The sequence below is a fragment of the Haliotis rufescens genome, unplaced genomic scaffold (genome assembly GCF_023055435.1).
Source record: "Haliotis rufescens isolate VD_foot unplaced genomic scaffold, xgHalRufe1.0.p SCAF_17, whole genome shotgun sequence".
NCBI lineage: Eukaryota > Metazoa > Mollusca > Gastropoda > Lepetellida > Haliotidae > Haliotis > Haliotis rufescens.
In genome coordinates this window covers 3,337,348-3,409,436 of record NW_025963857.1, presented here as the reverse complement: position 1 = coordinate 3,409,436, position 72,089 = coordinate 3,337,348, and the positions used below count along the sequence as shown (strand labels likewise).

The 72,089-nt window shown below is 41.4% G+C and overlaps 1 long non-coding RNA gene across 1 annotated transcript; it reads right to left on the bottom strand.

The window, feature by feature from the left end:
• Nucleotides 1-12,806: 12,806 nt before the first annotated feature.
• On the bottom strand, nt 12,807-42,828 carry LOC125381076. The gene is made up of 3 exons (XR_007221684.1): nt 42,711-42,828; nt 40,235-40,403; nt 12,807-13,272 (listed from the first exon to the last, which is right to left on the bottom strand). It is a non-coding gene; the product is annotated as an uncharacterized LOC125381076 (long non-coding RNA).
• Nucleotides 42,829-72,089: the final 29,261 nt, after the last annotated feature.

Genomic DNA, 72,089 nt, shown 5'->3' with positions numbered 1-72,089 from the left:
GGATTTCTTTCCATGGATATGGTTTTTATGATTATTATCATTTTAGGAAATGGTCCGGTAATGAAAGTGGTACTATGCCAGGAATCGCTGGTCATGCGTCATCACCATCATTGTCATCGTCGTCATCATCATCAGCAGCAGCACCAGATAAGCTTTGTCGCTGTGACAAGGATTCGTTGGTCGTGGGTCGTCGTCGTCATCATCATCATCATCATCATCATCATCTAGAGTAATAGTCGCGGTAGTGTTTATCTTCATTCTTATTATTATTTCTGGTAGTAGTAGTAGTAGTAGTAGTAGTAGTAGTAGTAGTAGTAGTGGGTTCAGGTCCCTACGATCTGCATCACTCCCACATCAAGCTGACATAACTGAAATACTGAAATAAACCAAACACTCGCATTAACTGATACAATTTGTATCCTTTGCGTCAATGTTTTTATTTTTCCAAAAGCATTAGTGTTGAGTATCAGTATCAGTATCATATTTGATCGGAATCACTGTTTACAAAAGGATGCCTAGTTTGTTATATGATTTAAAACTTTGCAAGTTAGCGTGACTGAATCAAACGTTGATTTATCATTATACCGTGTTGGAGATGCGTCTCAGACAACAGGAATGATGTCGATTTTACTGAGTAAAAAAGGTTGAAAAACAAATATTTGTATTCGCATTTTAAATTTTACACAAATATATTTGAGGAGGTGTCCATCTCGTTCGTCAAATCTATGTTCAGGCTCCGTCCGTTATCCCTGTCACCACCATACGTTGTAACTTTGGAAGAGGTCAAAGGGAGACAATGGAATATTGACAAATAATGAAGCGCTCGTAAAATATTTCGATACTAACAGTTCAATGTCTCTTTAATTGTTTTGACAGGTCTATATCAATTAATGCAAATATGTTCCTTTAGCGTTAAATAATATTCTACCACGAATTTAGAAAATATTCGATTCTGATGGGTCAATCAGAGGTTTCAAATTACAGTAACCACCACTGGTTGAAACAGCTGATTTGACAGTTGAATCACCGCGGAAGCTAATATCACCATCGGTGGGCATTTTGAAATAATTACAAAATGTGTCCTATTTTCCTATTTTCTGCGATTTTGATTGGCTGACGTTGAATCAAAACTGAATGTTATTTCATTTTGCTACACGATTCTATATAGTTTGTAACTATTATCCTTCCATAAATCCACACAAAAATGAATATTTAAAATGTTGTTTTTGTATTTATTAAGTTTGTGTTGAGATTGAATGTCCAGATTCAATTTCGTGCGGTTAATTCTGAGGTATTAAAGCTCTAATGTGCAAACACAGCATGTTATCTCCTAATTCAGGCCCCTACTAAACAAGGAGTCGACTCATGAAGCACTTTCATACATCATCTCGAAATGGTGACACGTTTTGATAATCGGTTTTCCTATCATAATCATTGAAAATATTGAACAATATTTGTGACGTATTACTTTCTTATATCGTCAAAGACAATGACTATACCCATAGGTGGAATTAGATACCCAAACATTATATTCATATGTTGCGAACACCACTTATGCGCATTTCAGCAACAACTTACAGTTTGCGTGGGTTCAGTTACCGGTCTAAGGGAGATAACCACATCTACAAATACGCATTTCGCTTAGCTCAATCAGAACGTTCCGTGCTCCAGTCTCTAAAAGCTATTACACCAACTTTGATACCGCTCTTAAGTCAAAAACATACGGTCGTGGATCTGGTTATTTTATAAGAATTGCACTGAATATTGTATTACTCAACATGTACCAATATTTGAGAAAAACAGGAATTATTCCAATTCAGTAAGAGACAAGCAAGGACCTAAATTATAATAATAAGTATAATACTATTTAGGTCCGTTGTTTTAGCAAGTTCGGCACAGACCCCAAAGACCACTTTGTTTGTCTGCAGTTAATTCAGATTTATATTGTATGGTGTGTATTATTTACCTTGTGTATATTCTAATAACACAGTGAGAAGTAATGTATCAGTTTTATTCTAATTACGACCTCTGGTGAGGTGAAATTGGGTTTAACGTCGCGTCTAAGATTGTTGCACGTATATGGCGACGTGCATGCACGTGTGTGTGTGTGTGTGTGTGTGTGGCTGCTTGTACTAGTCTGGACTGATGCAGATTTATAGTGCTAGCTCACTGAGATACCATGCCGCAGTTTAACATGAATACCCCACTCAGACACAGTATACTGACTCCGAGCCGAACAGTCCTTGTTTTAGCCCCTTAATGCCGAGCGCCAGACTGGGTGACAACAACCATCTTTTAACGTCTTTTGGTATGAAGCGGCCGGGGATCGAGCCCCGGACCTTCCGCTCTCCGGACGGACGTTCTACCAGTAGACCACGGAGGCGGTAATGACCTCTGGGGCTAGACTGGATGCACGCACCAGGCCGTGGAGCACAGTGTCTCTGATTGGCCAATCGGAATGGAGTAATATCTAAGTTCATGGTAGAATACACATTAACATTCACTAACATATGCATATAGTGAGTGCGTTAAATGTTAAATGAGTAACGTCGGCAATATTTCAGCCATATTGTGATTAAACAATGTAATGCATAATTATATATTTTGCAAAACCATGTCATAAATGGCGGTATGTTACGGAGTCAAGACGAAGGATGATATCTATTGACAGTTTCCCGCCGTTTATCAGATTTAATTCCGTTAAACACACCTGCCACCTCCTGCTTTACCTACGATGACGCGACCGCCTCGGTGGTTTTGTGGGTATAGGGCTCTGGCCGGAGAGCGGAAGGTCGGTGGTTCGATGCCCGGTAGCGTCATACAAAAATACGTTTAAAGATGTGTTACCAAAAGCAGGAGTCACAATATTGTTTATGATTTACTTTCCGTGGAGTGTTGATCCGTTTGAGCATAGGACGTTGAATTGCAGGAAGAGCTTGGACTAGTCAAGGTACATGTTGTGTCGTCCGTCCACCGGTCCGTTGTAAGCGTCTACGTGAATGCCGTCTCAGCTGCATCGTCTGTCTGTATGTACTGCTGGAATAAGTGTTACCCTTCCAGTATTACAGCAAGGTTATTGGCAGTGACGACGATATAATACTAATATTGTACAATATTTATGAGATCTTACGCTAACAATAATCATCATATTCATCAAAATGATCATAGCATCCCAAGTACCGAGTTGTCCGACTCCCCATTGTTCTCGGTGCCTTAGGTTTGGTACCTCGCAATCTGTTGACTGACATCGGGAAAGTACCCGGGTTTGCTACCAGGAATACAGCCCGTCTGACAATCTGGGTAATGCAGAAGGCTGCAGTGTTGGGGAGTCTTCACATTCTCCGAATAGTTCTTGGTGGGTTCGACCAGGCAGCGCTTCCTTGGACAAGACCCATTCGCTGTCTGGGCTGCGTGTAGAGGGGGCAAGGGCCCTGAGCTGATGATGAGCCTAACCCGCCTGACTGTGCCAGGATCACCAAAACCCTCGTTGCTGTATTTTTTTATTTTAATATCTGTACATAATTCTACTACTACCACTACTACTACTACTAGTAGTCAGGTAAAAGAAGTCACGGATAGTCTGTTCACGGGAATTCGGGAGCAAGGTCCAGGACGGGGGATAATAGGATGCCAGATCGTCGGTAAAATGAAGTCAGGTCAAGGGAAGTAAACTCAAGGGAAGTCAGATCACCCCGTTTCTTGAGTTCACACGATTGCCAGAGTCGCTAGCGAGATGATGACACTGGGGACACCGGGATTCACACCTTATACCCATATTGGGAATCGAATCTTGACGAGCGACCGCTTTAACCACTAGGCTACCCTACCGCCCCTTATAGCCAGCATCTTCGATTATCTTCACGAAAGTGAGTAAATGAGCCCAAGCTTTGCCTGTATTGTGAATGCTGGAAATCCAATGAATGGATAGTTAGGAGATAAACCTCCCGTCTTTTGAAATTTAAGGTAGACTCACCACTTTAGTACCTTGTACCTTTCCGATACCTCTTGTAGTTGTAAAAGTCCAGTTTCGCACCCCTGCGGAACTACGCCGGAGTTCCGTGTCTCGATCAGAGCTCTACCAGCGTCCTTTCTATGTCCCTCCTATTGACCAATCAGACCTTTCATATATAATTACAATTGCTTCAAACGGAATGTGGGCGCCCAGTCAAGACGATCTGATCGATAGTCAGGGTGGAAACTGGACTTTTACAGTTAACTCCCTTGCCTCGGGAGGATGTTTAGAACCGAGCGCTTTACCTTCGTTATGTGTTGTCAAGTCAGGGTTAAGGTCAAGGACGTCACAATCGTCGCCGAAAACATCCGGAAATATTACCCTATCGAACATATGCAGTTCTGTATACAGGTTGTTGTTATATGTAGGCCATCGATAGATCGATGTGTCCATACGCTTTTTTCTGCTTTTTTTGTGAAACGATTTGTTAATTTTGAGGTAACAAAAGGAATTTTAATCCCCTTTTGACCAATCAGAATCAAGCATACTTGGCAGTAGAATAGGCAACAAACAAACAAACAAACAAACGGGTCTACTGTACCGTACTGAAACTAGCCGAGTTGTGTCCCGCTAGTCTACGCCCTTCCTGAAGACCTGGTCAGAAAAGGTGTTGGGCAACCCATGCTTGTCGCAAGAGGCGACTAACGGGATCGGGTGGTTAAGCACAGATCGATGCTCATGATGTCAGTCACTAGACTCGATTATTTAGAGACCGCCGTTACATAGCTTGAATATTGCTGAGTGTTGCGTTAACAAACAAACGAACAAACATACAATGACTTTTAGAGGTGCAGATGATCTTCCGTAACTCGTATTCTTTTGCTGAAGTATTTTCTTAATTGTTAGAAATATTGATCAAATTTATTGTGTTTATGAGAAGCAACGTCCCAGGCCTGTTCAGCATTATTTGTACCAGAAATGGATTTGTATGGTTTCTTGAATAAAGTCTTTAGTCAATTTAATCTAAATAATACGGAACATTTACGTGTGGAATACAGGTACATGCATAACTGCACCTGTCTCCTTTAACTACCGTTTTAGCTCGCTCTGGCTCGTTATATCCGTCTTGATAAACACTCGCTGCAACAAAGGCGAACCTAACGGGGAAACTCGTGTACTAGTATACATGTATGACGTAACATTGACATGTGATACGTATATAACGAAATAAATAAAACTCTTTGAATATCTCTGGAAATATCATCATCGCTGAGACGGACATTATACGCGCGCTTCAAATACTTTCATCCCGAGTTGTGTCCCTTAGACCGTATGACTGGTGGTCTGAAAAGCCCATCGCGGCTTTTGTTCGCTGTTCCAAGACTGTACAATCCTCCCCAATGTACATGCGTGTGGACGTCGTTGTGTGGCTTAAATGGTGATATACTGACGCACAAAGACAGTGATTTTAATTATATTCTTCACATTGCTTCAATTGTTCCAAATATTATGGTCTTGAAGGCTCTGGCTGAGACAAAAAGGGATTAAAGAATGATGGTATGGGTCTGCATCTCAGGGGTGAACTAATTGAGGATCCGGTGGCCACAATGGCTGAATAGTGTGGATACGTGGGATTGACCTCTTGAAAAAGCTTGGACCGGACCCGTGAAGATCCGGGGTAGAATAGGTCTTCAGCAACCCATGCTTGCCGCAAAAGGCGACTATGCTTGTCGTAAGAGACGACGAACGGGATCGGGTGGTCAGGCTCGCTCACCTGTTTTGATGCATGTCATCGTATTCCAATTGCGTGGATCGATGCTCATGGTGTCCATCACTGGTTCAGATTCGACCGTTGCGGACCGCCGCCATACAGCTGGAATATTGCTGAGTGCGGAGTTAAACAACAAACAAACAAATGAGCTTGGACCGATGCTCTGACTCTAACTCACTGGTTTGTTTGATTAAAGGATGATGTTGCTGAGAATGAGACTCACATCAGAGACAGGTGGTAGGATGGTGTAGGCGGGGTATCCCAGTAATAACACCGGAATATTGAAAGGCGGTTAAGCCTCACTCACGTGTAGTGGTGGAGATATTATGAGACACTTTCTAACTGTAAACTTTTGATAAGCATTAAGAAGTTGGAGGAGAAACACATGCAACTCCGAGATAACAACTTCCTTGTTATATGTAGCGTTTCATGGTTACTCCTTGCAAGAAGTCGTGACCGTCGTTATATAACTGTGTCACGTCTTCATTTCCAACTGTAGCTGTCAAGTCATAAGCATCGTTATTGAAATTTGTTTTTGTTTTTTTTAATGAAAGAATGGACTGTGTTTATTACAAGTACTTATCTGAAAACACCCTTCCAATCTTTCAAGTGAAGTTGTCTCCCTTTGACTGCAGTCTTCACAACCAGAGCTACTCCGCGTGTATGCCAATGCATTATCACGAATGTGTTGAAATTATTATAAATTTGTGATTGGATTATTTAACTTCGAGTGACAAAAGCGATAACTTCATATTAATAAATACAATGGTCATACAATGACACATGTCTCTTTTTAATTGGTACTCCTGTTGAACAAGCCTTTCCCATTGCAATGTGTTGGTATCATGACGTGAACCATCCTTCTCGTATCCACCTTCTAATGGCGTTACTTCTTCTGCAATGTCACTGAAAGTCGTGAAAATAATTTCAGAAAGAACGAGAAACGCTTTGACCTTTTTTTGGCACATCTGCATATGATTTAAACGCCGAGAATTTTTTGTGAAAGAGTTCGTATGAGTTGGACTGTCTTTGTCATTTTCAACATTTGCATTTTTTTCACGTTCAGCAACACTAAATATAGAGGATACAATGTGCCAATAAGATTGACTTTAGAGGGTATTTCGAAGCATCTTGTATATATTCGATTGTTAGTAATTTTCTCGAGACATGGAGTAAAGACAATACAAACATATGTGAAGAAATCATCTCGGGGTACGGACTTCACGGCACATTTTACACATACTGAACTTGATCAAGTCCACCCCTTGCACGCGACAGAAAGGAAAGGCAAGTTATCAGTCATATCAACATGATCAATAATTTTAGTAACATTATGAACTTTTCCGCACTTTTAAATTTGATATTTCCCGTTTGCCAGAAGAATGCTTTATAATAATTATCATTTAAATATTTATTTAAATTCAAGTGCGAAATCTCCTATTAAACCAATACACTTGACCATATGTGATTCTTCCGTTAAAATGGAATTTAATAAAGAACGGTTATACACATTTGGCACCCTACACTCATCACCGACACACGTGTACCTGAGCTGTTTAAAGCGCATCAAATTGAGTTACATGGTTCAAATTTGTAGTGTCCAGAAAATAGTAACGGTTACTGTGGCTGCTAATTATTCAATTAGACGGGGTTGATAGGACCCTAGGTTTCACAAATCACAGGCTTATAAACATTCTCAGGGCATTTCCTACTTAAATCTGTGAATTGTATTTCACTCCAATGTTAATAATAGTGTCACGGGCATAGAACCATAGTCGAGCCCCTAACGTATACAACCCCAAGAGTCACAGTATCTGTCCGTTACTGAGTGGGTCCAGAATTCTTTTCTTTAAAACACTGTAGCTGAAGAACGTGTGATGCTATTTTTTTCTTTTTTAACATACTGACAGATACTATATATGACCACTTAAATTTAATTTTATTTCCTTAGAAAAATATGTGAAAGCAGTAAAAATATATGGAAGGTCTAACTAAAAAAATGGGACAATTGTTTCTCTCTCCCCAGGCCCACCAGAATTTAACAATTCATGCCATCTTTGAAATGTCCTGTCCAGTCATTGATGTGCTGTCAGTGTATGGCAATACCATCTGGCGAGGGAACACATCACGTTACTTCAAGACTGGAGGGGAATCATGATTCCCTATCGCCCAAACATGTTCGTCCACCTTCTTCTCACTCACCTTGATCGACCGCCTTCCCCCACTTTGACAAAACCTTGATCACCCTTCTTCCCCCACTTTGACAAAACCTTGATCGCTCTCCTTCCCCCACTTTGACAAAACCTTGATCGCTCTCCTTCCCCCACTTTGACAAAACCTTGATCGCTCTCCTTCCCCCACTTTGACAAAACCTTGATCACCCTTCTTCCCCCACTTTGACGAAACCTTGATCGCCCTCCTTCCCCCACTTTGACAAAACCTTGATCGATCTCCTTCCAACACTTTGACAAAACCTTGATCGCTCTCCTTCCCCCACTTTGACAAAACCTTGATCGCTCTCCTTCCCCCACTTTGACAAAACCTTGATCGCCCTCCTTCCCCCACTTTGACAAAACCTTGATCGCCCTCCTTCCCCCACTTTGACAAAACCTTGATCACCCTCCTTCCCCCACTTTGACAAAACCTTGATCGATCTCCTTCCAACACTTTGACAAAACCTTGATCGCTCTCCTTCCCCCACTTTGACAAAACCTTGATCGCTCTCCTTCCCCCACTTTGACAAAACCTTGATCGATCTCCTTTCTCACTTTGACAAAACCTTGATCGCTCTCCTTCCCCCACTTTGACAAAACCTTGATCACCCTTCTTCCCCCACTTTGACGAAACCTTGATCGCCCTCCTTCCCCCACTTTGACAAAACCTTGATCGATCTCCTTCCAACACTTTGACAAAACCTTGATCGCTCTCCTTCCCCCACTTTGACAAAACCTTGATCGCTCTCCTTCCCCCACTTTGACAAAACCTTGATCGATCTCCTTCCCCCACTTTGACAAAACCTTGATCGCCCTCCTTCCCCCACTTTGACAAAACCTTGATCGCCCTCCTTCCCCCACTTTGACAAAACCTTGATCACCCTCCTTCCCCCACTTTGACAAAACCTTGATCGATCTCCTTCCAACACTTTGACAAAACCTTGATCGCTCTCCTTCCCCCACTTTGACAAAACCTTGATCGCTCTCCTTCCCCCACTTTGACAAAACCTTGATCGCTCTCCTTCCCCCACTTTGACAAAACCTTGATCACCCTTCTTCCCCCACTTTGACGAAACCTTGATCGCCCTCCTTCCCCCACTTTGACAAAACCTTGATCGATCTCCTTCCAACACTTTGACAAAACCTTGATCGCTCTCCTTCCCCCACTTTGACAAAACCTTGATCGCTCTCCTTCCCCCACTTTGACAAAACCTTGATCGATCTCCTTCCCCCACTTTGACAAAACCTTGATCGCCCTCCTTCCCCCACTTTGACAAAACCTTGATCGCCCTCCTTCCCCCACTTTGACAAAACCTTGATCACCCTTCTTCCCCCACTTTGACAAAACCTTGATCGATCTCCTTCCAACACTTTGACAAAACCTTGATCGCTCTCCTTCCCCCACTTTGACAAAACCTTGATCGCTCTCCTTCCCCCACTTTGACAAAACCTTGATCGATCTCCTTTCTCACTTTGACAAAACCTTGATCGCTCTCCTTCCCCCACTTTGACAAAACCTTGATCACCCTTCTTCCCCCACTTTGACGAAACCTTGATCGCCCTCCTTCCCCCACTTTGACAAAACCTTGATCGATCTCCTTCCAACACTTTGACAAAACCTTGATCGCTCTCCTTCCCCCACTTTGACAAAACCTTGATCGCTCTCCTTCCCCCACTTTGACAAAACCTTGATCGATCTCCTTCCCCCACTTTGACAAAACCTTGATCGCCCTCCTTCCCCCACTTTGACAAAACCTTGATCGCCCTCCTTCCCCCACTTTGACAAAACCTTGATCACCCTCCTTCCCCCACTTTGACAAAACCTTGATCGATCTCCTTCCAACACTTTGACAAAACCTTGATCGCTCTCCTTCCCCCACTTTGACAAAACCTTGATCGCTCTCCTTCCCCCACTTTGACAAAACCTTGATCGATCTCCTTTCTCACTTTGACAAAACCTTGATCGCCCTCCTTCCCCCACTTTGACAAAACCTTGATCGCCCTTCTTCCCCCACTTTGACAAAACCTTGATCGATCTCCTTCCCCCACTTTGACAAAACCTTGATCACCCTTCTTCCCCCACTTTGACGAAACCTTGATCGCCCTCCTTCCCCCACTTTGACAAAACCTTGATCGATCTCCTTCCAACACTTTGACAAAACCTTGATCGCTCTCCTTCCCCCACTTTGACAAAACCTTGATCGCTCTCCTTCCCCCACTTTGACAAAACCTTGATCGATCTCCTTTCTCACTTTGACAAAACCTTGATCGCCCTCCTTCCCCCACTTTGACAAAACCTTGATCGCCCTTCTTCCCCCACTTTGACAAAACCTTGATCGATCTCCTTCCCCCACTTTGACAAAACCTTGATCACCCTTCTTCCCCCACTTTGACGAAACCTTGATCGCCCTCCTTCCCCCACTTTGACAAAACCTTGATCGATCTCCTTCCAACACTTTGACAAAACCTTGATCGCTCTCCTTCCCCCACTTTGACAAAACCTTGATCGCTCTCCTTCCCCCACTTTGACAAAACCTTGATCGATCTCCTTCCCCCACTTTGACAAAACCTTGATCGCCCTCCTTCCCCCACTTTGACAAAACCTTGATCGCCCTCCTTCCCCCACTTTGACAAAACCTTGATCACCCTCCTTCCCCCACTTTGACAAAACCTTGATCGATCTCCTTCCAACACTTTGACAAAACCTTGATCGCTCTCCTTCCCCCACTTTGACAAAACCTTGATCGCCCTCCTTCCCCCACTTTGACAAAACCTTGATCGCCCTTCTTCCCCCACTTTGACAAAACCTTGATCGATCTCCTTCCCCCACTTTGACAAAACCTTGATCACCCTTCTTCCCCCACTTTGACAAAACCTTGATCGCCCTCCTTCCCCCACTTTGACAAAACCTTGATCGACCTCCTTCCCCCACTTTGACAAAACCTTGATCGCCCTCCTTCCAACACTTTGACAAAACCTTGATCGCCCTTCTTCCCCCACTTTGACAAAACCTTGATCGCCCTCCTTCCCCCACTTTTACAAAACCTTGATCGCTATTTTCCCCCACTTTGACAAAACCTTGATCGACTTCCTTCCCCCACTTTGACAAAACCTTGATCGCTATTTTCCCCCACTTTGACAAAACCTTGATCGACCTCCTTCCCCCACTTTGACAAAACCTTGATCGCCCTTCTTCCCCCACTTTGACAAAACCTTGATCGCTCTCCTTCCCCCACTTTGACAAAACCTTGATCGCTATTTTCCCCCACTTTGACAAAACCTTGATCGACCTCCTTCCCCCACTTTGACAAAACCTTGATCGACCTCCTTCCCCCACTTTGACAAAACCTTGATCGCCCTTCTTCCCCCACTTTGACAAAACCTTGATCGCTCTCCTTCCCCCACTTTGACAAAACCTTGATCGCCCTTCTTCCCCCACTTTGACAAAACCTTGATCGCTCTCCTTCCCCCACTTTGACAAAACCTTGATCGCTATTTTCCCCCACTTTGACAAAACCTTGATCGCTCTCCTTCCCCCACTTTGACAAAACCTTGATCGCTCTCCTTCCCCCACTTTGACAAAACCTTGATCGCCCTTCTTCCCCCACTTTGACAAAACCTTGATCGCTCTCCTTCCCCCACTTTGACAAAACCTTGATCGACCTCCTTCCCCCACTTTGACAAAACCTTGATCGACCTCCTTCCCCCACTTTGACAAAACCTTGATCGCTATTTTCCCCCACTTTGACAAAACCTTGATCGCTCTCCTTCCCCCACTTTGACAAAACCTTTATCGCTCTCCTTCCCCCACTTTGACAAAACCTTGATCGCTCTCCTTCCCCCACTTTGACAAAACCTAGTGACGACAAGTAATGAATATTCTGGAGTCGTTGTGTTGATTTAGATAAATGTGGAATGGTATTATTCGAGAATCTGACTGAGAGACATAGGAGCATATCAGTGAGAATCTAGGGCGTTTTCAACCTATCTTCAGTTGACAAGCTCCCCCACAAGTAAATACACATGTATTGGGTAAATGACGGAGACTGCAGTCGCGGTTTCTCCTCAGTCCTCAACGTGACACGTATGGGTGTACAGATCATCAACACAATAAATAAAATGTTGGTTTTGTTTCGCATATAACGAGTTAAGGAAATTTCATTTTTGATATTTATTAAATATGTTTGCAGGTCAATTATTTGTGTGTGAATACTATTAGTTGCAAATTCATCTAGCAAACGGCACATGTGTTCTGGGCTAAATTTTAACTGCCGTAAACACAACACCTGGCAAAAGTTAAATTTGCAATTATTTACGACAATACACGTAGGATGATGTATCGTAAACTTGATGAAGATGCTTTTTGCGGTTCATTATCTCAGTCATTTAATAGCTAAACAAATCCTTCTGCCCGCAAACAATGGCGCGCATTACTCAAAAACTACGCATTTTAACACTACACATGAATTTCCTAAAAATACTCCTCACACAAGTTGGTCACAAACCCATCGATTCGGGCGCTGTCATGGAGTATTTATATAAGTTTCACGACAACCCTGGCGCTTTGACATCTCTTTTAAAGAAGTATCAAACATAGTTCGGTGTATGGTAGGGAGCACGTGTGGCAGTCGTCTTAGGCACCATAATTCATTGTGCAGTTATGTCCCTTTTTCGTAACAGAATCCGATGATCGTGGGCTTTAAATCCTAGTTTAGCCCTGGTATACAGTATACCAAGTACCTGGGTGGGTTTCACTAAAGTATTAAACGTCTGGGAATCACTTTGAACTTCCCTCCCACATCAAGCTAACACGCTATTATCACTCAAATAATGTATAAAGCAGCATTATATCTTACTCACTCAGTCACTCACTCACTTACTCACTTCGTTCGATGGTTGGAGGGGTCGCTCGTCTCATCGAAGACGTGGTTTGATACCCCACGTCGTGCGGCGTGTGACGTCACCCATCTTGACATGAGAGGAATATTGTTGAAAGAGGCGTAGAACCATACTCACTCACTCACTCTATTTGATTTATTTTTAATTGGTTTAGCTGGGACGGCATCTGGTACTATTCCTCACTTTAAACTGTCGATTTGTGAAACACTGGCGCGGTGAGGTTAGGGCAGAATCGCCCACACCGAAACACATACGGTGCAGCATCACTTGACGATGTGTAGTCTCAGTACCACACTGCTGCAGGCAAGGACGGTGTCTCTATCAGTGGGTAGGGTTAGCGTGGAGTCCAGGCACGGCGACAACAACCCTGGTGAAAAACACGAGCTCTGTAACGGCTGGCAGATCAACTATCCTGTGGGTCGATACTGTTCAATAGACTGAAAAACAAATTTGAATTTTCATTGAAAAATACATATTAAAAAAAATAACACGTATGCATCAAATATAAACCATGAAACATATGCGCCGCGAATAGAACTGTCCATTTGACTTACTTATTCACAGACAAACACACACATACATACATTCTCTCTCTCGATCTGGTGTTGAAACGTGATGCACAAACCAAATATTAATAATCGACAAAATTGTATGGTTTTTTCACTTTATCCTGTCACCATGTCCTACCCACCATATAACTGGTGATTTACTAACATTAAATATGATAATATATATCGACAATTCACCTTTTCGGTAGTTGATATTTTTACCATGAATAGGTAACATACTTTTATTTGCGCCATAAGTTTAATATTGCATTCTTACCAGATACACCAACATGAAGCTCGACGACCACCATAACTGAATAACAATTATACCATGGATAAAACGTATCCTGATATAAATATATTGTTTAATTTATTAGTTAGCTCGCGTTTGATGTTGATAATGCTGAAGTATCCTATTCAAAACCTATATAAATGTAGTGTTGTGAAGTCTTCAATGTGTTTGCGTTTCATTAAATTTGACCAAAACCTTGACTGTTGATTAATAATTTCATTTAAATATATTTTCCATCCTGAGGTAATCGTCCTTTATGCAGCATATGATTAACGCCAGTGAAATACCAATCAAATCTATGCATTCATTTGATATAATATACAGTGGCCTCTCTCCAAGGGTAAGGGGGAGTTTAAACAACAACACAAACAACAACAACAACAATAATGATAATAATGATAAGGCAACTTGTATAGCTACTCAGCGACGCTACATAATAATATTAGCCCCGTTCAATGGAATAGTGGGCACTGGAATGTCATTTTCAACTCCCTGGGTAGTGACCCGTGAAGATTCCAACCCATGCTTGCCGTAACAGGCGACTAACGGGATCGGGTGGTCAGGCTCGCTGACTTGGTTGATGCATGTCATCGATCCCAATTGCATGGTTCGATGCTCATGATATTAATCACTGGATTGTCTGGTCCAGACTCGATTATTTACAGACCGCCGTCATATAGCTGGAATATTGCTGGTGCGGCGTTAAACAACAAACCAACCAAGCAACCCTGGGTAGTATACAACCCAAGCTGCCTATGAGGCAGTAGAGGGTTAACGATCACCATCTCATCCTACTGGTTACCCTTTCATTGCTGGGTGAACAGAGGCGTATTTCGAGCAAGACGACGCCGCATGTAACATGCGTTTCAGGGTGGGGCAGAACCGAAGCCCAAGAAAATCGTGAGTGGCAGGTCGATGGTTTGCTCCCCTTCCGCGTCATACCCGAAGATATTAAAATATGTTATATGTTGTTACCCCGCCTGGCGTTCGGCATTGAGCGGATAAGTGAGTGAGTGAGTGAGTATGGTTTTACGCCGCTTTTAGCAATATTCCAACAATATCACGGCGGGGGGACACCAGAAATGGGCTTCACACATTGTACCCATGTCGGGAATCGAACCCGGGTCTTCAGCGTGACCAGCGAACGCTTTAACCACTAGGCTACCCGACCGCCCCCTTGAGCGGATAAAACAAGGACTGGTCGGCTCGGAGTCAGTATAATGTGTCTGAGTGGGTTATTCATGTTAATCTGCGGCATGGTATCTCAGTTGGCTAGCACTAAAAACTGGCGTAATTCCAGACTAGTGCAAACAGCCATATACACACACACGTGCATTCACGTCGAAATATAAGTGCAATAATCTTGCACGCGACCTTAAACCCCATTTCACCTCACCCCACTCACCCCACTCACCCCACATACCTCACCTCATGTCTACGTTTTCAAAATGTTTGGCATCATCGACATCATAGCCACGTTTTTCGAAATCGGATGATATCGTTACGTAATCATGTACTCGGTATTCGAAACTTTTGTCAGTAATACGCCATCGTATCTACGCAATTCGACATCTTATTTGAACGACACAACATCCTGTCTACGCTATTCGATCTCGGGTCAACCCGAGAGGGTTCGGCAAAGCATATAAGTTCCCCGACAACCTATGCTTCTCATATGAGACGACGACACGGATCTGGTGGTCAGGCTAGGTGTCTTGGTTGAAAGCATGTCATATTATCCCAGTTGTGCGATAAGATGCTCATGAAGTCAATCGCTGGATTGTCGTGTGGAGCGGACATATCATTGATGGGGGTAATACATGTAATTACCATGTGTATGCGTTACGTTTTGGGTAAGGCTACTCCATTAAAGACGACGCCAAGTGTATCAGGCGTGCGGGTGTCCTGCTGACAGATATCAGACATGTGGGTGTCCTGCTGACAGATATCAGACATGTGGGTGTCCTGCTGACAGATATCAGACATGTGGGTGTCCTGCTGACAGATATCAGACATGTGGGTGTCCTGCTGACAGATATCAGACATGTAGGTTTCCTGCTGACAGATATCAGACACGTGGGTTTCCTGCTGACGGATATGAGGCATTTGGGTGTCCTGCTGACAGATGTCAGACATGTGGGTGTCCTGCTGACGGATATCATACACGTGGGTGTTCTGCTGACAGATATCATACACGTGGGTGTCCTCCTGACAGATATCAGACATGTGGGTGTCCTGCTGACGGATATCAGACACATGGGTGTCCTGCTGACGGATAAGAGGCATATGGGTGTCCTGACGGATATCAGACATGTGGGTGTCCTGCTGAAGGATACGAGGCATGCGGGTGTCCTGCTGACGGATAAGAGGCATATTGGTGTCCTGACGGATATCATACACGTGGGTGTCCTGCTGAAGGATACGAGGCATGCGGGTGTCCTGCTGACGGATAAGAGGCATATTGGTGTCCTGACGGATATCAGACACGTGGGTGTCCTGATGAAGGATACGAGGCATGCGGGTGTCCTGCTGACAGATGTCAGACATGTGGGTGTCCTGCTGACGGATAAGAGGCGTGCGTGTGTCCTGCTGACGGATAAGAGGATAAATTGCACGCCATCCCAAACGGATACTGTTCACCTGGATCTCTCTGTAGTCCGTGGTCCGCCCATAATACATGTGATATGTAACACGATATTGTTATGTGTCGATTCTCAAATTGAAACAATATGTTAACCCAGAAATCTGTACGTGAAAGAACATAATGTGAAACCAAAAAACAACCAACAAATGGTGTACAATCAACAAAGTTTACTAGGTTCACAAATCAATACAAATTACTGCAGAGCAATTACAATGGCAGTGCACAATAGAGTGGTAGTACAATATTCAATGGCAGTATATAATATGATAGCAGTTATCAGTATAAAATACAAAAATATGATGGCAGTGGTGATGTCAACCAGTTCGGTGATAATAATATTCACCTATCCACAACAGTGGCCATCCTTCCATGGCGAAAAGTGATCTTCACACATCCGCTGGTCTTGATGTAATGACAGATGAAATGTGAGATGTAATACATTTGCAATCATTGTTCAACAACAAATTACACTGCCATATAACAATATGTATTCCTGGGGTCCGTTCCACAAAGTGATCTTAGCGCTACGACTGTCGTAGGTCAGTGTTAAAGAATGGGAGTTACGACCGACTTAGCGCTAAGATCGATTTGTGGAACGGGGCCCTGGGCCATACCCTAGATATGTAATAATAAAATGAATCAAATATAGAATGCCACAGCTCCGTTCCCGGTCCCATTTGGATTTTTTTCTGGATATATATTTTCAAAAAAGTAGGGATCAAGTTGCAACCACGAACTGTTTCACAAAGCGATAATGATAAGTCCCGCGCTTTAACATAGACTTACAAGTGTCGTACTTTAACATCTGTTTCGAGAATGGTCGACAGAGTAGTTCCAATACTACGACAATAGAAACTCCCTAGCTTCAACAGAGTGTTACGATAGTCGTAACTACTGCACTTCAATACTGACTCACGATAGTCACAGTGTAAGTTCGCGCCGTAAAACTGGCTGACACTGGCAACTCCTGGAGGATCCAGTTCGTCACAGCTGAAAGTCGCCTTGTACTCCGAAGACCCGGGTTCGATTCCCCACATGGGTACAATGTGTGAAGCCCATTTCTATTATTTCGTGATATTGCTGGAGTATTGCTAAAAGCGGCGTAAAACCATACTCACTCACATCCGGAAAATTGATGATAAAACATAAATTAAACTCACTCACTCACTCAATTATACCTACTACATTGTATATCAAAGCGTTCCTTTATCTTTACAATTATACACTATAGAGTGAGTCGACACAATGCCATGACGCATATGCAAGTCCAAAAGTTGTAAAACCACATGACAGTAACGTATTATAAAGTTGATCGGGAGTAGTTTCCGACTGGGGCCCTAGCATAAAAACAGTAAAGATAGTCATCTGTCAAATTTAGGATGTTATATAGTCGGACTTAACAAAACAAGCTGTAGTGACTTGTGATTGGTAGTTCAGTTTAGTTACAGGACTTAGTTACAGGACTGTTACAGGAGTACCCGTTAGAACAGACCCCGTTAATGCAAACCCCTCTCTTTCAATGCGTTTATTTCTTGTGAATGTCTACATATTTACAAAGGGACATTACTCTATACTCCAGGATTCGTTAAACCGGAACCAGGATTTCCTTTTTTTTCTGATCTGTTTTTTTATGGAATGAGGACAAACTTTTCAGAAATTACATAAAGTTTACTTGCGGTTTTAACATATTAATTATTATATTTAACATATATGAAGCAGATTGGTTAATCGTCAAATAAACGGCACTCACTGGTTTAAAGTCATTTACTGGGAGCAAGTAGACCCTTAATGGTCCAAGTCACCCTAAAACTAAAATACCAACTTTTTCGTTAATCCTATTTGATAATCACGTTATGTTAACAACCTTGTCAATGCGGACGCATTAATATCCAATACGTCCAGATTAACGAAGAGCTGTATGTATCTGACATAATAATCTAAAAGTCAAAGAATGCAAACTACTTTACATATGCACGTATGTCTGGGTGGTCATGTTATTAATGCGTTCACTCGTCAGGGTTCGTTGAGCCGGGTTCGAATCCCCACTCGGTTCTGAAGTCTTTTATTGGTGGCTGTCGTTCTGATGTTGATACAAGACTGCTTCATGCAGCGTCAAAACTCATTCATTAACTCCTTCTATATGAAGACGTAACGTAACCAACAACCTATACGGACGAGGCAGAAAAAACTCATAAAAATATTAACAATATATACTCATGTATTTGGGATTCAGAAGCCATTAGGAGAGCTCGGCGTTACCTCAGGCATTTAACTGCATTTCAACATGTAAACGATGCTCCGTTGTTGTTGTAGAAGCAACGGTTCATGTCTTCCCATACGTCATCATAGGGCTGTATGCACTGTCTACAGTTAAAAAAACAACATTTGTATTTTTCGTTATGTATACGAAGCAGACAAAAGAGTAACAATAACGTCGTGTTACAAAACATATAGACACCGTTATTTACATGGTCGCACTGATGTGACTTGTAGCCAGTGGGGGAGCGATCCAGGAATACATTCATCACCAACGAAGACGCTCATGTCTGGTTTACTGGTGAGTTAATGTGCCATCAAACATATTGGAATGTTTGCAACGAAACCTTACACAACCTAAGTTATGGCTTACCATTATTCAATACTAAAATATTACAAATAACACAGAAATCATAATTATGAATTACATGCAATATAAGGTACTATGCCTATTTTGTTAGAAAGAAGGATCCATTGAGGAACACATTCTACAGAAACGTTACGATTGAACTCAAAGACAAAAAATCAAATTGATTAAATTTCCATGATTCAAATTCCACAGCTACCGACTGAATCCGTCAGACCCTAGAATTATTCCAGAAAGAGAAATGCACCACCACACATAACTTGATAACTTCCTTCGTCTGGCACCGAGTACTTTCCACATACCGGAGAACGTAATTGGAACTGTATTTTCTTTATATTTCCTTGAATAAATGAGACAGTATCTTCCATATTAATATCCATGCTCGTCCCCCGCTCAACCCCGTCCGAACGCTGCCCCCACCCTCACACCCCACCCCCAGCCACCACTGTCGCCCGACCCAGCACAACCGAGCGGAGATTAGAATATCATATAGAAGGGAAATCTGATTTAATTTCCGAAGAAAAACGTCTGTGTGTTGGTCTGTGCGCACATGTATGTTGTTTTTTGCTCTCTGTAAACATTTATTCTCGAACAGGAGGGGAGCCGCTAATAAGCTGGTTTGCTACACCGTATCTTTATTTCATATTTTTAGCGCTCAATTTGCACTTGAGATCTTTGCTCTTCTCTTCCTTCTCCCGATCAGAACCCTTTAAACTTTGGAGTTTGCTTTAAGCGTCATTCAAGCCTTAACCGAGCGCGGAGCATCTCTTGTGGTGGGAAGGGGTACTATCTTCTGTTGGAGTGGATGGGGGTTGCAGTGTATACTTAGGTAACCCAGCCTAGGTACTCACAGCGCAGAACTAACAGGCGGACAAAAAGCGTCCTCGTTCTCTGTAATTACATCTGACAATAATATGAATGCATTAGGTTTTGAAATAACATGCATCTGCCAAGTATGTGGTAATAAGCGGCCAGGGTGGAAACGTTCGGCCGCGGCTTGTTATAAAATTAAAATGAGTGTAATTATTTTGCTTCGTTAAGTTAAGAGAGAGTACTTGCGGGGTTTCGAGAAACGAGTTTGACTGACTGTACGTATTGTCTACTGTTATGTTTATTAACATATAATTCACCGTTAAATCCTTTACTTTGATGTGGGAAGATGTGTTACAAACTGCAAAATGACCGTAAGATTTCAAGTCTATTCTAACAGGAATGTACTGAAAGATGGACTCCGTCTCAACCTGCATCTTAGTATTCGGACATCCTGTCTACACCGATACATGTGTATTCGGACATTAAGTCAATACGTACATTCAAGTATACGGACACCCTGTCTTCACCGATACATGTGTATTCATACATTAAGTCAATACGTACATTCAAGTATACGGACACCCTGTCTACACCGATACATATGTGTTCGGACATTCAGTCAATACGTACATTCAAATATACGGACATCCTGTCTTCACCGATACATGTGTATTCGGACATTCAGTCAAAACGTACATTCAAGTATACGGACATCTTGTCTTCACCGATACATGTATATTCATACATTAAGTCAATACGTACATTCAAGTTTACGGACATTCTGTCTTATCTATCACATAAGAATTACGTCATTCTGTCTCAGAAAACATAAACGTATTTAGAAATTATGTCTTATCCGGTACCTGAGTATTCTGACATAGTGTCTAAACCGGCTTCTGTGAATTCAGACATTTTGAAGAATCCGAATTCTGTCAATTCGGACAAACCAAACGTTTGTCAATTCCAACATTCAGTCTAAATCGACGACGGTGTATCTTGACGTTCTGTCTAAATCGACGACGGTGTATCTTGACGTTCTTTCTTAATCGACGAGTGAGTATCTTGTCGTTCTGTCTTAACCGACGACTGTGTATCTTGACGTTCTGCCTAAATCGTCGACTGTGTGTCTTGACGTTCTGTCTAAACTGACGACTGAGTATCTTGACGTTCTGTCTAAATCGACGACGGTGTATCTTGACGTTCTCTCTAAATCGACGACGGTGTATCTTGACGTTCTGTCTAAACCGACGACTGTGTATCTTGACGTTCTGCCTAAATCGTCGACTGTGTGTCTTGACGTTCTCTCTAAATCGACGATTGTGTAATTTGACGTTCTGTCTAAACCGACGACGGTGTATCTTGACGTTCTGTCTAAATTGACGACGGTGTATCTTGACGTTCTGTCTAAATCGACGACGGTGTATCTTGACGTTCTGTCTAAATCGACGACTGTGTATCTTGACGTTCTGTCTAAATCGACGACGGTGTATCTTGATGTTCTGTCTAAATCGACGACGGTGTATCTTGACGTTCTGTCTTAACCGACGACTGTGTACCTTGATGTTCTGTCTAAATCGACGACGGTGTATCTTGATGTTCTGTCTAAATCGACGACGTTGTATCTTGATGTTCTGTCTTAACCGACGACTGTGTATCTTGACGTTCTGTCTTAACCGACGACTGTGTATCTTGACGTTCTGTCTTAACCGACGACTGTGTATCTTGACGTTCTGTCTTAACCGACGACTGTGTATCTCGACGTTCTGTCTCAATCGTCGATTGTGTATCCAGACGACTGTGTATTCTGTCTTAACAGAAGTCTGTGTATTCCGAGTTTCTTTATGCCGACATCGTAGCTGATACACTTTGTCATAGCACATGTTCATATGATACTATCGGCCACACGATGACCTAAACTGACCACCAATGACCAACACTCGACATACGAAGACCAACACTCACCATACGATGACCAACACTCACCATACTATGACCAACAGTCACCACACGATGACCAACACCGACCACACGATGACCAACACTCACAATACTAGACCAACACTCACCACACGATGACAAACACTCACCATACGATGACCAACACCGACCACACGATGACCAACACTCACCACACGATGACAAACACTCACCACGAGATGACCAACACTCACCGCAAGATGACCAACACTCACCACACGATGACCAACACTCACCACACGATGACCAACACTCACGACACGATGACAAACACTCACCATGCGATGACCCACACTCACCATACGACGACCAACACTCACCACGAGATGACCAACACTCACCACACGATGACAAGCACTCACTACGAGATGACCAACACCGACCACACGATGACCAACACTCACCATGAGATGACCAGCACTCACCACACGATGACAAGCACTCACCACGAGATAACCAAAACTGACCACACGATGGCCAACACTCACCACACGATGACCATCACTCACCACACGATGACCAAGACTCACCACACGATGACCAAGACTCACCACACGATGGCCAACACTCACCATACGATGACCAACACTCACCACACGATGGCCAACACTCACCATACGATGACAAACACTCACCATGCGATGGCCAACACTCACCATACGATGACAAACACTCACCATGCGATGGCCAACACTCACCATACGATGACCAACACTGACCACACGATGACCAACACCGACCACACGATGACCAACACTCACTATACGATGACCAACACGGGTCACTTGAAGACCAACACTGACCACACGATGGCCAAAACTGACTAACACTGACCACACGATGACCAAAACTGACCACACGATGACCAACACCGACCACACGATGACCAACACCGACCACACGATGACCAACACCGACCACACGATGACCAACACCGACCACACGATGACCAACACTCACCATATGATGACCAACAGGACACCTGAAGGAACAGTTGGTAAGGTACAGTTGACGCAGCTTGTGAACCACGTACCGCGGGTGGTATGATACACTATCCCGACAAAATGTATTCTTTCAGAAAACAAAATACAAAATTGTTGGTGAGCATTTGGCTGGTTCACAGGGTTGTTTACGGAGCTGCAAATAAACATCCTATACTCTTCACAACTATCTTTATTAGTGCACCATCTTTGTTGTGAACCTTTGTTCTGATTGTTTATCTATTTGTCTATATGAATGTATACGAGGCCGGCTCTCGATATTCTATTGTGGACGTATGTTACTATAACAAAGCGTGGATCTGCCCCACGTGTTGACCTCCATAACAACCTATTGTTCCCGATGTTTTCAAACAAAATGTCATAATATTATGCTTTGCTTGGAGTTCACGTCCATTCTCAACCACCTGTGAAATATTTCTTAGCGTTCGCGACACGTTGCCTCACCTTACCTGTATTCATTGATTGCAATACGTCTTTGAAGTTACAGGTGTGAAATTTTGATACAGTAGTATCAGTTATTTTGGTTGAAAATAATGAGCGTTTACCGGCTCTCGACTCAAGAGGTAGTCTAGTGACGGATTAACAAAACACAAACCGATTTTTGTTGGTGAAATCGATGATAGAATCTTGATTTGGTCAGGTCTGTTTTGTTATTGCAGGGTTGAGTTTGTTTATAAAGGCTAGCATAACGTGATGTTCATCTGCATGTTGATGATGCGTTGTTCTTACAACATGAAGCGATAGATTTTGTACTTCATCAAAATATACGCTATTCATTAGAATGTTTTTTCTACATTTGTCAATTTGATCATCTCGAGGGGCTTCGAGAAAACATTGATGCTTTGAAGAATGCAAGATGGGAATGTATATTTTTAAATGTGAATTTTTTTTTAGTTTAGTTTAGTTAAGTTTAGCGTAATGCACACTTCGCGGTTGACAGGTTGACTGGGCAGGTACGTTCCAAACAATTTAATCCTTTGAACTCAGATTAGATGGTCTTTGTTTGAACATATGTCACGCGATTCAGAAAATATTTTTACGCTGTTCTATGTGGAACTATTGTCCGACGTCACAGTAATTCCGTGTTGGTTAGGTATATATTTCTTTGTTACGGTTATTTAAAAAAACAATAATTTCAAAAGGGAAAAAAACGATGTGTATTGTTTGAATTTTCGTCGACGAGAATGCGAAACTAAGCACTCAATAATCGAATCAAGTTCCATTCATCGTTAAAATGATGAAATCCCTGGCGTGATGTATTGCCATACTGTGTTCCGAATGGTTATATTATTTTGTGAGACGAAATTACCACACTTTTGACAAATATGTAAATTTCATTTTTAATATTATAGTTTTTTCATTTGATTTTGTTTCAAAACTATGTTGACATCTATTGCCGGGCTAATAATTTGGTAATTGCGCCTGCTTTTGGGTGTGGATTTGTCACATTATGAAAATACACATTATTATGAAAACGAAGCGGTAGATCAAACCTACACACATTGTGGACTTGTAACGGTAAACGATGGAGGAATTGTAAGTGAGATGTGAACCTAGGTTCCCTGTCTGACATGATCAGACCGGCCATCTTGACATCGACTCCGGGGGGTGGGGAAGACCCCCCTTCGTGGAATCCCCAAGTCCGATAAACAGTCCAGCTCAGCAACGTGGCAGCGAGGATGGGGTTCCTAATTTGGCGGAGATTACTCAACTCCGAGTTAGACTCGCACCTAAATAAACACGCTTCCCTGCCTCCCAGACCAGGGTGGGCGAACAGAGACAGGTGGGAGCGAGGGCAAATCCCGGGGGTGGGAACAGGGGGAGGGGGGTGTGTGGTTGTGATGTAAGAGACATGTGAGGGGCGTGGATGGTCATTTTTCGACTCGACAAAGCAAACGATGTAAAACAGACAAAGGCATTTAAGACATTTGAATAAAGAAAAAAAGAAACAAAATATTATCAAGTGAACTACCAGTAACGACTGAAAAAACAACGAATGAATGAATTAATTAAAAAACAAAATACAGAATGGAACTGTATGCATGAATGGATTAAATTACAAAATACAGTATAAATAAATGAATGAAGGGATGAATGAAAACATGGATAAAAAACAGAATGAATGAATGAATGAAAGAAGACATGGATTAAAAAACCAGAATGAATGAATGAATGAAAGAATGAAAGAAGACATGTAATAAAAACAGAATGAATGAATCACTGAATGAAAAAAACAAAATACTGAATGAAACTGAATGAATGGAGGAAGGAAGGGATGAATGAAGACATGGATTAAAAAACAAAAAAACAGAATGAATGAATAAATGAATGAAAAAACAAAATACTGAATGAATGGAGCAAGGAAGGAAGGAATGGATTAGAAAACAAAATACCGAATGAATAAATGAATGATAGGATGAATGAATACATAGATTAAAAAACAACACCGAATGAATGAATGATAGGATGAATGAATGAATGAAGAGATGGATTAAAAAACAGAATGAATGAATGAATGACAAAACAAAATACAAAAAGAAAATGAAGGAAGGAAGACATGGTTTAAAAAAATACAGAATGAACCAGTAAATGCCTGACTGCTTGGATAAAAGATGAATGGATGGACAGATGGATGAATCATGCATATACATGTACATAGATAGTAAATTTGCGTGTCGTAAAAAGGTTTGTTTGCGCTCAACACATTACTGTATAACCTGGTAGGCTGACTCACATAACCAATACTATATAGGCGTCACTTGAAAGTTAAGCAAACCTCCCTGTATACTAGACTGGGGTTACCTTCCTTCGCCTGGGGGCTGGCGTTCAGATTAATCTTATCTCTTACAAGTGAAATTGAAACACTTGACCAATATGAAAGACTACGGTCATGTTGGCCATTTAAATGTCCCTTTAGAAAAAGCAATGGATTTACATAGCTTGCGGCGAGTATTCCCAATACCATATGTCGGTATTTGGTAGCAGGTTATCTAAAGGAGTGGCGACCGTCCAACACATCCGTCTACCCCCGTCTACTGTCTACGGGTGTATTGTTGTTACCGTTACTTCCCATGTGACAGTTGTCGCCTATTGTGTCAGGGCAGGACAGCGTTCAGTTGGCGCTGAACAGCAAGGTCACTCGATATGTTTCTCCGCCCTGTATTTGTTTGTCAGCTAGATTATTAGCACCACCGTATCCACGCCTATTGAAATCGTAATTAAAGAAATTCACGCTTTCAATTTGTGTATTTGATTGGCACCTGACAGCTGACGGGGCGACAAGCGCCGGACCTGTCCCTTTCAGACCCTCGGGCAAAGGGGAAACAACTCGCGCAGAAGGAAATCGGAGACGCACAATTGTCAGTAATCAAGAGCAAAATAGTAGGATTTGTGCCGTGAGAATATGATAATCGGTGAATACGATTAATTTGTTTGTAATTTCCACTGATTTGCCGAGTTGACAAAGAATTAAAACGTCTTGGGGCGTTTTTACAAGTGTAACGAATTCTTGAAGATTTGACAAATTGTCCGCCTGTCGCGGACTACACGTGTAATTAGCTACGAGGTGACGACGACATTCTCAATAGGCCCACAATGGTCCGTATATTCACGTAGGGGATGATTATCAACATGATGTAAATAACCCATTTACTGTTATGATACGGAAATCATTTGTCATCAATGCATTCATACCATTCACAATCAGTCTAATGTCTATGTCTGTGACGCATGCTTGAGCTGTCGGCCATCTTAATCCGGGAAACAATGAGATCACGCGAGAATAACATGAAACAATAACATCACGCGAAATCACGTTTCAAAACTGTTCTTGAGCACGTGACGACTATGCGTAGGTATCGATACACAATACTACGAGTGTTTCTCTTTTTGTTTAACAAAACGTAATATTGCCAATAATTTAAGAAAGCAACACCACAGTGTGTTTGATGCAGTGTTTGGTTGTCTGCTAACGCTTTATGGTGAACAATTAACATCCATTGCAGACATGCAAGGTACGTCCATGGGCCTATACACTGACAGTGGGCATATACTGCGATGCATAGTGCTTCTTTACACGGTATAAGGAAAAGAGCTTAAACTGAATACATGACATTTTGTATTGAAAGCAACTTCTTTTATTTTTTGTCACGACGTTTCAGATCAACTTCTTGCTCTGATTGCTTAGTAAGTGCATAGAGTTAATATACTAGTATATAATGATATAATGATGCTATGTTTACACAACACAAGGTGGGATGAATGAACAAGGATAACAATGTAATGACGAGGCTTATGAGATTAACAGGAGATGATTCAATTATATACACTGTAGGTGTAGTGATGACAAGGATCTGGCAATTGTGACACAAGGAATCAAGATGTCCATTGTGGGTGGTGATGTGACTATGGCACAGCGGAGTACACACTGGGTAGGGAGATACCTTGGTCTCTTTTAATGGCTGGCTTCTTTCTTAAACTGAAGTTCAGAAAACTGACACAATCAGGGAGACACTGCCCAAGTTGGACTTCATGGAAACACGGGAATCGATCATATGAGGGTTTGCTCACCAAGCTGGACACGAAGACGTGTTAGTCAAAGCAACCATCAACTTTACCAAGCTTTCGCGAACCTAGCCTTATTAAGTTTTGTAGTCATCCAGAAATACATAACTTTTTTAACTCTTCTATTGCACCAGTTTCTTGACCAGTTTCTTTGCATCTTATGAAAAGACTCACTGCTTCAGGAGGTATCGTTTAAAGGGACCAGAATCAGACCAGTTGGAACACTCATCAACTTTATCCTTCACAAAGTCGTTCAAAACTCATTACCTCGTAACTCAAATATCAAAGTACACTGACACACTTTGAACACGCATATTAAATGTATTGCTATATTTGGCAAAATTGCCACTAAAATCAAATTAAAGTGTTCTGGGTATTTAGACATGAGATAATCAAACACGACTATGTCATCGTACGGGTTCGAATCTCATTCGACGTGTTTGAAGATTGACTTAAGCACAAAAACACATCTTTTCTGATTTCGAGTTAAAGTTGGTGCGTTTTCATTTTGTTTTAGTATAATCTATATCCATGGTGCAGTGCCTAGTGAGCCTCCGAGACCCTGGAGAATGAATAGGTAAAGGAATTCAAGTCTAGAATGATTTGGCAAGTCTAGATATTTGGCAAGTCTAGATTGACTGAAATTAAGCATTGTTCTTGGCTCCATTCTATTTGTATTTTGTAGAAATGTATTTTTAAATAAGATAACTTTATTTCTGGGAATAAATGTTAGTCTACCTATTACTGAAATTACCTCGAACCAGTGTCTCAGTTCTACACATGTACAATACTATAGGAGTACACACCGTCTTTAAGACTAGCAAATCTTTGTCCAGTTTTTTGTCACAGTTCTAAACATGTCCAAATTTTGACGCTCGTGGCCTTCATTCCGTGCAGATATCGGGTGTAAATCTTAAAGGGCAGAGGTACTGGCTGAAAATACATTCATTGGGACAGGTCTCGGAAAAAAATATGACTGCATATCATGAAAGCTGTCATTGCCGAGCCAGTTACAATGGCTCCCTTGCAGCACCTGACACATTCGCTCTCTCTCAGTAGGGATTGAGATATCGCTGGGCGGTGTTGGGAGCAATTCGCATCTACATTAAAAGTGTAACAAAGGAATTGTACACGTGTGTCGGGGAAATGGTACAGCTATTAAGCGTTGGATAAAAGAGGTATTACTAGTCCAATAAAACAATAGAACACGGAGCATGCTGATGAAATATTGGACCAAAGACAAATGCAACCTTCCCATGCGTGAGTGTATACTAGGACTCCTGGGTCGCTTCATATACATATAAATGAAATAAAATTAGAACCCTATCTCAGTCACTGTAAAGTAAAAAAATATCGAGTGCACTTTTCTAAACTCAGATTAAGTAACCATAAATAAAATATTGAACTTGGAAGACATACAAAGCCACCAACCCCACTATATCAGAGGCTATGCTCTACATGTTCAACCACTGATGACGAAAAACACTACTTACTTCTCTGTATTAAACACACTCAAGAAAGAAATATACTCTTTGAAAAATTATCCAGACAAAATGTAAATGTCCACAGTCATGAAGACAAATTATTTCACTACATCCTGTCAAATAATGAAGCAGTCAATATCAACTTCATTTGTTTCCATATCTATAATTACAAACAATAAATACCCCAACCGTTGACATTTGATGTATAAAAATATCATCAAATATGTAATATTGATAGTTTTGTTTTTGTATGTGTCTACAGGAATGTAAATTATGTATGTCTGTATATATATGTATATATGAATCATAATGTCTTGTCTTTTAAAATTGCATCTGTCCCGTAATGGAACGTTTCTGCAATAAATATTATCTTATCTTATCTCATCTTATCTCCTTCAGACGTGTCTTTGGAACTGAATGTTCTTTCAGTATCAATGTCAGTTTGTATAATTTGGGGATGCTGATGGCGTAGACATCGAAAGCTCGGCAATTCGCTGTGTAGACTTCTACCTCAGCCGGCACCCACTGCTCTCTCAGCACTGCACCCGGGCACCCGGTGCGCACCCTTTCCTACTATTTTTTGAAGTAATCTTATAATGTAACAAACGTTATGGGATAACACTTTCTTAGTAAAGTACAAATTCTAGTACTTATTTGGGTTGAATACGTGAGTTGGACTTTCATTTTTTGTGAACGCCTCGGTGGCTGAGTGGGTCAGATCGCTATGTGCAGGCGATTAGGTGCCTCACTTTGTGCGTGAGGGTTCGAACCCCGGACAGGACTCAAACCCCGAAAAAGAACTAGTATTTATGTGTTATGTGTTATCCCAAATATAACATTTGTTAAATTTGACCACTTTCTAAATGGCATTGGGTATTCATTCCAGTCATGTTTAGGCCTAAACAAAATAATTAAATAACAAAAAATCTTGTTTTGGCTTCACCAGTGTCTGCGACCCATTTCTCATTACCTCCCCCCCTCCCAAACAAACTGAGGGGCGTTCGAGTAGCATCGTGGCTAAAGCGTTCGCTCGTCACCCCGAAGTTCTGGGTTCGATTCTCCACGTGGTACAATGTGTAAAGCCCTTTTCTGCTGTCCCCCGCCGTGATATTGCTGAATATTACTCATCTATGAGAGAAGATAGGGTGTATATGAAAACAAGATATCAAATATAGATATGAAAAATACTTCTGCATTACTTACTTCTATACAAATAGGTGTTCGAATAAATCTATATATCAACAAAACAACAGTCGCTCTGTTGGTTTGTATTACATGTATCGCTGATAAAGCGTAACAGACTACAATCTTCAACAGTACGACTTCCCCGTACGAGGGGGAATAACAATAAACATTAATTTCGGGTGCCATAACTTATTCCCAAATACTACAATCTCAAGTGACGAGGCCTTCTTGACGGGGAGCGTCTCAACACATTTACCAACACCAAAGGAACGCCCTTGTGTCTCTTACATCGCTGCCCGGTCACATCTACGATCTCCAGAGAGTTTCACGCCGAGGTCTCTCATGTTCCCTACAACACGTCATTAACTGCCCGTAAATAGGAGGTTTAGTATCAGCAAGTTTATCCCAAGGAGTCCGCCCCTTGTGGTCACGTGACCCTGACATCGCCCCCTGTCGAGTGCTAGGTGGATCCATTACGAGCTGCGAGAGTGCTGAACGTGCCATGGGGGGCATATTGAGGATGAGCCCGGGTAGTTTAACACCCTCTCACTGTGCTTGCCCCTCCCAAGGAATTAACACCATCTAATACTATTGAAGAGTCTTTAAACGGAGGTGAATAAACAAGTATTTGTGAAAAGGCCATGTATTATTTATGAGTTTGTAAAAGCTGACCCCTACACTGAGTAAGGTATTACTTCCCTTGGAGAAGCTACTGAGAAGGGTTGGTATTGGGTACGACTTCAATAGATTGTGATTGTTATCGACTGGTATCGACTTACATGTACACGCCACATAACATACCTAAATGACATGATTAAAACGGTCGAATTGGAATATTACCCGGTGTTGGTGGACGCAGAACCGTGTTAACACATGGCGCAATGTTTTAGCAAATCATCCAGGCAGTGATAGACAGTGGTTAAAAGACGCTGAGAGTTAACACAGGGAGCGATGTTTAAGCGTATCATCCAGACAGTGATAGACAGTATTTGACAGACGCGGACAGTTAACACAAGGAGCCATTTTCAGCTAAATATCCAGGCATTGATAGACAGTATTTGAAAGGCGAGGACAGTTAACACAGGGAGCGATGTTTCAGCTTCATTTTCAAGCATTATTAGACAGTGTTTGATAGACGCGGACGGTAAACACAGGGAGCCATGTTTCAGCGTATTATCCAGGCATTGATAGACAGTATTTTAAAGACGCGGACAGTTAACACAAGGAGCCATGTTTCAGCATACCATCCAGGCAGTGTTTGATAGACGCGAAGAGTTAACACAAGGAGCCATGTTTCAGCTTAATATTCAGGTATTGATAGATATTGTTTGAAAGACGCGGACAGTTAACAGTGGGAGCCATGTTTCAGCATACCATCCAGACAGTGATAGACATCGTTTGATAGACGCGGACAGTTAACACAAGGAGCCATGTTTCAGTATACCATCCAGGCAGTGATAGACATCGTTTCATAGACGCGGACAGTTAAAACAAGGAGCCATGTTTCAGCTAAATATCCAGGCATTGATAGACATTGTTTGATAGACGCGGACAGTTAACACAAGGAGCGATGTTTCAGCATACCATCCAGGCAGTGTTTGATAGACGCGGACAGTTAACACAAGGAGCCATGTTTTAGCTAAATATCCAGGCAGTGATAGAAATCGTTTGATAGACGCGGACAGTTTACACAAGGAGCCATGTTTCAGCTAAATATCCAGGCATTGATAGACAGTGTTTGATAGACGCGGACAGTTAACACAAGGAGCCATGTTTCAGCATACCATCCAGGCAGTGATAGACATCGTTTGATAGACGCGGACAGTTAACGCAAGGAGCCATGTTTCAGCTAAATATCCAGGCATTGATAGACATTGTTTGATAGACGCGGACAGTTAACACAAGGAGCCATGTTTCAGCATACCATCCAGGCATTGATAGACATCGTTTCATAGACGCGGACAGTTAACACAAGGAGCCATGTTTCAGCTAAATATCCAGGCATTGATAGACATTGTTTGATAGACGCGGACAGTTAACACAAGGAGACATGTTTCAGCATACCATCCAGGCAATGATAGACATCGTTTGATAGACGCGGACAGTTAACACAAGGAGCCATGTTTCAGCTAAATATTCAGGCAATGATAGACAGTGTTTGACAGACGCGGACACAAGGAGCCATGTTTCAGCTTAATATCCAGGCAATGATAGACAGTGTTTGACAGACGCGGACACAAGGAGCCATGTTTCAGCTTAATATCCAGGCATTGATAGACAGTGTTTGACAGACGCGGGCAGTTAACACAAGGAGCCATGAGTCAGCATGCCATCCAGGCAGTGACAGCCAGTGTTTGATAGACGCGGACAGTTAACACAAAGAGCCATGTTTCAGCTAAATATCCAGGTATAATAGACAGTGTTTGAAAGACGCGGACAGTTAACACAAGGAGCCATGAGTCAGGGCATTACCCAGGCAGTGACAGACAGTGTTTGAAAGACGCGGGTAGTTAACACAGGGAGTCATGAGTCAGGGTATTACCCAGGCATTGATAGACAGTGTTTGAAAGACGCGGGCAGTTAACACAGGGAGCCATGAATCAGAGTATTACCCAGGCAGTGACAGACAGTGTTTGATAGACGCGGGCAGTTAACACAAGGAGCCATGAGTCAGAGTATTACCCAGGCAGTGACAGACAGTGTTTGATAGACGCGGACAGTTAACACAGGGAGCCATGAGTCAGCATGCCATCCAGGCAGTGACAGCCAGTGTTTGATAGACGCGGACAGTTAACACAGGGAGCCATGTTTCACCTAAATACCCAGGCATTAATAGACAGTGTTTGAAAGACGCGGACAGTTAACACAAGGAGCCATGAGTCAGGGCATTACCCAGGCAGTGATAGACAGTGTTTGATAGACGCGGGCAGTTAACACAGGGAGCCATGAGTCAGGGTATTACCCAGGCAGTGATAGACAGTGTTTGAAAGACGCGGACAGTTAACACAAGGAGCCATGAGTCAGGGTATTACCCAGGCAGTGATAGACAGTGTTTGAAAGACGCGGACAGTTAACACAAGGAGCCTTAAGTCAGGGTATTACCCAGGCATTGACAGACAGTGTTTGAAAGACGCGGGCAGTTAACACAGGGAGCCATGAGTCAGGGTATTACCCAGGCAGTGATAGACAGTGTTTGAAAGACGCGGACAGTTAACACAAGGAGCCATGAGTCAGGGTATTACCCAGGCAGTGATAGACAGTGTTTGAAAGACGCGGACAGTTAACACAAGGAGCCTTAAGTCAGGGTATTACCCAGGCATTAATAGACAGTGTTTGATAGACGTGGACAGTTAACACAAGGAGCCATGAGTCAGGGTATTACCCAGGCAGTGATAGACAGTGTTTGAAAGACGCGGGCAGTTAACACAGGGAGCCATGAGTCAGGGTATTACCCAGGCAGTGACAGACAGTGTTTGATAGAAGCGGGCAGTTAACACAAGGAGCCATGAGTCAGGGTATTACCCAGGCAGTGACAGACAGTGTTTGATAGACGCGGACAGTTAACACAAGGAGCCATGAGTCAGAGTATTACCCAGGCAGTGACAGACAGTGTTTGAAAGACGCGGGCAGTTAACACAGGGAGCCATGAGTCAGGGTATTACCCAGGCAGTGTTAGACAGTGTTTGAAAGACGCGGGCAGTTAACACAAGGAGCCATGAGTCAGGGTATTACCCAGGCAGTGATAGACAGTGTTTGAAAGACGCGGGCAGTTAACACAGGGAGCCATGAGTCAGAGTATTACCCAGGCACTGACAGGCAGTGTTTGATAGACGTGGGCAGTTAACACAGGGAGCCATGAGTCAGGGTATTACCCAGGCACTGACAGGCAGTGTTTGATAGACGTGGGCAGTTAACACAGGGAGCCATGAGTCAGGGTATTACCCAGGCAGTGATAGACAGTGTTTGATAGACGCGGACAGTTAACACAAGGAGCAATGAGTCAGAGTATTACCCAGGCAGTGACAGACAGTGTTTGAAAGACGCGGGCAGTTAACACAGGGAGCCATGAGTCAGGGTATTACCCAGGCAGTGATAGACAGTGTTTGAAAGACGCGGGCAGTTAACACAGGGAGCCATGAGTCAGAGTATTACCCAGGCAGTGACAGACAGTGTTTGATAGACGCGGGCAGTTAACACAGGGAGCCATGAGTCAGAGTATTACCCAGGCAGTGATAGACAGTGTTTGATAGACGCGGACAGTTAACACAGGGAGCCATGAGTCAGGGTATTACCCAGGCAGTGATAGACAGTGTTTGAAAGACGCGGGCAGTTAACACAGGGAGCCATGAGTCAGAGTATTACCCAGGCACTGACAGGCAGTGTTTGATAGACGTGGGCAGTTAACACAGGGAGCCATGAGTCAGGGTATTACCCAGGCAGTGATAGACAGTGTTTGATAGACGCGGACAGTTAACACAGGGAGCCATGAGTCAGGGTATTACCCAGGCAGTGATAGACAGTGTTTGAAAGACGCGGGCAGTTAACACAGGGAGCCATGAGTCAGAGTATTACCCAGGCACTGACAGGCAGTGTTTGATAGAAGCGGGCAGTTAACACAAGGAGCCATGAGTCAGGGTATTACCCAGGCACTGACAGGCAGTGTTTGATAGACGTGGGCAGTTAACACAGGGAGCCATGAGTCAGGGTATTACCCAGGCAGTGATAGACAGTGTTTGATAGAAGCGGGCAGTTAACACAAGGAGCCATGAGTCAGGGTATTACCCAGGCACTGACAGGCAGTGTTTGAAAGACGCGGACAGTTGACACAGGGACATCTTCACGGTTCCGGAATCATGTCTGTTTAAATGATTGAAAGAGATTCCTAATAAATACTGTCCGAAAAAATAACGGGGTCCGGATTAACAGGCCTTCACTTTATGTTTACCGTATTTATTTGGTATAATACTCACCTTGTATTACGAACTCGCATAAGCAAAACCATCCTGATTGACAAGGTCCGGACAAACAGAGTTTCAGTGTGGACATAACCGTATCCAGGTTTCATACACAGCCATCTTATTAAAGTGAACGGTTATGAAGAAAATTGTCCGTATTGACAGGGTTCTGGAATAACGAGACTCCTCAGTTTATTATTGCATCCAGGTCTTAATGGGGTCCGAAATAACAATGTATATTAATGTATATCAAAACCTGCGTTTTATTCATAAGCACTTCGTTAAAACACAAATAGAACAGAGCTCTCTGGATTAACGGGTGTCCACATTACGTTACTCTCATTACAACAAAAGAGTGCAATCCACTCACACGTTAAACTGCGATCTGCATCACGCTCTGTAGTATCAGATGTATTGAGTGGTCGCGGCCGTCGGTGTCGCATTTCCTCCATGTCTTGTGTAGTTTGATTGTATTGTTCGCTCCAACTGGCAATAGTTTGTCATGTAAGAAGCAGCATTGCAAGTCACTGAGTCGACAGCTTTCTTCTCCCGCAGGAGCTTTCGGATGTTTCGTTGTTTTCCGTTACCATGCCAACCGAATCCTCCCTTTTATTCCTAATTCGTCAAATTCTAAACTATACGGTTTATGGGGTGGGTGACATTTGACCTTTCTATGCGATGTCATTGACATGAATGTGTTCATGGCAGAACAAGAATTAGGGAACCTTTACGTGAACGGAAGACAATTGAAATGTGTGTTTGCTGTAAATTGGTTGAAATGTGCAGAAATTCAAATGCAGGAATTTCGTTCCATTTACCGAATCTGTTCAAAGACGAGAATTACAATATCAGCATCATGGGTATCAGTGGTCTGGAAATATAGATCAGTACATATATACTGAACCGCAAAAGAAACGTCACCATGGATAGATATATGAGAAACCTTATTTGTCCAAACACTGTAAAAATACTTTGAGACATATTAAAAAGATGAAACTTGGCAAAACTGATCATCAAGGTTGAAATTAAAGTGTGAAATGTTCTTAAAGTGAAACACAACACTAGTCTCTGAGAAAATGGCATCATAAGTCAGTATCTCATGTGTCTGTCATGTTCATTGATGGCTGCCGCGCAACGTCGATACATGGAATGGATGAGGCGGTTGATGAAGGCCTGACGCAGTTCAGCTGCAGTTGTCGGCCTTGGTCGGATGTCATTCAGATGCTTTAAATCTCGTCCCACAGGTGCTCAATGGGATTTAAATCGGGACTGAGATCAGGCCACTGCATAGTTCTGATGCCATTCTGCTAGAGGAAGTCTCTTGTTGCTCAACTCGTGGTTGCAGCGACGTGCCAATTGAGGTATGGCGTGTGGTCTCAAGACTTGATCAATGTACCGAGCTGCTGTGACACCATTGCCTCTCCCGGGACCGATGTTCTGGAAGACCACAGGGCTGGCCCTCTGTGCAAGACCAATTCCACCCAACATAATGTTCGGACAACCCCACAAGTCTCTCTCAACAACACAAGCATCCGAATAACGTTTCCCACGGCGTCGCCAGACTCTCTCTCTGCCATCTACTGTTGAGATACAGAAACAGCTCTCGTCTGAGAAGAGGACTCTTCTCCACTGCTTGTGGCGCAAATGCTGGTGTTGTGTTGCCCACTGAAGACGGTCCCAGGGATGACGTGGTGTCAGAATGGGTCCTCGGTGTGGCCTGTGACAGTGGAGGTGTCTGCTCGTCAATCGTCGACGCACGGTGTCCGTTTCTGGTGTGTCCCCATGGTCTTTCGAGCAGTTTCCGTAGCGGTAACAAAGCGATCTTGAAGGTGCTGTCGCACAATCTGACGATCCTTGGTCATCTGTAGTGTTGGTGGTCTGGTACCGTTGCTGGAGCCTGTATATGGTCCTTACGTGGACTTGAAATGCAATAACAAGCTGGCAATCGAGCAATAAGCAAATATGTTTTAAATTATTCATTTATTTTTAGATATTTTCAGTTCGCATTTTAACACATACAATTCAAAAAAGGTTAAAGAAAACTGCCGTGACAGTTAACTCATTTATGAAGAAATAGGGTGTTCTTTAACCTTTTTTGAGTAGTATTTGTTTCGGATTCGAATTTTCTTATCACTGTTCCATGTTTTTAAGGTACGATTAATACCTTACAGGAAACTGCATCCAGTGCATTTCAGTGTTACAAGAAACACATTTATTACTTTCAGCGCCATTGCGATATTACGTATCTTTGCAATATCAAATTTCTTTGCAATATTAGCAAAGGTGGTGGATCTTTGTGGAATGTATGTATATAAAACATTGTTTGAAAACGGTTGGATACTAAAAGCATTCCTCTGAAAAGGTTTTACAAAAATAAATTCGCTAAAATGAAGATGAAAAAGGGGTCGATTTCATTGTGGTGTCTGTTGATAGTGTCTACTTTGACATATGTAACACGGGGAGACTGTTTGATCATTTCTACATCTTCTTCAGTCTTTGGAAACAAACGATGTTTCAGGGCGACGTCTTGCCCCTTGATAAGCAACTTCTTTATTGATTGTAACGACGTCTCGAGGCTGTTTCTTGCCCCTTCGTCAACACCTGCACCATTTGTAACGACAACACCTGCACCATTTGTAACGATGTTTCAGGGCTACGTCTCGCCCCTTCATCAGCAACTTCTTATTATCTGTAACGGTGTTTCAGGGCAACGTCTTCCCCCTTCTTCAACACCCTCTGTATCGTTTGTAACGCTGTTTCACGGCCACTTCTTGTATTTTGCCTTCATTAACACATGTATCATTTGTAGCGATGTTTCAGGGCTACATCTTGTCTTTTGCCTTCATCAACACATCTATTGTTTGTAGCGATGTTTCAGGGCTACATCTTGTCTTTTGCCTTCATCAACACATCTATTGTTTGTAGCGATGTTTCAGGGCCACTTCTTGTCTTTTGCCTTCATCAACACATCTATCGTTTGTAACGATGTTTCAGGGCCACTTCTTGTCTTTTGCCTTCATCAACACATGTATCGTTTGTAACGATGTTTCAGGGCCACTTCTTTTCTTTCGCCTTCATCAACACATCTATTGTTTGTAACGATGTTTCAGGGCCACTTCTTTTCTTTTGCCTTCATCAACACATGTATCGTTTGTAGCGATGTTTCAGGGCCACTTCTTTTCTTTCGCCTTCATCAACACATCTATTGTTTGTAGCGATGTTTCAGGGCCACTTCTTGTCTTTTGCCTTCATCACCACATGTATCGTTTGTAGCGATGTTTCAGGGCCACTTCTTGTCTTTTGCCTTCATCAACACATGTATCGTTTGTAGCGATGTTTCAGGGCCACTTCTTGTCTTTCGCCTTCATCAACACATCTATTGTTTGTAGCGATGTTTCAGGGCCACTTCTTGTCTTTTGTCTTCATCAACACATGTATCGTTTGTAGCGATGTTTCAGGGCTACATCTTGTCTTTTGCCTTCATCAACACATCTATTGTTTGTAGCGATGTTTCAGGGCCACTTCTTGTCTTTTCCCTTCATCAACACATGTATCGTTTGTAACGATGTTTCAGGGCCACTTCTTTTCTTTCGCCTTCATCAACACATCTATTGTTTGTAGCGATGTTTCAGGGCCACTTCTTGTCTTTTGCCTTCATCAACACATGTATCGTTTGTAGCGATGTTTCAGGGCCACTTCTTGTCTTTTGCCTTCATCAACACATGTATCGTTTGTAGCGATGTTTCAGGGCCACTTCTTGTCTTTTGCCTTCATCAACACATGTATCGTTTGTAGCGATGTTTCAGGGCCACTTCTTGTCTTTTGCCTTCATCAACACATGTATCGTTTGTAGCGATGTTTCAGGGCCACTTCTTGTCTTTTGCCTTCATCAACACATGTATCGTTTGTAGCGATGTTTCAGGGCCACTTCTTTTCTTTCGCCTTCATCAACACATCTATTGTTTGTAGCGATGTTTCGGGGCCACTTCTTGTCTTTTGCCTTCATCAACACATCTATTGTTTGTAGCGATGTTCAGGGCCACTTCTTGTCTTTCGCCTTCATCAACACATCTATTGTTTGTAGCGATGTTTCAGGGCCACTTCTTGTCTGTTGCCTTCATCAACACATGTATTGTTTGTAGCGATGTTTCAGGGCTACATCTTGTCTTTTGCCTTCATCAACACATCTATTGTTTGTAGCGATGTTTCAGGGCCACTTCTTGTCTTTTGCCTTCATCAACACATGTATCGTTTGTAACGATGTTTCAGGGCCACTTCTTTTCTTTCGCCTTCATCAACACATCTATTGTTTGTAGCGATGTTTTAGGGCCACTTCTTTTCTTTTGCCTTCATCAACACATGTATCGTTTGTAGCGATGTTTCAGGGCTACATCGTGCCCCTTCATCAGACACTTCTTGGTTGTTGTTTTTTCTTGCTACATTTCAGGGCCACTTCTTACCATTACGTCATTTCCAATGAAGGGGCAAGAGATAGCCCTGAGACATTGTTATAATCAGTATAGAAGTTGTGCCGTGTCTTCGTGTTTTATCAACTTCTAAATGCCAATCAAAGACTTCAAGTCCACTACTCACCAATAAAAACTGTTATTTCTTAGATAATAAATCTCCACACACCCGTGATGGACCAGTACCTTCATCCAACACTTGTGTATGTTACAAATCAGGTAGCTTTACCTTTAAATATCATCAGTTCAAAGAAAGCTTAACTTTACATTTCTATTCTGTCATTAACCTTATTTCATCTTACCTTTGTCAAGAGAACATTTATCTCAAATTGCTACCACCTATTGTTCCACTGTTACTTTGATTTCTTGTCGTGATACCCTGATAAGTGACCAGTGATAAGATTAACTGAAATCCAATACTCCCGTAGGATGTGCTTTTTATGAGATTCGACCTCTTCCTTTCTACACACAAACACCCTTTGATTCCCTACTTCGCCCCGGTAGCTACGACCACTAAAACCAATTTGGGTCGAGTCGACCAATTATTTACTTTTTGACCCCGGGGTTGCATCTGTAGCCTGGCTTAATGTCTATAAAGAACTTAAATGAATGCATTCTCCATAGCTCTCTTCCACCTTGGCTTCAATGGTGTCTTCCTGTGCATCTTTCAATGGATGGCAAAACCTCAAAGCGATATCAAATTTCCTATGTCCGCTGTACTCATCAAATGACCGTAGCTACTTGCAAAGACGGCGTGAGTGACGACATGCCTACTACTGCTTGTCACCACATCGGGGTCTTCATACTTCTCCTTGTTTATCCAAACGTGAATATTTGAAAATGCTCACCTCCCCTTACCAGTAAGCAGCCTCTTCTGTCACCGGCGTCGATGACAACAGATTCAGCCGCTTCACTGATTTAAACCGCGTCTTTAATTCCATATCGCTGACGGAGGAATCAGGGTGTCATGGAATTGGTTTTCTGCCCCCGGACTAAAGGCCACACGAGAGATGCTTCCTGAATAAACACAAACATCCGATCACTGATAAACAAACAACAGAATCAAGTTGACTGGAAACTAAATGATCACACGTTTCACAATAAACTGAAATTTTCTGGCAAATTTAAATTCCTCGTCCGCATCACAGAACTTTCATTTGATTGGAAAAGGAAACATTTTATATGTAGGGAATGTGTTTTCACGACGTGACGTTACGGAATGGGGCTAATAGTGGAATTAGTAATCATTTGTCTACACAATTAAATATTTTAATTCACAGCTGCATTGTATAGAAATACATGTATATGGAAATATTTAAAAGATTTTTCCATAACTCTATGATATTAAAAAGACCCTAAAATTATATAATAGAACTAACTATTCGCGGTGCTATTTCCCTAAGGTCACATCACAGCATTAACATCAGCATCCAAACATTTACCTCGAGACTCACTTTAATAATTGCATAACTCAAATTGTGCAAGTTTCAAAAGAGTCTTGAAACTTTCAACAGAACAAATCCTGACGTAAATAAATAAGAAATATATCAAGCAGATGCTTTCCTAAACCTTATTATATATTGTCAAACAAAACTAGCTAATGTCTAATAATGATACAGTGGGTGCGCGATCCAGTGTCAAGCGAACAGACCCCATATCTATATCCCTAGTGCCCACATAGTGCGAGCCTATAGCATTCTATGTAGTCATGATACACCTGTGCCTTAACAAGCAATGCCGAGCGCTCTCCATAATGTAACTAACATGTGCACCTGCACTCCACGACACCGTTCTACAGAAGCTACATATAAGTACTACTTCCCAAGAAACATCTTATGTATAGAGTTTAATTGACAGAAGACTCTACCGGGCGCGTTGTGACATCGTGTCTCGGCATTACCGACCTGGACTCGCTCTCAACCTCCAATCAGTAAATACTGAACAACGTTTTTATTACATTTTTCAAGGAAAAGAGAAAGGTATGGTAAACCACGCCCTTCAGCTCCTCGCGCTGGACATTTCCGTGCCGGCTCATGCAGTTGTGTTTCAAAAGATCAAAAATATAGCGTCTCTTTTGGAATGAAATGAACATGTTTGCTTGGATGTAGGTAAATAGATATGGTGAAATTTCTCGGCGCGTGCAAACACTGTGATCTTTGATGTGTACCGCCAAACACTCTACTTTGCACGTGTGACGTTCTACAAAGATTATGAGAAAATATTAGCGAGCGTCAACCGATTTTCAAGAAGTTTAAGGGCTTGAAAGGATAGCATTAGGGACAGTGTCACTGCGAGGCTAATCAAATATGAACGTAAATGGTATACCAAATACAGTCAAATAGCATTACGAATCATGGCGATTTGCCAGATATCTATTAGCTAAATTCATTAGGCTATTAACAAATAGGTGTAATTATACGTCGTGATAAATCTAAATATTATTTATAGCTTCTACGGGTGGGCTAGGTTGATATTGCTAACTATAAAGGCGTGTTCTATTACTCCCGAATAAAGCAATGATTATTCAGCACCATTTAAGTACATATTACAGTACAACATTCGGACGACGAATTATATTTTTTCACAACGGGTTTGGTGAATTATTTAGTAATACTGCGTAACATTATTGTTCAATTATTGTGAAACGGGTATGGCAATTATTCATACAGATTTTGAAACGTAATGAAACGTTCTCCGTAGATTTAAGATATGCCCATCTTGAGAATATGTTAAAGAATACTTCAATGTGCACGAATATGCGAAATATTAACGATCATGTAATCACGATATTAACAGCCCAGGCACATAACTGCAGAGTAAACCTACTGTACATAATTTTGCTTAATATTTTCGCATTTTTATCACGATTTTATGTTCATTTCCAGCGGTGCATTCGATACAAAATATGTTCTATATGTATTTCTGTATATTATTTTGTCTCTAATTTTGTTCCAAATGTGAGGTAATTCACAAATATAAGATTTTCCCACATTTTTAACAGTCTCGAAAAGAACTAAAAGATAACAATGCTTGTCATAAGGCTATTATATTATAAAACACGCCTTGAAGAAATAGTAACCAGAGTCTCGATCTGGTCTCAACGTCAACAGCAAATACTACCTGTCATAACAACAATATTAACTGAAATGTTCCGTCTACTTGCAATATGTTAATATAGCAGTGTTGAATAGTACACCTCGGGGCCCACAATAAACATTTAATGATCTTCCATAAACTAACAATCACTTCTTCAACACCGGAATAAACTATCATAACAATAAACGCCATAACTCGCATAAAACATGTTGCATATAGGGAACATACACCATTTGGTTCCTACCCACTGCAGCATCCCCCGCCGGAGGGTGTACAGCATCCACGGTGCCCTCAACAGTTCCAGTGAGTCTATGTTTGCCCACAGTTTACACCAACAGGTGGGATATCTCCGAGACTATACCTCTTTCGTTCTACCAGGCACTCTATGTACGGCCTAACCCTTGTCGTGTTGACAAAGACTCTCTTAGTCGGTAATCAGATAGATGATCTAAAGCCAGGCCGATACACAAGATCAAAACACCTCCAAGCTCACAAATTTTCTGAAAGATAAGAGAACTGCGAATGCTAAAAGTCGCCCCTAGGGGTAGCCCGAAAACAACAAAAAAAGACCCTGACAAAATACATTGCTTGTCAGTATCGTGCTTCACACTATGCGCAAAACGGTAAAATACCCAATTTCTATAGCGTAATGTAGCGTTTGTGAAGAGAAATGTATGTATCTGAGGAGAAGTGCAAGATGTGTTTCCATATGAACACAAGGCTGTGTTTACACCAACAACAAGCCAAGCGTTTATCTATTATTTGCCCCAAGAGCTATGACCAGCACTGCTTTCTCAAGCTCCTCACAGGAAATGATAGAGGGTAACCAATCCAGGCCAACTTGCTGTAAGAATACCCAACAAGTCGCACACTCACAGCCTCTTCGAAGCTTTTTTCCCACTTTCGATTGTTTTTACACTGATTGGAAACCGGCCCAACTCCAGGCAGCTGTAGACTGTAACCACAGAAAGGCGAGAATGGAAGCCATCACGCGCGATGCCTTCAATCTCAGACTTCGCCAACCTCTCACCAATAGCGACCTTGTCACTTTAGAAGGGAGATGCCTAAATTAGGGTGGGGGAGGGGGAGGGGGGACTCTGTCCATGGGGAGACGGAATTCTTTAATGGCCAAGGGAATGCAATTCTGCCCGATGGCATTTGGCTGTTTGTAAGATTGTCCATACATATTGGCATTATCCAGGGAAGGAATCCCCCGTCTTGGTTTAAGGCGTGATCATGGAGGTTTTTGCCCTGTAAACATGCAACATACGGCGTTCCTGAATTTCGGTAAATTGTTCCTGGTAAATGCATTTGTGTCAGCCATCTGACGGGATGGTAGTGTGCGGGAGGCAGGTAGACATGCTGATCTGTCGGGGACAATCACTGGGGAAGAATTAGACACCTCTGCTTATAGGGAGTTTAGTTATGCTTATGTTATGCTTATGTATAAAAATGTATATACTTTACATTTTATAACTTGTATATTACTGGTGATACTTACATAAGAAGAGACACATTTCGGGTAATTGAGCACTGCTTATTATTGATTATCTAGGATATCGGTTAAAGGGAAGATTGTTACTAATACTTAGATAAGATAAGATAATATTAATTGCAGAAACCTTCCATTACGGAACAGATGCAATTTTTAAAATGAGAAAACAGTATGATTCATATCTACATATATACAGACACACCTACATTTCTGAAAACACAAAAACCAATTAAGAAATATCAATATTACATATTTGATGATATTGTATTGGAATATAGGCTTATACAGGAATATTCACACTACGGAACATGTGTCTGTTTGTTGGTTAACGCTGCATGTGGCAGTATTTCAACTATGATCTTGCTATTAATGCGCCCATGGGAATATACACCTTTCGGACAATAAAGAGCTGGTTAATTAATTATCATGTTACAATATTCACACTTCGTGTCAGTGGGAACTGATTACATGATGATTACAAAGGAATATTCCTCCTTGGACCTGGAAGCTGGTGATGATGATCATTCAGGAATGTTAATAACTCAGCTCATAGGGATTCTCTTAATCATGTTTATCATTCACGCCGTGAATATTTGGAATCTTGTTAGTAATGATCATCTAGATATATTCACACCGTGAAAATCGAAATCTTGTTAGTAATGATCCTATAGAAATATTCACATCGTGAAAATGGTAATCTTGCTAATTATTCTGATATTGATATATTAACATCGTGAACAATGGGAATCTTGTCAGTAATGTTCGTTTAGATATATTTACACCGTGAAATATGGGTACCTTGTTAATTATTCTCACATAGATATATTTACATCATTTGAGTAATGTTCGTATAGATATATTCACACCGTGAAAAATGGGAATCTTGTTAATAATTCTCACATAGATATATTTCATATCGTGAAAAATAGGAATCTTGTTATTGATGATTATGAAGGAATACTAGTCGACAAGACAGAGAGGCCACTTGCACGCTTCAGATACAAATCAAATCGATGACACATTTACAAACATTTCACAATTGGTCAGAAAACAAGAATTCCGATAAGCGGGCTGTCCTGGTTATCAAAGGGGAACATTGTCAGAATTCCATACGGTTTTCACTGACACGGTAAACACGTTAACTTGTAAGACGTGAATTTTATTCACTGACTATATAGGTCAGTGGTTGGGACAGAGGGGAATAGGTTCTGTGCAGGTATCTCTGACAAATACAGTTTCTGTGGTCGCAGTTTGTGATATCTTATGACATTAGAATAATTTTATAATGTTCCAGCACCAAACTATTGGTAATAGCGGCAAATGTTTGGGGTTAGTGAAATGACGGCTTGTTTCGTTGTGTGTTGTATGGCGAGCGGGTTATTCATGTATAACAATCCGCAATTACGGCTAAGGAGCCCGTACGTATGAACGCGTCATTGTTTGTAGGAATGTAAAAATCTTTGGCATTGTTTTCCTCGCTAACCCGCTTCGTCTGTCTCAACACGTTCAACTTATTGTTCTTCATGTGAAAGGAAATTTTGCAGTTGTCTCCCTTTGCAGATGCTGGAAGGTCGTGGTTGTTTCTATTAGAGCACATTTGTACAACAAATACAGCATACTGGGCTGCTTGGCACTAGCACCCAGATGGGATGTGCCGGAAAACCCAGACGAACTGCCCACAATGTCCCCCACACTGACCACAGACAGATCCGGGGAACGGAAGTGACTGTAGGAACCATCTGCATACCACAGTCCCACTTTCACAAAATGAAAAGAGAAGGATAGGAAAACGTTACTGCATTAACAACCAATTATATTATAAAAAATATGATTATTTCTTCTTATCACCTGCCTTTTCGTGTGGTTATTTTAAGAATAAGTCTAATGAATTTGTAAAATATATCACTGAAGGTTTTTTTTATTTTTATACAAAAAAAAGAATGAGTGTCATCACCACATGAGTCATTTAATATTTTACGACCTTTTTTTTATATAAAAACGGGTGTAAGGAAATATTAGATTATTTCTAATTGTTGGGAAAAAAACCCTCTTCTAAAATATCTAACTCATGGTATATAAATGTGTGTCTTTCACAACAATATCTGATTTCGTTTCAGATATTTGTGAATTGCTTCAAATTTTGTCTTCATTTTCGGTTCAATTTTTACTGTAAATTTAGATGTTTCCATCAGAAATCGTCTAGAACTAATAAAGTCCGGATAGAAAGGGTTACACTCTGTCTGTGTGTGTGTGCATGGGCGGATACAGCTTTTTTGAAAAGGGGGGGGGGGGGGGGGGTGCACAATTAAGATCTATTTGTTGTCTTTGGTGGTAGTTTATACAGAAATAAAGATTTTTTTTCGAAAAAAAAGGGGGGTGCGCACCCCCGCATCCCCCCCCCCCCCCCCCCCCCCCGTATCCGCCCATGGTGTGTGTGTGTGTGTGTGTGTGTGTTTTTTTTGAGGTAGTTACAGAAGAATATGTACACACAAATGTTTGAGAAACTGGTATATTTTAATGCATGTCCATGTATATATTTTATAATGTATTTATATCATCTTTTAGGCCAAATTTAGCCAGGTCTTTCGCATCTTAAAAATTTAAAGAATGGATATATAGTGAAAATTACATATGACACAAACATAAACTATATTGTTGTTGTTGTGTTGTTGTTATCATTATTTACAGATTAAACCCAGACAGCGAATGGGACTTCTCCCAGGAAGCGCTGCCTAGTCAAACCCACCCAGAATTTTTCGGAGAATGTGAAGACTCCCCAACAGTGCAGCCTTCTGCATTACCAAGATTGTCAGAAGGGCTGTATTCCTGGAAGCAAACCCGGGTACTCTCCCAATGTCAGTCAACAGATTGAGAGGTACCAAACCTAAGGCACCGAGAACAATGGGGAGTCGGACAATTTGGTACTATGGATGCAAGCGTGACACTTCTAAAGCGATGTCCGCATATTTGCCATGTTTTTCCTCAATCTTGTCAATCATATTAGTGTCAAAGGGGACAGAAAATTCAATGATATAAATGATTTCATTGGATTTATCAATGGATTTATTATTATTATTGCCACATTTCAAATGAAGAATGTTGAATTTGTCGAGTCCAAAGGACATGCCGATATTATTATTATTATTATTATTATTTTTATTTTTATTATTATTATTATTATTATTGATAGGTACAATGAGAGGACGTTTTGTAATCTACTTTACGCTCAATGCCTTAACTATTATTTAACACTTTACAGAGATATCTTTTGTCGACCCTGTTCGTATAAAATCCTGACGTTTTCTGCACGAAACGTGCATAGATTTATCAAGGGACATTACTCCAAACCCATGATTCGATAATCTGGAACCACCAAATGCAAACAATTCCCAGATTAGATGGTTTCAAAGTACGAGAGTGAACAAAGATTAACATCTTAATCAGAAGTAGATTTATGAAGGGCTAACACCCATTTTCCCTTCAAGAAGATTAGCTGATGATATATATCGTTTTAAATATATTCCTACAACAACAAACAGTTTGTTTGCATATTGACAGTTATGAGCGGTGTTTCCTGCACAAACGCACAACCATAAACATATCCCAGCCGAGGGGTGGCTTCGGTTCCCACACAGGGCGGAGGGCAGGGGCCATCGAGTTCCATCCCTTTGATCAACCAAGTGTTAAATATCCCAATTATGAGGCGCGACCCTGTGTCCAACAAACACCAGGGTTAAAAGTAGCGCCACTCTATAATATTACCCCGTACCGTTTCCAGTACCAGGGAGGCGATAGAATCGTTTATGAAACCATTGAGAACTTATCTACAGCGTTTAGGAACCAAAAGCCCTTTCAGCGCGATAATAGGTTCCATTATGGCGGGACAAGGAGAGAAGAGTTGCTGTGCTTCCTAATCAGCGATGAAGGAGTTGAAAAGACTCCGTAATTTTTGTCATTTTTACCAATTGGTGTTTCACGCTTGTTCAAACATCGTCGACGCTTGGGACATCTTGTACGCAAAGGGACCCTATCATCCGTGAAATGTTGTTCCAAATTTTTAAAGCCACCGGACAATGTAGCTCTTTAATACTTAGCCTCTGTCTTCAATGTTGCCGGCAGCTTGGAACAAATAATCATAAAATTAAACATCGCCTTGTTTGTCTTCCACGTCATTTAACTAAGTAACAGAATAGTTATTTTAGCGCTCTCGGTGTTCCATCTTTTTTTTCTTTAACGTGGTTTGGCGCATCATGTGGGGACCATGTCAATATTGGCGGAGGGCATCGTATTATCAAAATGGGTGCCAAGCTCCCGTGTGAAACATTAACAGACGTAGTTACATTTGCTCCAATGAAATTCCCACAAATAAATGTTGCCTTCAATGAGACGGTTCGGTTGGGTGTAATCCCACTTACCATTACCGTCATCCGTTAGAAGCACGAACCTTTCTTGGAAACAGCTGGCGACAAGGGGATCCAGTCGTCTGAGGCGTCACGAAAGAGTTGCACCCCATAGGCGTGCCACAGTGTAATGCTTTTGTTCGATTCCCATATGCATACTGACCTGATGTATGTTTCTTGGTTTGTCTGCACCATGTACGTGGTCGTCTAAGACCTGTATCATGTCACGCACAAGAAGAATATATAACAGCGTGATGTGACAGAAATGAAAAATTGTTTAAAGCAGAGTTAAACTCAACTCAATCACTCACTGACCAACTCAATGCCCAGCCTATCTAACACACAACTACATCCCGACGACCACGCCGAACACAACACGTGTGCGGTCTTTTGTTTAAAGTTCGAGAAACATTTGCTCAGTATTTGATATGCCAAAACAATAGATTCGCAGCTCAAGTGAAACACAGGGCTTCAAGAGACTTGGTTCCATCTCATGTTTCTCCTTGAGATGAAGATACAGATAATGTTCATTCTTCAATATTGACATCAAAGCAAGATAAAACAGTAAAGCTCTGTTTCCTTAATTAAGATGGTTACAAGCACGAGGCATTCGGCAGATCTGGGTCTGGGGCCATGTCCGGAAACTTTATTTGGTCAACAGCAACTTTGACGGTCAACATTTTTTTCTCTCCTAATCGGCTATATCACACGAGGACAGAGTTACAGATAAAGTCTGACGGAAAGCAGATTTAACTGATATTGAACCCGCTAATACTGGCCTCTTTTTCTTACAAGATCTAAGGGTTTATTTTTTGCTGTTTTTGGCAGTCCCGGAGCTGTCATAGTGTAGATTGTGTTTCATACAATGACACATGATTTGAATGCCTAGAATTAGGGTGTGTGCACTTGACGCTACCACGGGGTTGTGCTTCAGACCAGCGACCATTAGTGCAAATATGACAAGAGAACTGGGCAATTTTAAACAATACTCCGGCTGATGCCTTTCATCTTGAGATCCCTGCTGAAAACTGGCCAAGAAAAAAGTGGTCTGTGATAGGGGCGCTGTTTGATTCCTCCTAATTTCAAGCAGATCAGATGTTAGACTTTCACACGATCTAAAGGCGAGAATCAGACGATTAGACAGTTTCAGGAGTTGGAGTTGGAAACGTGAGACTATAGGATTTTATTGGAACCATGAGCCCAGTCGGTTTTCCCCACAGATGTGCGAAGCGCCCCCTGGCGAGCGCCTTACCACCTCCGTCCCCCCTGTCATCGACAGTACCTCCGTTGTACCTTACGCAAATAAACAAACTCCCTCTCCAGCGGCCCGTATCGGTGCCGTGTACCGCGTTCGCGTGGACATGAAACGGCTGAAGGAGCCCTACTGGCAGATGAAGGTGTAAATTACATGCTTCCCTCCCATGTTCGAATCCGGCCCCTATGTCTTCATTATGTCACAATTAACACGCTACTGATGGGTATAATACTGCCACACGAGGGATGATAAAGGTGATCGTCTTTTATCTCCAAGATCAGTGGCAGTACCCCACTGTGATGACTTAATACCCCTCCCCCTCCTCAGCGTCCCGGGGGGCTCAGAGAGCTTGCCCCCACAGTCACGTGATGACGGATCTCGTCTTAATAGCCTGGAGTTGTTTATGGTTTTGCGTACATTTTTACACATGTTTGTAATCTGTTTACTGAGATCTGCTAACTAGCACGGTCACTGTAACTATGTTTGTCTTTCACTTCTAATTAAACTCAAGATGAAAAGGATTGTTATTTCCAAGTAAGAAATCAATTTTCTTTCTCAAAGTCAGGAATGGTAGTCATCTGGTTTCGGGACGTCGTTAGCGACGTTTGAGGAACGTTGGCAGCCTCGTGACGCAAACTTGGTGTGTGATTCTTGCAGTTTTTACATTCCACCGTCGGAACACAGCTTCGGGTCAAGTCTTCCCTGTGGTCGTCTTATGTATTATACCATAGTATTGCATTCCTTGCCAGTGAACCGTCGCCTCTGTGAGACGGACACTGTGCGTGACTTCAGCTGTGTGAAGCTGTGTACATAAATACGGATGAACGTCTCTGTGATCACTGCTCAGTCCTTGGGTATCAGACGTCTTGTAGTAGTGAGTGAGTGAGTGAGTTTGGTTTTACGCCGCTTTTAGCAATATTCCAGCAATATCACGGCGGGGGACACCAGAAATGGGCTTCACACATTGTACCCATGTCGGGAATCGAACCCGGGTCTTCGGCGTGACGAGCGAACGCTTTAACCACTAGGCTACCCGACCGCCCGACGTCTTGTAGTAAATATGCAGATGTAAGGCATTCCCTGTTTAATTTTTTTTCCTTAAAAAATAATTATTTTGTAAGCCTCATCACAGAAATATGTAGCATACTTTTATTAAATAATGAAACAGATAACATAGAAATAATCTGCTATCAAAAACAAATCTTGTATCTATCTATCTAGTATCTATAATATATGTCAATGTTGTTGTATCAGTATGCGGCAGCTGAATGTAACTAGATGTCTGTGGCAGCCTTAGAATCATGAATCCACTCGTGGCAGCTGTATCACGATGGAGCTGTATATATGAACGACAGCTGAATGTACCTATATGCATGGATGACAGATTCTGCAGCTGTGAATAGGAGGTGAGGTGAAATGGGGTTTAACGTCGCGTCCAAGATTACTGCACTTATATAGCGACGTGCATGCACGTGTGTGTGTGGCTGCTTGTACTGGTCAGGACTGATACCGATTTTATAGTGCTAGCTATATATAGCTCACTGAGGTACAACGTCGCAGTTTAACATGAATACCCCATTCAGTCACAGTATACTGACTCCGAGCCGATCAGTCCTTGTTTTAGCCCCTTAATGCCAAGCACCAGGCAGGGTAACAACAAATACCATCTTTTAACGTCTTTTGGTATGACGCGGCCTGGGTTCGAACCCCGGACCTTCCGCTCTGTTGGCGGACACTCTACCACGAGACCACGGAAGCGGTCTGTAAATAGGAGTGGTACCTGTAAAATAGAATATAAAAGTTGTTCGTCAACTTCTAAAAAATGCCTATCAAGCAATACTTGTTGACGGCACCCATGTATCAGGATCGTGTTGTACACAACGCAACATTTGAGAAAGATATTGAGATTAATACAGTTAGAAGCTTGGTGGAGCAAGAGAAAATATGGACATTACTATCAAAATTTGAGAAGTGCATGGTCTGGAAGTTATTTTCAGGTGGCTGTATTAGTCTGTTGTTTCTGAGGTTGCGGAAAGGTTCCGAGAGGTGGAATAATCCTGTTTTAGAAGATGCCAATCTTCCCCGTAACGTAGTCCAACATTCACTCTCATTGCTCTGGTGTTGGCCGGACCATCTATTATACCTGCTCTGAGCACTGGGTCACCACGGGGGATCAAAGGCCTGCTCCACTTGTAATGGAAAATATCTAGATACCTTTCTAGCATGTGATTTATACAGCAGGGAGAGGGGAGTGATTTATCGCCACAATTAAGACAAGCATCTCAATACCCGTGTTAAGCGTGTCGGCTTGAGCACCGCTGTCAGTGCTCGCCACATTGCACGCACATCACATGGTATAGAATTGGTAAGGACAAGTGACGAGTCAGCGCGTCTCAAGTACGCTGTAAGGAATCTTTAAAGTGGCTATGAATGTTCCGCGCTGTTGTCGGCGAGGAGAGCCTTCATTCACAAATGAAGTGGGCGGAGTGGTTGTTTTTCTTGATTTCACTATTACCAAACAATTACACGTGAAGTAAGACCACTTGATGAGCCGAAAGTGAAAGTGTCGAATGTCGAGTAAAACCATGGTATGCACGTACCAGCGTTCAGAAACACAATATGGGTCAGTTCGAGATATTACGACCAGTTCAATGTCTCCAAAATTCGGATTTCACACGAAATTACTTCCACTTCTTGGGTGTTAGAATTGGATTATTTTAACTCACTATTCGACACATCCGGGGTCACGGATGACCCAGTTTCGACACAACAAGTCGCTGTGCGGAGTTGCCTCCCTTAGGCATGCCGGAACGCTGTGATCGTGGGTTCAAATCCCGGTTCGCCCCGTTTAGTTTCTAGGTTTGTCAGCACCATACCCGTGCTCGTGGGTTACACCAAAGCGGTAAACGTCTGAGACCTGCATCACTTCGGGCTTTCCTCCCACATTAAGCTGACAGCTCGCAATATACCCCAAATAGACCACAAAGCGGCGTTAAACTCGCCTCAAAAATCCATATATGGATTTTGATATATCCAAGGATATATAACACATTCAATATTTTCAAACCATTTTGTCACCATGGTAATGGAACAACAAAATATTCAAAACGTTAAGCACGACTATCGGTAGCATAGATTTAATTCAATGTAGAAATTGGTAATTCATGTACGTGATTTACTTCATAAAGTATCCAATATGTCCGCATAGTGCGCGTGCATACGAGGCTGCGTGCGCAAACAGGGGCCAGCAGTGTCAAGTCATAAACATGATAGATGAGCGTTGAGGAGAATACCAGAGTCACACGTCGACAAGCAGGGCAGGGGAATCGCAACCATCTTTGAAAGAACTTTTCTCTTGAGACTATAACTCCTTCTCGGTTAGTGTGAAAATTAGGATTGCTAGTTGCCACGGATCATGTATTGTGTGGGATGGGGATTCCTTTGAGTGTTTCAACACTTCTTCGTTGAAGTCGTCAATTTATTGTCAAAGTGCCGTGTAATAGGCCGGGGATGGCGCAGTCATCAGGGACCACATCGTCTTCATGGGCAGTCAGTTCTGGGTGTATCCCCCTCGCTTCTTATCTCCTTGCTTACCCCCTGGTCGACGGTTATCGGTATTTTATCCTGGGGTGTTATTGACGCTTGTGGGACCCTATAGATAGTCAGGGATGGAGTGGGAGGAATTCACTATGGGAATAGATATAATCCTGAATTTATTCCGCGCTCATTGAATCCGTGAGTGAGGAGGCACGTGTGGTCGGGTCTTGGACGCCGCAGTTGGCTGTGCAGAGTTACTACCCTTAGGCATGCCTGGATCCTGTGATCGTGGACCTTGGTTTATCTCTTCGGCCGTAATACTGTCCAAAACTGTTTACGTTACCCACTGAGTGAGTTTTAGACCACTTTTGTCAGTATCAAGGAATTGGTTTCAAACATTTTCGTAATGTAATCGAACCCGGACAATTGGGACACTATTTTGTCCACTGTTTTAAAACATAAACAAAAATTATGTCATAACAACAAATTTATTCAAGAAAACGTAAAATTATATTCATGTTAAAAACCTGAGGCAAAAAAATAATTCTGGAACATCTTTTTTTATCACAAGAATCTGGAGACTTGGAGAATGTATCTAATTGTTCGTGTCGAAACCGTGTTTCGATATATAGCCATAGTATGCTAAATGCCGGCGGGGCCATGAAGTTACATCGTCTTAACAGGATATCGAGTAAAAAGAGTTCGAGTTAACGAAGTTTCGCTGTATACAGTCCAGGACGAGGCGACGGGCTCCGCGTCACTGTGGTATGAAGTCCTCCACCATCGCGGATCAATCACTTACTCTGTTTCTCTGTCCCGCGTTCAGTGAGGCTTCTCGTGGAACAGGGTCACCCTCTGTTAGGCCGATGTACAATAAACTCCCAACTGTGGTCCTCAACAGTCCTGATTGTTAATCAGATAAAAACGGAATATTGGTGAAGGTTTTTTTCCTGTATCAAATTCATTGAAGAGAAGTGATATCACAGAGCCGGCGGGGGCGAACCTCCACTATTTGTAAGCGATATTATTCATAAAACTCGCTTGATTGGTTAAACAAATGGCATGCGTCTTGGATTCTAGATACAGCTAGATTTCAGCTGAAGATTAAAACTAATGCCCCCTTTAAACAACCATGAAAGAATTTGCCCTTGTGTGGCCTAGCTGCGATAAAACACAATGCTGTCGATCATTGTGCAGATAAACAATGGCCTGTAACTGTATGTAAGTGAATCTACACCGATGAAACGTTTTTACCAGATTGAACATTTTTGTGACCGACTTGAAATTGAGGTATTATGATTAAGTAATTGTCAATTATGAACACTTAATAATAAGAAACTGACATTATTGACACTATTTCACAAATATTATTTTAAAATCATAATATATTTGAATAACTGTTGAATTAAAGCGTGCGTCTGAGTACCTTGGTATTACGTGATAGAAGATATACAAAACTAGTTAAAGGGCACCTGATTCTTTCATGATACTATAGTTAATCTGTCACGGCGTGACAGATTAACAACAGCAATGTGAAAGAATCGGGTGTTGTTTAACCTCTTTTCAGTAGTATATATTACAATTTGTCTTACGTAACGTGTAGGAACGATATATGTGATGGAGGCGTACAGAATACATTCTCTGCGCATGTCAACAAGTAGTGTTGTAAACGAAAATATTTTCCTGTCTTATGAAAATAAAGTGGAGTTGTACATCTTCATGTTCAGGGCAGAGCTGGGGGAGGCTGTGGCTTGTGATATATTAACGTTATGAAAATACTCGAATATCTTAAACTGACTAGACGGTACATTTAATTGTAGGAGTTATCACGTTAAAAACGCGAAATATATATTATTATGGTATTTCGTTATTTTATCGAATCGAAATTCTTAATTTGATGAATAAAATATAAACGACTGTATTTCTAGTTGTTAGAATGTACTGTAATGAAAGAACATGAAAAAAACATCTGCATCCTTGTACTATCCGACAGATATTCGCAAATACATTTATCAAAACACCTCTTGTCATAGTGATTTTGCTGAGTAAACACATTTAATAATTAATCCACTAATTATTAAATGTAAACACCGCTCTCATCCCAAGCAGAATTATACCATCTCCTTGTCGCTAAACATCAAAGGGCTATATTAAACATTTGCTATTTCATCAAGTGGTATGTTTTCATTTCGGAAAAATTCCCACTGAATAAAATATGGAAAAGAAACATATTTAAATGGCTAGAGGTTAGGCCGTTCAGCGTTTGAACCTGGCCATTATATTTCCACGTTTAGCAACCTCAGTCCTTTGAAACCGTATTAACGGGTCTGTTCAAAATTATGATTTTTATCATATTTCACATGCAATATTTCACGTTCAATCAGTTCTTTTTTAGTTGGATGTTTTGTTAAAACTTCAATCAAAAAATAATTAATTATTAATTCCACGATACGACAGTTGCAATAAGATTACTGCGTAGCTTAACTATGAATAAAACTAATATTTACTCATAACCTGCTTCCCATAACAAACGACTTCCGGGCGAATGTCTAAACTATGTATGTAATATATTTATTCGTCAATAGTTTTTCAAACCAACTTCTCCCCAACTCACAATGTCTAGATCCTATCATATACATTCCTTAACCTAGAAGAGGAATTAAAGTTCTATTTATATTTTTTCTTCTATAAGGAGCCAATCATTTAATATTTCGGGGAAGGGAGGGGTGTGGTGTTGGGGGATTGGGGTTTGGTGGTGGGGATTTTGTTTGAGACAGACTATATTTTATTACTGCTTGGCTGTTCCGAAAGGAGAAGCCACATATATCTATTTTAAGTGAGTGAGTTGGGTTTAACGCCGCTTTTAACAGTAATACGGTTATATCGCGGCGTGACAGCTTAATGTGGGAGGAAAGCCCGAAGTGATGCAGGTCTCAGACGTTTACCACTTCGGCGAAACCCACGAGCACGGGTATAGTGCTGACAAACCTAGAAACATAATCGGGGCGAACCGGACCTTTTTTTAAGGGCAGGAAAGGACAACTTTATTTCCGTACTTTCTGCGACAAAAAATAATTTTAATTTTGAAAAAATCTATAACATATACATTATTATTATTATTATTATGTATTTAGCCGCGAGATACTATGTTTATCTTAAAGTATCGATATATAAAGTCGATATTTCATTCGGATGAAATAAGACTTTTTACCGGAATCGCTTTCAGTGTGACTAAATAACATAAATTTTATTGAAAAAATACATGGCAAATGTAACAGTTGGCTTTTCTTGTCGGTCTGAAAAGGTTATCATTTTACTCGCTGCAGCGCCAATATCAATTTTGTCAGATCATTCGAAGCGACAAACATGTTATTTGACAAGAATAAGCAAATATGCTCTTTTCATAAATAAATGATTATTCAATCAATATATTTATGAACAACGCACCCATATCCCACCCAGCCAAACGACCCACACAAACCATCCCTACCAACACCACCTACACAAACCATCACGACCACCCACACAAACCATCACCACCACCCAGACAAACCCCCACCTCCACCCAAAAAAACCGCTTCACCACCACCCACCAAACCACCGCCGCCATCCATATAAACCATCACCACCACCAAAACACAACATCACCACCACCCACACACACCATCACCACCACCCACACAAACCATCACCACCACCCACACAAACCGTTATCACCACCAACACACAATCCATCGCAGCGACCACCCCTCTTTCCACCGACCTGCCTTTGTTAAACGCCACGCTACTTGGTAAGTTAAATGCAAAATCCACCCTACCCTGTACTGTCTTGCACCAGCGTCTAAGTCAATATCAATCGCTAGTTTAAGCATTGAACGTCATCTGTCAGTCAGTATATAATTGAAAATCAACAGGGACATCAAACACCCATATCATCATATCTTTGCCGTGCAACCCAAGAAAACACCCCCGAAGATAAAATCTAGTTACATGTGAGATTTGACTAACCAGAATTGATGACATTCCACATATTGATAGAGTTTAATATTTTTCTCTTCACATCCTACTTTAAAACGAAATTAAAACTCGATGTTCACCATATAAAGACAATTTAAGTGTCTATATTTAGGAGCACAAGTATTAATACCCGATAGGTTTAAACGTCAGTAACACTGTACATATTTTCAAATCATTGTGAACGATTATAGTTTTACGCCGTTCTTGGCAATGTTCCAGCAACAGCCGGCAATGACAGTTCATTTGTTCCAGAAATTACTGAAAAAATAAGTGTGGCCTCCCAAAGAATAATAAATGATAGGTTCCATAAAGAACTAATAATTTGTCGACTGAACAATGATCTTATGACTAATATAGCAATCATGAAACTCGTGGGGAGCCTGTGCTGGAATAAACTGGCGAACAGGTTCATAGGTTAGTCAGGCTCGATGACTTTGTTGTCGCATGTCATTGTACCCCGACGGCGGGACTTGTCTCTTCACCGGATTGTCTGCTCCAGATTGTTTACAGGCTCTCGTCAAATAGCTGTAATAGAAGAAGAAGAAGAAGAAGAAGAAGAAGAAGAAGAAGAAGAAAATTGTTTTATTAGAGTGTCACATGCTGCAGTACAAAATATATGGACATATAAACATTTCATTAAAAAACAGCACCCGGCCAGTTGGCCTACGAGACACTAATTACATAATGGTACATTTAAAATATATAAAAAAAAAGAAAAGAAAAATTAGTTGTAACTTTGTATATTACCACACCCACACCCACACCCACACCGACACCCACACCCACACCCACACCCACACCCACACCCGCACCCATACACCCACATACACATCCGCATTAAAATCCCGCTCAAAGCATACAAACAGGTAAGCATACAGACAGGTAAGCATACAGGACGCTCACAGCAATCTCATGCAGAACATTCACAGCAGTCTCATACAAAACACTCACAGCAATCTCATACAGAACACTCACAGTAATCTCATTCAGAACACTCACAGCAATCTCATACAGAACACTCACAACAATCTCATACAGAACCCTCGCAGCAATCTCATACAAAACACTCACGGCAATCTCATACATGTCATACATCTATACACATATGCGTCCATATACACACAACTTAATTCTTCAATCGTGTATACTAGCCTACATGTATAACCAGCATACATACTAACATACCAACCTACATACATACCTATATCCATCAAACATAAATCAATCCGTATTATACATACACAGGTCCATCCATACCTATGTCCGTTCAAACACACCTCAATCCAAATATACTAACACACATGCAACCATACGTCCATACATATCTATATCCATTCGAACACACCTCAATCCAAATATACTAACACACATACAACCATACATCCATACCTATATCCATCCATACACATATCGATCCATATATACATACACACATACAACCATACCTATATCCATCCATTCACACCTCAGTCCATATATACATACACCCATACAACAATACAAGAGTCGTACTGAATACAATATGAACATACATTAAATACAACAGATAATATAGATGAGAGGCACTGTATACTAATATATGATATATGTAATATCGCTGAGTATGGTGTTAAACAACAAACAGTAGTTGTAATCTCCCTATTTAGATTTCCCGAAGCTATAACGTCTAGAATGGGGATGTTGACCGTGGAACATGGTAACCATTCCACATCATTTATGGGCTCATTTATGACACAACCAATGTTCGATGTTCACTGTCCGTCTCCGCGATGCTTTAACGGTCTGGATGCCATTGTACACAACAACCTTACGCTACGACTGCCGTAAGTATAGGTTATGCTATAGGAGTGACGATCACCTTAGCGCTACGATGGCTTTGTACAACGGCACCCTGATGTATGTTAATCAAAGTCACCATCGGTACTAACTGGTGGCAATTAAGACATAGAGCTGACGTGTGTGTGTGTGTGTTTAGGTAAGATCGCGTTGATAGCGGCTGTATATGGGAGGATTGAGGATGCTGACATGCTTGACACGGGCTGATGAATTGGTGTCAGTGGCTGAAAGGGGTGCTCAGTTCATTATCACTACAATCAACAAATTAACACCTACTAATTGCTCTCTTCAAAGTTATGTAACAGCAAGTTTAACCCTATAGCACTATCAGCCACCATCCAAGGCATTCCGGATTGTGCGGCTGTATTTGTGCATGGCTATTTCAGTTGTGAAATATTCTACACCTTGTCCCTTGGTCCATAGTTCATATGGTAGTAAACGGTATTATTGTCCATCTGTGGAATACAGCTCAATGTGTTCCTTTGGTCCATAGTCCTTATAGTTGAATATTATATATTGACCATCTGTGTAATATAGCTAGATAAATTTCCTTGGTCCATAGTCCATATAGTAGCATATTATATATTAACAATCTGTGGAATATTACTGTGTATTACTTTGGTCCATATTCCATGATGTAGTATTATATGTTATTATTGACCATCTGTGGTACATAACTCGGTGTATTACTTTGGTCCATAAAGAAGTAGATATTATTGTTGACCATCTGTGAAATATATCTAGATGTATTACTTTGGTCCATAAAGAACTGAATGTTATTAATGACTGTCTGTGGAATATAGTAGTCTATGTCCTACTTTGGTCCATATTCCATGATGTAGTAGTATATGTTATTATTGACCATCTGTGGTACATAACTCAATGTATTACTTTGGTCCATAGTCCATAAAGAAGTAGATTTTATTGTTGACCATCTGTGAAATATATCTAGATGTATTACTTTGGTCCATAGTCCATAAAGAAGTAGATGTTATTGTTGACCATCTGTGAAATATATCTAGATGTATTACTTTGGTCCATAGTCCATAAAGAAGTAGATGTTATTGTTGATCATCTGTGAAATATATCTAGATGTATTACTTTGATCCATAGTCCATAAAGAAGAAGATGTTATTGTTGACCATCTCTGAAATATATCTAGATGTATTACTTTGGTCCATAGTCCATAAAGTAGTATGTGTTATTATTGACCATCTGTGAAATATATCTAGATGTATTACTTTGGTACATAGTCCATAACGAACTGAATGTTATTATTGACTAGCTGTGGAATATGGCTCCATGTCCTACTTTGGTCCATATTTTTCCATGATGTAGTAGTATATGTTATTATTGACCATCTGTGGTACATAACTCGATGTATTACTTTGGTCCATAAAGAAGTAGATGGTATTGTTGACCATCTGTGAAATATATCTAGATGTATTACTTTGGTCCATAGTCCATAAAGAAGTAGATGTTATTATTGACCTTCTGTGGCATATTGATCGATGCAGCTCAATGCCACCTAGTCCATATAATAGTTGATATTAATATCATCCATAGGAGCGTGTATTTAGGTGGAATTATGTCCCCGTATTGTCACTGAGCATTATAAAGTTCTTGCTGATTTGCTTGTTCCTGTCAATTGTTCCAATGTTTGCGAAGTGACCCATAGTAACGTGACGTCATATGAGCCCACGCAAATAATTGAATATGACTTCATCCATTGTTCATGACGTCATCAACGAATTTATGTGACGTCAATTTAACAATTGTCTGACTGAGATGCTGTATCAACTTTTGATCAGGAAACCCACATTTACTGAGAAAACATACTTTTAATACGTAGAATAACCTACCCGAGACTCGGAATTGCGGACTATTTGTCCCCCATAAATTAATATTAAACGTTCATTGCGAAGGCCCGGAACTTACTTTATTTTATTCACGAGGGACAGATAATTAGCAATTCCTTGAAGGATATACTTTAATTATTGACCATCTGTGGAACATTCCTTGACAATATCCTCCTGCAGAATGAAACATTAACACTACAGTATCAATACTCTGTATGAAAACTAAACATCAATACTTCAGTGTCAGTAGCAGCAATGGAGTGATGGACGTCGCATTTAACAGTATTTCAGTTAATTCATGATGAACAAAGTCTCATAAAACTGGCGCAGATTATAGACGTTTATCATTTCAGTGACAAAAACAGGACTGGTGCGGACAGATCTCTCCATCCGTTCCCCAACCTGATGATGATCACCTACATGTATATATGTGTACGCTTATTTAGAAACAGTACAAATAACATAAAGTATCATACACCAATTACCCCGTGATAAAAATATTATGATATTTTTAGAATCAATACTCGAACAATTAAGGTCAATAAGTTCTCCTGTGAATGTTAATAAAAGGTCATGATTTCTGGTGCATAACAGCCACACCAAGTGGCTTATAAAACGTCGACATAAAAATAATTTTTGATCATACAAAGTATCTCTGCATTATGTGTATTTCAAAACTTCCTGTATTTTGTATGTATGAATGAACCTGAAGTTTATTTGGCTCCCGTGAACAATAGGAGACATATATCCTCCTGGCCCATAGACAATAAATATACTACTGAAAAGAAGTAACGCACCACCCAATTCTTTCATTTTACTAGAGTTAATCTGTCATGGCAGATTAACTGTTGTTATATCAAAGAATCGATTGATACGAAACGTTTTGAACATATGATACATCGCCATTTTGCCGGGCCATATTTCATATCTTTACGACATATTAATACAGGGTTCAAAGGCTACCTAAAATAGGAAGCAATTATTATGATCGTCATGTGACATATTGCTCACGCACATATAATATTACTATTCAATGCAGTTAATTTAACATTATCAGATGAAAGCAACGTGGCGTTATGAACAGAACAAAGGTTTAAATTTTTATTTTTATCCAAAACTTACTTTATCAAACCACATAATGGCCAAATGAATCCGCATCTCTCATTTCTGCTCACCGCGTTATCGTAAAAGCTGCTTCAAGGGTCATTGTTCTCCTTCTAAATGACATCACGGTAGAGAGCTGGGTACTATATTAACCACGCATATGAAATCTTTCAGTGTATACACAATGCGTGTCACATAACGTGTCAATGCAATACATCATTTTATCACATGAATATATATCACATTTTTCTTTCCAATTACAGGTATATTATGCAAAACTCTATACCTTGGACATATGAACCGAAGAGATAGATATATAGCGAGCGCCCTTGTCACCTGCCAGCATACTGTCTTTTTAATGTAAATTAAATGAATAGCGTTGTGAATCATATTCATATCAAGTAATATAATATTGTCTGTATTGTAGCCGATTGTTATATTATTCAGGGGGTGGACTCTCAAGGGTATATGGTGACGACAGACTCTCACGGGTTCAATGATGACAGACTCTTGCGGATATAATGATGACAGACTCTCACGGGTATATGATGACGACAGACTCTCACGGGTACAATGATGACAGACTCTTGCGGATATAATGATGACAGACTCTCACGGGTATATGGAGATGACAGACTCTCACGGGTGTAATGATGACAGACTCTCATGGGTATAATGATGACAGGCTGTCACGGGTATAATGATGACAGACTCTCACGGGTATAATGATGACAGGCTCTCATGGGTATAATGATGACTGACTCTCATGGGTATAATGATGACAGACTCTCACGGGTATAATGATGACAGGCTCTCATGGGTATAATGATGACAGGCTGTCACGGGTATAATGATGACAGACTCTCACGGGTATAATGATGACAGACTCTCACGGGTATAATGATGACAGGTTCTCATGGGTATAATGATGACAGACTCTCACGGGTATAATGATGACAGACTCTCACGGGTATATGGTGATGACAGACACTCATGGGTATAATGATGACAGGCTCTCACGGGTATAATGATGACAGACTCTCATGGGTATAATGATGACAGACTCTCATGGGTATAATGATGACAGGCTGTCACGGGTATAATGATGACAGACTCTCACGGGTATAATGATGACAGACTCTCACGGGTATAATGATGACAGGCTCTCACGGGTATAATGATGACAGACTCTCACGGGTATAATGATGACAGGCTCTCATGGGTATAATGATGACAGGCTGTCACGGGTATAATGATGACAGACTCTCACGGGTATAATGATGACAGACTCTCACGGGTATAATGATGACAGGCTATCATGGGTATAATGATGACAGGCTGTCACGGGTATAATGATGACAGACTCTCATGGGTATAATGATGACAGGCTGTCACGGTATAATGATGACAGACTCTCACGGGTATAATGATGACAGACTCTCACGGGTATAATGATGACAGACTCTCATGGGTATAATGATGACAGGCTGTCACGGGTATAATGATGACAGACTCTCACGGGTATAATGATGACGACAGACTCCCACAGGTATATGGTGATGACAGACTCTCATGGGTATAATGATGACAGACTCTCATGGGTATAATGATGACAGGCTGTCACGGGTATAATGATGACAGACTCTCACGGGTATAATGATGACGACAGACTCCCACAGGTATATGGTGATGACAGACTCTCATGGGTATAATGATGACAGACTCTCACGGGTATAATGATGACAAACTCTCATGGGTATAATGATGACAGACTCTCATGGGTATAATGATGACAGACTCTCACTGGTATAATGATGACAGACTCTCACGGGTATAATGATGACAGACTCTCATGTGTATAATGATGACAGACTCTCATGGGTATAATGATGACAGACTCTCACTGGTATAATTATGACAGACTCTCACCGGTATAATGATGACAGACTCTCACGGGTATAATGATGACAGACTCTCACTGGTATAATGATGACAGACTCTCACGGGTATAATGATGACAGACTCTCATGAGTATAATGATGACAGGCTGTCACGGGTATAATGATGACAGACTCTCACGGGTATAATGATGACGACAGACTCCCACAGGTATATGGGGATGACAGACTCTCATGGGTATAATGATGACAGACTCTCATGTGTATAATGATGACAAACTCTCACGGGTATAATGATGACAAACTATCACAGGTATAATGATGACAGACTCTCACGGGTATATGGTGATGACAAACTCTCACGGGTATAATGATGACAAACCATCACGGGTATAATGATGACAGACTCTCGCGGGTATATGGTGATGACAGACTCTCTCGAGTATAATGATGACAAACTCTCACGGATAGAATGATGACAGACTCTCACGGGTATAACGATGACAGACTCTCACGTGTATATGGTGATGACAGACTCTCACGGGTATATGATGACAGACTCTCACGGGTATAATGATGACAGACTCTCACGGGTATGATGATGACAGACTCTCGCTGATATAATGATGACAGACTCTCGCGGGTATAATGATGACAGACACTCACGGGTATATAATGATGACAGACTCTCATGTGTTAAATGATGACAGACTCTCGCGGGTATGATGATGACAGACTCTCACAGGTATATGGTGATGACAGACACTCATGGGTATAATGATGACAGACTCTCATGGGTATAATGATGACAGACTCTCACGGGTATGATGATGACAGACTCTCAAGGGTATATGGTGATGACAGACTCTCGCAGGTATAATGATGACAAACTATCACGGGTATAATGATGACAGACTCTCGCGGGTATGATGATGACAGACTCTCACGGGTATAATGATGACAGACTCTCACGGGTATATGGTGATGACAGACTCTCACGGGTATAATGATGACAGACACTCATGGGTATAATGATGACAGACTCTCATGTGTTAAATGATGACAGACTCTCACGTGTATAATGATGACAGACTCTCACGGGTATATGGTGATGACAGACACTCATGGGTATAATGATGACAGACTCTCATGGGTATAATGATGACAGACTCTCACGTGTATAATGATGACAGACTCTCATGGGTATAATGATGACAGACTCTCACGGGTATAATGATGACAGACTCTCATGTGTATAATGATGACAGACTCTCACGTGTATAATGATGACAGACTCTCACGGGTATATGGTGATGACAGACTCTCACGGGTATAATGATGACAGACTCTCACGTGTATATGGTGACGACAGACTCTCACAGGTATATGGTGATCTAAACATCAAGACTACAGTATCATTTCTCTGTTTGGTAACTAAACGATACTACAGTTTCTGTTCTCTGCATGGGAACTAAACAGTAATACTACAGTATCAGTACTCTGTATGAGAACTTAACTTCAATACTACAGTAGCAGTACTCTGTATGAGAACTAAACAGTAATACTACATTATCAATACTCTGTATGAGAATGAAACATTAATATAACAGTATCAGTACTCTGTATGATAAGTTAACATAAATACTACAGTATCAGTACTCTGTATGATAAGTTAACATAATACTACAGTGTATGTACTCTGTATGAGAACTAAACTTCAATACTACAGTATCAGTATTCTGTAAGAGAACTAAACTTCAATACTGCAGTGTTAGTACACTGTATGAGAACTAAACAACAATACTACAGTATCAGTATTCTGTATGAGAACTAAACTTTAATACTACAGTGTCAGTACTCTGTATGAGAACTAAACTTTAATACTACATTATTAGTACTCTGTATGAGAACTAAACAACAATACTACATTATCAATACTCTGTATGAGAATGAAACATTAACACTACAGTATCAATACTCTGTATGAAAACTAAACATCAATACTTCAGTGTCAGTAGCAGCAATGGAGTGATGGACGTCGCATTTAACAGTATTTCAGTTAATTCATGATGAACACAGTCTCATAAAACTGGCGCAGATTATAGACGTTTATCATTTCAGTGACAAAAACAGGACTGGTGCAGACAGATCTCTCCATCCGTTCCCCAACCTGATGATGAACACCTACATGTATATATGTGTACGCTTATTTAGAAACAGTACAAATAACATAAAGTATCATACACCAATTACCCCGTGATAGGTATTTAAAGTTATGATATTTTTAGAATCAATACTCGAACAATTAAGGTCAATAAGTTCTTCTGTGAATGTAAATAGAAGGTCATGTTTTCTGGTGCATAACAGCCACACCGAGTGGCTTATAAAACGTCGACATAAAAATAATTTTTGATCATACAAAGTATCTCTGCATTATGTGTTTTTCAAAACTTCCTGTATTTTGTATGGATGAACGAACCTGAAGTTTATTTGGCTCCCGTGAACAATAGGAGACAATTGACTGAACGAACCGAAGAAAAGCGGGTGAACAGAGCCACTGTGAGTAGCGCAAGCTGTCTGGGTTGGTTAGCTGCCTGTAACCTGAATTGATCTAATTAAATTATATGTTGGTCACATGTGACCACCGAAGATGAAATTTTCTTTACAAAAAAAATAAATACTTAATATTACCAAAAACTCAATTTTCAACATATGGATATAAAAAACTGGATTTCAGCAGCTGTACAAAAGATATCAGTATGTTACATCGTCAAATTACATTGTTATGTACTACTAAGTTGATCATAGGATTAGTATTAGCCATGCGTTGCATTGCGCGTCATTAGTTTTACTACACATACAATAGAGGCACGCCAGGTGTACCAGGTAGCATCCGAGGAATTGAGTGATAGATAGTGTATGTTAGTATTGTTACGAATACACAATGCCATTTAGAAAGTGGTCAAATGTAACAAATGTCATATATTTTGGGGTTGAGTCCTATCCGGTATTCGAACCCGCACTGCCAGAGTGAGGCACCTAATCGCCAGCACACAAAGTCTGCGATCTAACCAACTCAGCCAACGAGGCATCGATAAAAAAAATGAAAGTCCGACAACTGGTAGTCTAGATCACGTACTTTGTGTACCCCTCTGACAAGTGTAAATTGGCACGGCTCCCATGGCCGAAAGCTATGAATACACAATGCCATTTAGAAAGAGGTCAAATGTAATAAATGTTATATATGGGATAACACTTTCTTAGTAAAGTACAAATTCTCGTACTTTTTTGGGTTGAGTCCGAATCAGTATTGTTGTTTGTTTGTTTGTTGTTTAACGCCGCACTCAGTAATATTTCAGCTATATGGCATCTGTATTTAAATAATCGAGTCTGGACCAGACAATCCATTGATTGACCTCATGAATATCGATCTAGACAAGCACCGAGCCTGAGCACCCGATTCATTTAGTCGTCTCTTAAAGTGGTAAAGGTGAGCTACCCTCCCTAAACCTTCACCCTCTTTCTCCACAAAACCCATGGGTTGTAAAGGTGAGCTACCCTCCCTATACCGTCACCCTCTTTCTCCACAAAAACCCATGGGTTGTAAAGGTGAGATACCCTCCATATACCGTCACCCTCTTTCTGCCCTAAACCCATGGGTTGTAAAGGTGAGCTACCCTCCCTATACCGTCACCCTCTTTCTCCACAAAACCCATGGGTTGTAAAGGTGAGCTACCCTCCCTATATCGTCACCCTCTTTCTCCACAAAACCCATGGGTTGTTAAGACGAGCTACCCTCCCTATATCGTCACCCTCTTCATCAACAGAGCTCATGGGTGGTCAAAGTTAGCTACCCTCCCTATACCTTCACCCTCTTTCTCCACAAAACCCATGGGTTGTAAAGGTGAGCTACCCTCCCTATATCGTCACCCTTTTTCTCCATAAAACACATGGGTTGTAAAGGTGAGCTACCCTCCCTATACCGTCACCCTCTTTCTCCACAAAACACATGGGTTGTAAAGACGAGCTACCCTCCCTATATCGTCACCCTCTTTCTGCCCTAAACCCATGGGTTGTAAAGGTGAGCTACCCTCCCTATACCGTCACCCTCTTTCTCCACAAAACCCATGGGTTGTAAAGGTGAGCTACCCTCCCTATATCGTCACCCTCTTTCTCCACAAAACCCATGGGTTGTAAAGGTGAGCTACCCTCCCTATACCGTCACCCTCTTTCTCCACAAAACACATGGGTTGTAAAGACGAGCTACCCTCCCTATATCGTCACCCTCTTTCTCCACAAAACCCATGGGTTGTAAAGGTGAGCTACCCTCCCTATACCGTCACCCTCTTTCTCCGCAAAACACATGGGTTGTAAAGACGAGCTACCCTCCCTATATCGTCACCCTCTTCATCCACAGAACTCATGAGTAGGCAAAGTTAGCTACCCTCCCTATAAAGGTGCAATACTCTCTAACCCCATACCCCAATCCCCAACCTCCAACGAACCCACGGGTGGTCAAGGTGCGCTACTTGATGCCTTTCCCACAACTGGCCACATCTGGAGTGACGGTCGTATTACGTAAGCGAGGCCTGTCTAGGGGGTAACTTGGCTTCTACCACGACCCCACAAGGGGATATCGTTAGCCCTGACCCGGGACCGACACAAGGGTTCCAATCATACAATTGGTAATGAAAAACACAGGGAGGACTGTGGCAGGACCGACCAAGGGGACATAGAGTTGACCCCCGGGCATTGAGTGCCAATCAGTGGAAGCATTTGTTTTAAATAAAAAAATATCTATTACTTAATAGACTTGAAATATGTTGTTCAATAAACATATTAAAAAAAGGATAGAATGTGGTTAAGGGTCCACTGGAAACGTCAAAATACAGAATACACAAAAACAAATGTTCAAACATGTTTTCTGGACTTGCCTGTGCATGTGGCTTTGATGTAGGCCACCGGTTAGGCAGGATACGCGCAACATTTCGCGAACACCTGGTATCATCACTGATAGTGATTCATTAGCACATGCTTATGATATAGTCTGACTAGTACAATGGATTTAAGCACGAGATTACTGCTGTGCGGCGACAGGCAACAAATATTTACTTTATACAAGTTTCTACGAGTGTCGGTTGCTACCTGTAGCGCAGTATCTGGTTACCCCTTTCGCGAACACCTGGTGTCATCTCATCTTTCAGTAATCCATTCATATACATTTTCGCCGTTATTTGCCTTTTATGCCAAGTGCAATCTCTTTCGTCGGATAATCAAGACTGGTTATTGTCCGCCGTTTTATACATATAGTGATTATGGAAAAATGTTTTTTGTAGTTTTTCCTGTCCATGCCGTGGTCTTTTGATCTGATCAAGTACAGAGGTAAAATGAGCGTAAAAGGTTGATTGTTCCCAAATTAAAGGGAAAGTCTTGTTCAAATGAACAAATTTGTGACTTATTATGACTTTTTTTTGCATAAAATCAAGGTCACGAAGTGAAACAATTCATAATAGTTAGAAATCTAAATAAATCTACTTTTTTATCCTCATCGCTAATGGCAGTGTCGTTATACATTCAAACGCAAGTGTTTCAATAAAAGATTTTAATTCATATGTAATAATTTTTAAGATGATTTCTAAAAGTTCGGGGGTTTATCATTGCGCAAATCTGGTAGGTCAAAATACGCCCTTGTCATTTTTTGTTCTGTCAGTAGAACGCACATGCGTGAAAAAATTATTTTACTGTGCGAATTGATCATCTTAATTGTAACCAGTAGCAGATGATGTTTGTCTTAATCATATTGTCATTGTGGTGTAACCTTCATGTACATCCACGCACACGGTTTGGCAAGTGTACAAATGCGTGAATCGACAATGCCTTTCAGAAACATGTAGCATGCTATATTTGGGATAACACTTTCTCAATAAAGTACAAATTCGTGTATAATTTAGAGGAGTCTCATTCGGGATTTGAACCCACGCTCTCGGAGTAAGGCACCTAATCACCAGCATAGTGAATCTAGACTACCGGATTTCCATTTCATGGAAACCTCGATCTGAGAGAGTTGTATAATCTCAAATATAAGGTATGTTATACAGGTATAAATGCTATATTTCTAACCAGTAGTTTTACATGGTATTGCTGAACATCGGATTGTAACGATGACATTGGTGTGGTGCTGACAAACCTAGAAACATAATAGGGGCGAACCGGGATTCGAACCCACAACCATAGGTTTCTGGCGTGCCCAAGGGACGCAACTATGCACAGTGCATTGCGGCGCCTCAGACGACTAAGCCATCCGTTCCCCCGAAACTTGGATTCAGTGAGTACATGTGTCACTGTTATGAGACAATACGCACATATACATTTCCACTGTCATGAGACAAACAGACAGACAGACAGACAGACAGCAATAGGCCACTGGTAGAAAGTTTACAGAATGACATGCATGCTCATTTTCACAAATATCTGTGTATGTAAATATATAATAACAACCGTATTGACAAAACGTTGACTATTTTAAATGGTTTCAGGTATTTCCAGCCATACTAATCATGTGTGTCATGTGACAATAATTACGTCATATAGTCGAAATTCCCATAGCTATCTTCCGGTCCCAATCATTAACATAAAGTTCAACGTGTATACGACTATGTACCTTGTCTTCAAATCGTGCTTCACATGTGCGGCCATATGAAACAGAGAAACATGCCTTATACTCCGTGAGACGACATGTATCGCAATTTGATATTTGACCTGTGGGAACTCTGATTTCCGGGTGAGATTCCACTGGCATTGACGGAAGCATGCAGGACCACAGTCGGGAATCTGGTAATAAAAACAAACATTTGAAGCCAACAAAACGATGGCACTTCTCCAATTAACAAATCCGTTGCGCTTATGAAGGATTAGGAATGTCCGTCTTTCACGGTGGCTTTTCATTACAATTGCCATCCTGAAGCAAGTTTGTCCCCATCACCAAGGAACAATACCAGAGGGGTTATACCACACAATTGGCGTGGCTGTAAGACAATCGCTACCCCCGGGGGTGCCAAGTTCCCAGGCCCGGCGAGTCACAGTGTAGGGTAGCCCGTGAGGGTGATTCGATCAGGGCGCACCTGCAAGGTTTAAGGAAGAGCGGCCTGACACCCCGAGTCAATTAAAGCAGCCCCCTGTAGCTGATTGAACGTCCAACAGGCCGTGTTTGGATTACAGCCACCGACGGACGTGTCACCCAATTTAATCAAGGCAGCACCGCCAGGGCTTTGTAATCTCGGGGGCGGAGGGGGGTGGGGCAGAGAAGCTCAAACAACGCGTGTTTCACCACAATAAGATCTTCAATGCTTTCTTGTTCAAATGGTCACCGTATTAGCCAGATTAATAGCCACAAGTGGCAATAGAGGAGTTTTCTACGAAATTGATCCCAATGATGATGTTTCGAGGTTAATATGGTTCCTATTGGAAAAATGTTGCCGTGAAAATGGTATATTTACACGAACTTACAAAAGCGGTTTTTTTCTACTTGTGTCCAAACAGGCATTGGAAAACGTGTTGGTCTTCAGTAAACTGTGTTCAAATGATGTAAAGAACTCTCTGTGGGGAATTATGTTTGCGCTGTATTATCACCTGAAATTGAAATGAAAAATGAATTAGAGTTTCGATTTAGCAGGCCAGTCAGCCGCCAGTGTGGTTTCCGTGTGTTTTCTCGTAGATCTTGTTAACAGTCCATCGTTTTGAAAACACGAAAGTTAATTTACAGTCACTTACAATTCCAAGTAACGAACTGATTACGATTGGAGTTTGATTATCAGTGCAGCACAGACATTGTAGGGTGTGTGTGATGACTTGAAACACGAAAATGGGTACTGACAATAGCTGTGGTGGTAGTCTGTTTGTATATTGTTTTACGCCGCAGTCAGCAATATTCCAGCCATGGCGGGTGGCCTGTAAACAACCGAGTTAACAACAGGCAACCTGACAGTCGAAGTAGTGGTAGTAGTGGTTGTAGTAGTGGTAGTAGCAGTAGTAGTATTAGTAGTGGTAGTAGTAGTGGTAGTGGTGGTGGTGGTAGTAGTAGTGGTGGTAGTAGTAGTCGTAGTAGTGGTAGTGGTAGGGGAAGTAGTAGTAGTAGTAGCAGTAGTGGTTTTGGTAGTAGTAGTAGTAGTAGTAGTAGTTGTAGTGGTAGTGGTAGGGGAAGTAGTAG